The following is a 72,089-nucleotide window of genomic DNA, read 5'->3' on the forward strand; positions in this document are numbered from 1 at the left end:
TTTTCTCAGGCCTAAAAACCATGCATGTTTCCATCTAATACTCTTTTCAGGGAACTATTTAGACCATACTCAGGTTCTGTGGCTTACTGTTGTTTAGGGAAATAAACTTCTGTAGGTTGATATTGCCTACTCTCTTTAGGTGATCACGTCTTCCATTTACATAAGCTTATAGAAATGTTTCTGAATGACTATATCAGTAAGGCTACTATCACTGAGGGAAAAAGGTACCAACAAAAAAATAAAAAATAAATTTGAACCATAAAGGGTTAAGAAATTTGCCAATGGCACTGTAGTCGAGGGAATCACTTTGAAGAAGAAATCTTGGGGATCTTATTTCATTACTGGCTGAAAGTGGGGCCTAGGACAAGTTGTTTCTTTCCTTTTGGACCTATATCCTGAGAACACAGTGATTTTTGTCACTAGGGAGGCAGCCAGTATCCAATGCTGTTTTTATTTGCGTTTGATTTTTCAAAAGCAGCTTTGAATTCATTGAGAGAGAATTCACATCATACAACTTATCCATTTAAAGTATACAATTCAATGGTTTTTTAGCATATTCACGGGGTTGCGCAACCATCATCATAATCTAGTTTTAGCATGTTTTCAGCCTCCTTCAAGGAAACCCTGAACCCATCAGCAATTGATCCCATTTCTCTCCTGTGTCCTTCCTTAGACCCTAAGCAACCCCTATTCTACTGTGTGTCTCTAAAAATTTGCTTATTCTGAACATGTACCCTAAATAGAATCATACAGTATGTGGCCTTCTGTGACTGAATTCCTTTACTTTGCATAGTATTTTCAAGAGTCAGACACATTGTAGTGAGGGTCAGTACTTCATTCCTTTTTATGGATGATTAATACTTTACTGGATGGATATACCATATTTTTTTTACCCACTTATCAGTTGACCAACATTTGTGTTCTTTCCATTTTTTAGATATTTGTATTGAGATACAAATCCTTTATCACATATATGATTTGCAAATATTTCCTTCTATTCTTTGGGTCATCTTTTAACTTTATTGATGGTCTCATTTGCAACACAAAAGTTTTTACTTTTGATGTAGTTCAATGTCTGGTTTTTTCTTTTGTCACCTATCTTTTGGTGCCAGATCCAGGAAATGACTGTGTGACCCAAGGTTACAAAGACTTATTTTTTGTTTTCTCATGTGAGTTTTATAGTTTTTGCTCTATGATTATTTGTTTGTTTGTCTCTTTTCATTTCAGAGTTGATCCAAACACTGAATACCTTTGAAAAAGTAGTCAAAATGATCCAATATCTATTAGCTCTGAATAATGGAAAAGCTGGCAAGAATTGTGGCATGTGCTGAATATTTCATTTTAGGCAGTTGTATGATGATTCCATGCTCCCATCCATATTTCCTTTGCTATAATAAGTTTTTACTTTTATTTGTTCCGCTCACATTGCTGGGCAATTTAAGAAATAGTTTCCTTAGTAAAGTCTGAAACTGATAGCTATTGTATTTTTCTGTGAAATTTTTTGCACATTATGTGTTGCCTACGCTCCAGTCTATCCTTTAAAATCACTTTTAGTTTTTCCTTTTCACATGATTATAAAATGTGCTTGTTTTAATTTAAATCTCTTTTTAAATTTCTAATTTTTATTATTATGTCCTGGGAGATTTTTAAAAAGCGTTCATTTATTGACAGGGCTTTATTTAAAAAAAGATAATAATGTTTTGCGTAATTATCCTGCAGTATCTACAGGTCTTAATATGTAGTAAGAATTTAATACACATTAAACAGCAAAAGATTTATGCTTAACCTTTTTAGATGGATATCAATTGTATTAGATTTCCTAATTAGACATTGGTCTAACCTCACTGGTGCTTCAAAATTTAGATGGTGGCCCCCTCAACATGCTAAGCTCTAGTGTTAATCTGAATAAGAGAATAAAAAGAAAGTGGACTCATGAAGACTTTTAGTAATGGCCAGGTTTCACAGTATTAGCCATTCACTTGCAGAACCTTGACCTCCATGTTTCTTACTAGATATGGTCACACATGTTATTATTATTATTTTTTTTTGAGACGGAGTTTCGCTCTTGTTGCCCAGGCTGGAGTGCAATGGCGTGATCTTGGCTCACCGCAACCTCCGCCTCCTGGGTTCAGGCAATTCTCCTGCCTCAACCTCCTCAGTAGCTGGGATTACAGGCACGCGCCACCATGCCCAGCTAATGTTTTGTATTTTTAGTAGAGACGGGGTTTCACCATGTTGACCAGGATGGTCTCGATCTCTTGACCTCGTGATCCACCCGCCTCGGCCTCCCAAAGTGCTGGGATTACAGGCTTGAGCCACCACGCCCGACCTGTCACACATGTTATTACGGGAGCCCTTGGCTTGTCGCCTTCACCTCTCGGAAAGCAATTATTTCTATTGTACTTAGAAAAACTGTATCCCATATAGTGGTTTTCCTGCTCCCCAGGAAATAATCTGTTGGAATTCAAAATGCAATTACCACGCTTGACCACTTTCCTATATCCTGGAGCTGACCATTATTAATGGCATCCAATTATTCATAGCAATCAAGCAGCTGACCTTGCTAAACAGATCACAGCAGTGGGTATCTGACAGTTAGTCTGCTGGCTGGGCATAATAGAAGGAGACAATGTCATATCCTGGCCGTCTTTAGCGAAGACAACATGTCACTTGCAGACTTGCTGGAATGCTATAATGACTTGATTGCTAGATTTAGCCTGTCATTATTTTAAAAGCATGTGTTTATATATGCTGGCAGGAGCAGGAAAAAGAGGTTGGTTTAGGTAAGCTTGGTGTCTGGGAACGTCTTTGACTTGCCCTATATCATGGCAAATTAGCTGAGTGATCTTTGGTAAGTCATTTAGGTTTCCAAGCTTCAATTTCATCAATTCTAAAATGAGGGCATTTTGCCTACTTTAAAGGGTGGGCATGAGAGTTAAATGATATAATCGCTATGAAACAATCAGGTAAGCAGCAGTTGCTTCCTCACTGTCAGTTTCCTATCCATTGAGTCAATCTGCGCCTTAGCTCCAGCAGAGATAAAAGGAATAACATGCAGGCTTTTTTATTCCTCCCCAAAGTGCAGGATAGGTTTTGATTCCCACATGAAGGCTGGTTTTTCATTCTGCTTTTTCCATAAGCCCACAAGTCAAAGGTTTTCCTTTACTGTTCTGTGGTATTAAAGTGTGATATTTGTTTGCAGTGATGGAGCCTAAGTGTAAAAACTGACACAAATTTCCAGGTGGTTGGTTTTTGACCCTTCCGTTTCCTTGACTATATTTTCCTTTTGAGTTGGCATGATTTATAAACAGCTCTGCTCCAATTGCAGAAAGGAGCAAATTGTTTACCTTTGAAAGTACGTTAATTCTCTCATGCTACTAGGAAGGGGGTTTTCACAAGGAACTAACTTTATTTGAATTTTAAGCCAAGAAATTTGAAGGGTGATGGAGAAATACACACAGTTAATATTCACTAGAGTGTCACTGACAGGTCTCATTCAAAGGGACCACATAAAAACTCCTTTATTAGTTCTTTCTCCTTGTCACTATGGGAGATGCTTTAGTGTCATTTGCATCCCAAGTTTAAAAATCCATACTTTTATATGTTTGCTAGATTAAATGAAGATGAAATATTCTCTTTAGAATTTCTTTTTTTTCCCCATTAAAAAATGGTATTTGTGTGGACGGAAAAGTAGAGTACACTGTCTGACAGGATTTAGAGTCAAATGGGGCAGTCTGAGTCTCTTCCATTGGCTAGCAGGCACAAGCTCAACCAAGTCACTTCACCTGTCTTTTCTTCAGTTTTCTCATTTGCAAAGTGGAGACTCCAATCTTTCTCACAGGATGTAGTGAGAAAAAATGTTTTAAAATGGGAGAAACTACAAAATATAAGTGGTACACAAAAGTAAAATGGTATTTTTAAGTTAGAATAATTTTTTAAAATGCTTAAAGTTTTTTCTAAAGACTTTCTGCCGTCTGTGACAGGGCAATGGATGCAGCAAACCACTACCATGGCATGTGTATACCTATGTAACAAACCTGCATGATCTGCACATGTACCCTAGAACTTAAAGTATAATAAATAATTTCTAAAAAATAGAATTTCTTATCTACAATGCTTGCCAGTGGTGAATATGCAATGTATTTAACTTGCCATGAACCTTATGAAGCATCAAGCAGAACTTACTCAGAGAAATGGGAACTTAATTTTAAAGCAGGTGGCTGAGAATATCTGATTAACCCTGAGAGCAATTGGGAATTTCCTGCTGACCTGTGAAATAGCCTGTATTTCTGCACTCCTGGTGGGCCATATGGCTATACAAATAGGTGATGGGGGAACAGAGGGACCTTGTGGTGGCTTAGGGCTCTGGAATATTCAGCCTGTAGGTTGGGCAATTTAGAAAGTGGCCCCGTCTGCTTTGTAGGTAATAAAATGCCATAGTGGCTAAGGGAATAAACTTAAATCCTGACAGGCCAAGTTTTAAATGCTAGCTTTTCACTTTTATTATTACGATTTTCTTATTTGAGAAATAGCAGTAACTGTCAAGGCTCTTGAAGGCTTGGATGAGGTCATATATATCCTAGTATTCTCTTGCTACATGTAGTGAATTGAATAGTGCCCCCTAAAAGATATGTCCAGGTACAATTCCCCAGAACCTCTAAACATGATCTTATTTGTAAAAATTGTTTTGACAGGTGTAATGAAGAATCTTGAGATCACCCTGGATGACCAAGGTAGGCAGGCACTAAATCCAGTGGCAAGTGTCCTCATAAGAGGCAGAAGACACAGACACAGAGAAGAGATCATGCGAAAACAAAAGAAGAGGCTGGAGTGATGCAGCCATCAGGTAAGGAAAACCCACAGTATCAGGAGCTGGAAGAGGCAAGAAATGTAATCTTCTAGAGGATCTGGATGAGTGTGGTCCTATGAACACCTTGATTTCAGACTTCTGATCTCCAGTACTGTGGAATAAAATTCTGATGTTTAAAGTCACTTTTTGGCTTGGTAATTTGCTACAGTACCACAGGAGGTAAAGAACTGAGCTCAGTGTCTTTTACATGGCAATGTTCCATAATTTCTAGGTTTATTTTCTAATAGACCTTTTTGGGGGGGTAAGTAATGTGCTTTCAAAAAAAATATTTCTTTAACTTTTTCCTACTTTATAACCTTTGCTTAAACTTCATTAATTCAGTCACTTAGTATTTATTAAGCAACTTCCATGTATCAAGATACTTTGTGCTAAGTGTACTAAATACTTTTAAAAGAGCACTATTTGATATGAAGCAGGATACATATAGACCCCAGTCTTACTAGGTTTAACTCACTGCATATTCACCATGAAAACCAGTGTATATAAGTTATTCTCAAGTGAACATTTCATCTTCACTTCACTCTAGCAAGTTTATAAGAGTATGGCTTTTAAAAATTGGGATTCAAATGACACTCGAACATCTCTCATAGTGACAAGGAAATAGGACTAATAAAGGAGTTTTTATGTGGTCACTTTGAATCAGATATGTCAATGACAGACTAGTAAATATAAACTGTATACATTTCCCCATCCTCCTTCAAATTGCTTGGCTTAAAATTCAGATAAGTTTAGTTTCTTGTGAAACTCTTCCTTCTAGTGGCATGGGAGAATTAAGGTATTTCTGAAAGTAAACAATTTGCTCCTTTCTGCAGACACAGACAAATATAAAACAAATCCTCACTGCAGTATTAAATGCTATGACAAAATCTTGTTGGGTTTGGGACAAAGAACAGAAGGATTACTTAAATGGTAGAATCAGTGTGGTGGACTCTTGGCAAAGATGGAAACAGGGACAGAAGTAGAGACATTGGTTTTAAGCAAATATCTAAGCCTGAAGAACAAAGGGAGAAGTCTTAGGGGAAAAAAAAGTTTTATAGAGGACTTCCGTTATTAAAAAAAAGTGTTGACTTTGAAAATTGATGTTGCCAGCTGGGCATGGTGACTCATGCCTGTAATCGCCGCACTTGGGAGGCCGAGGCGGGTGAATCACTTGAGGTCAGGAATTCGAGACCAGCCTGACCAACATGGTGAAACCCCATCTCCACTAAAATTATAAAAATTAGCTGGGCATGGTGGTGCACACCTGTAGTCCCAGCTACTCGGGAGGCTGAGGCAGGAGAATTGCATGAACCCAGGAGGTGGAGATTGCAGTGAGCTGAGATTGTGCCTCTGCACTCCAGCCTGGGCGACAGAGTGAGACTCCGTCTCAAAAAAATAAAAAAAGCAGAAACAAAAACAAACCATGTAGCCATCAGGAATGAGAAGCAGAACACTTTTGCTGGATGGAGTATTGTTGTTCTGTGTATAGTGCAACAAGGCAACTTCCTGGATGTTCTAGGGCAGGGATGGGCAAACTTTGACCCTAAAGAACCAGGTGGTAAAGAGCTTGTGGGCTATATGGTCTCTTACAACTTTATGCCTTTATATTATAGCATAAAAGCAGTCATAGACAATATGTAAACAAATGAGTCTGACGAGTCTGACAGGGTTCCAAACTTTATTTATTGGACACTGAAATTTGGATTTCATATAGTTTCCACATGTCTTGATACATATATATTTTTTGTTAACCATTTAAAAATGTAATAACCAGGCCGGGCGCGGTGGCTCACGCCTGTAATCCCAGCACTTTGGGAGGCTGAGGCGGGTGGATCATGAGGTCAAGATATCGAGACCATCCTGGTCAACATGGTGAAACCCCGTCTCTACTAAAACTACAAAAAATTAGCTGGGCATGGTGGCGCGTGCCTGTAATCCCAGCTACTCAGGAGGCTGAGGCAGGAGAATTGCCTGAACCTAGGAGGCGGAGGTTGCGGTGAGCCGAGATCGCGCCATTGCACTCCAGCCTGGGTAACAAGAGTGAAACTCTGTCTCAAAAAAAAAAAAAAGTAATAACCATTCTTAGCTTGAAAGCTATACCAGAACAGGCAGTGAGATATATGTGGCTCTTTCACAATTTGCGAAGCCCTATTATAGAGTGCAGCTTCTGTTTCTACAAGGAAAGGAAAAACCCTCTATGCCTAGAAATTCTGATATAAGCAGCAACCAGCAGGAAGAGTGGAGAGCTATATGGGGAAGAGAAGTTTTTTTGGTGAAACGGTATAATATTTGCAGAATTCTCAGCTCCTGCTGGCCCAATAAACATGGGCCTGAGCATGATTAAAAAATATTATTTTTTGCTTTCTGAATCAACATTTAATGATAATGTTTCTACTTGATGTTTCAGCGACAAAAGTGCAAATTATGCATGAAATTGATGTACATTATTCCATAATAAAGTAATCTGATAGAAAAACACATTATATATTCATATTGAAAACAAGTCATTTATATCTATTAGGACATTTTGAAAAGGAGAGTGATGTCCCTGGAAACAAGAATGACTGGAAATTGGAGCCATTTAGTTGTGACATGGAGCATTGTGTTCCAGCACACCCAGTTGCCTTTGTGGTCATAGATTTTTAAAATGATGAAAGACAGTTCTTCATATTTCTTATTCTGTGACATCATTTTCTGAGTGATAATAAATAGTACATTCCTTTATAATACTGCATTTACAACCTTCACCACACTTTGGGGCTCTGGAAATGTGCTGATAAACAAATGGTTATGAATTTGAATGTGAATTTGTCAAATACTCTGTGGATTCAAGTGTCTTATTATTCAGACCGTGCGGGGACTCCACAAATTATTGAGCTTAAGTTATGGCTTCTCAATTCTGAAGTAACTGCCTTCCACCTTCTTTTAAAACGTTGTGTTTTAGACGCACCTATCCCATATCAGTTTCCACAAGGTACATTCTCTTGTCAATAAACTTTTGTAGGTTTAACATTAAATGTCAGTATAAGTGGAGCTACTCTGCACAGATCATAGATTTTTAGAGTTTACGGTGGCCTCAGAGATGACCTAGCCCAACTTCCTCATTTTGCACCTGAAGGAAATGACAGTGAAGTGACTTTGTAATTCATTAGTTTTACCATTGGCTATAGGTGATTTCTATTTCATTCTATACTGAAACCTTGGCTTTCCAGTATACAGTCTGAAATGCTTGGTCAGTGGTTTGTAGGAGAGACAAATTATTCCCAGCATCTCTTCTATAGCCTCCATTTTTCTAAAAAATATATCTGAGAGATCAGGAAATCACAAGTGGATTGGATTAGGAACTTTCTTTTCATATAGCCCATGGCTTTGGACCTTGATACTAGGAAGTATTCCATTAGTATTGTTACTTAAAAAAATTAAACTCAATTTTAGATTTGGAAGTACATGTATGTGCTTATTCCATGGGTATATTGCATACTGGTGGGGATTGGGATGTTACCTTTATTAAGAGAGTAAATTAAGGGTATGCCCAGTTACCTTGGAGAGAATGAAAAAAAAAATTGTTCTAGAGAGACCAGCCCTATCAAAGAGGCTGGGTGAGTACTCTCTGTATATTGAAGTAGACTGGGGAGTAGTTGATCTGGTGGTTAAGACTAGTGCTGGGCAGAGATCAGTGGGTACAGGAAGCAGCAGTTAATATAAAGGCATCTAGGTGGGACAACTGTGTCACACAGAGAATGATCAATATTTGTCTTTGGGCGGGCAGTAAATGGAGATCTGTATGAAACTGCAGAACTGATCCCTGGATTTGGGGCAGGATCCAACTTTTGGGAAGAACTCTAGCAAGACATATCCACATCCTCAGTGGGGGCTTAGAGGGCTAGGATAAGAATTTTCTAGAACTCATTGTAGGGAAGAGAAACCTAGAGAGAGCTCAGAAACCTTGGAATGGAAAAAAGGCAATGAGAAAGGAGAGGAAAGCAGTTGAGTAATTAAACATTTAAGCTCATATTTCCTCTGTTTGGCCTTAGGGAGTGACTTCTTAATGAAGTTACTCATACAGATATGCAGAGGTGGCAAACGCAGGGTTGAGGGCAGTGGCTTGGTCTGCCCCTGTCACTACAATGTAGATTATCCTCAACCATTATACATGAGCTCTGTCTGTTTTTCCCATGGTCTGCTGAGCCTAGCAATGTTTACTTTCTCTCCAGAGATTTTCAATTTGGACAGTTTTGTGATTCTGTGAAAACCAATTCTTCATCAAATCTGGAGAAAACATTTTTTTAAAACTGCTTTTATTGCAGAGGAAAAAATAGACAATAGGATTCCATATCATAAATACTTATTACTACTATGGTAGAGTTATGGAAAGTGAAATGACCTTTTATGTATTTAAGTTTGCACTCAGGGATATCAGAGTATCAGCCAAGGGATTTTGCTTTAGCAGTTCTCATGTTAGCATCTATTATTAGCACTACTGCTATGTATAAATACCTGAATCATAAAAAGGTATTTAAAAAGTATATTGTTTCCTTAGAACTCATTGAAAATCCCAGTCTTGGAGGTGAAAATGATCTGGTCCTTTCTTGACTCACCTGTGTTACTAGCACTCTGCCCACCTGAGTGCTTTCTTTTGCTTGGTCTCAGTTCTGCTTTTGGGCAATTCCACAAGATCATGAGTAGGATCTTGGGTCAGCTTCATGCCCATCTTGCTGCTCTTTTCCCTGTTAACCAGCATGCGCATATGTTGATCTGAGTGAAGCTTCACATGCCTAACAATGGCATATTCTTATCACCACAATGACTGTATTTACATCCCCAAGGTGGGAGATCAGTAATTCTGTTCTATAGGATCTCAGCTAATTTAATTTTTGGGAGTGCTGCTTGCTGAGATGTAGTTACTGTGGGTAGGTTTTTGAATCCTGACTCATATATAACTCTGGGTCTTTCTGACCTGTCATCTGAGGTTCCTTCCTGGAATCTACATTCTATTTTATGATCTCTAGTTCTATGCAAATTATGGGTATGAAGCTTGATCCGTGCAACTTATTTTCTTCACTGATTTTCTACTTTTGCATTCTGTCGTGATTGTCAAACCTCTCTAACTTGTTCTATGAGGACTTTTAGGCTCTGATTCAGCCTTCGTGTACTCACTACTTCCAAATCATTTCCTAGCCTCTATATTGATGCCAGTGTCTTGATTCTTTCACCCCCCCTGCCTTTCCGCTGGCTCTCCAGGCTCCTTAGCAACTTCATTTCAATATCTTGATAACCAATGCCTTTTCAATACCTCTTGAACATCAAAGACTATCCTCATTCTTTCCTATCTCAGTCCAAGACTAAATGTCAATGCCAGAAGCTTCCACATTAAAATAAAAACAAGAACCAAACCAAAAAGAACCATACATAAGAAAAATTTAGTAGCACTATACTATCATTGGATTAGTGAAAAAATAGGGTTGTATACCTAGATAGCCTTATATGCATTTATGTCACAGTCTGACCAGGTTTATTTTCATAGATTGCTATCTACCTTAAACGGAATATTTTCTGCAGAGTTCTATGCACAACAATGAAAAACTACCTTAAGTTGTATTCATAAATAACGTTTGAAGTAGAAAAGAATTTGCTTTACCAGAACCCTTCTTTACTTTGAAATGACTGATAAAATTTTCTTAAAATACTTTAATGATATGAAAAATATGCCAGAACATTTTATTATTTATTGCATTTGATATAACATGAGCACAATACCTATAACTGGTTTTCAGAGGATTTGAGTTTTGATCATTTATCTTTTGATTTATTGGTTGGAAGCATTTTCCCCACTGAGAGGCTTCTTTCATAAATTGTGGGATATCACACAGTTTGTAAAATAACTTGGAAAAAGAAAAGAGAATAATAATTAAAAAATTCATTTGATAACATAGTATTATCTGGATTTTGTCTTCTGATGTAGGCTGTCTTAAGCATATTGAGAGAGGCTTCTTTCAAATATATTTTTAATAAGAAGGAAAATCAACATAAACTTTATTTCTTAAATTGTTTTAAATTATTGAAACATAATTTAAGGCTCAGCATATGGTCTGTCTTGGTTAATATACCATCTATCTGTATTTTAAAAGAATGGCATTCTACTGTTGGAGTATTCTTTGAATGTTAAATTTAGTTATTTTTCTATATGATCACTAATTATTATGTCCTTGTTCTATCAATTACTGAGAGATAGGTTTTGAAATCTTCAATTATAATTATAAATTTATTTGTACTCCATAAAATCTTTCAGTTTTTGATTTATTTTTAAGCTCTGTTTTTAGGTGCATTCACATTTAGGGTTTTTATGGCTTCTTGATGAATTCTTTTATCATTATGTTTCTTTATCCTTGATAATATATTTTGGTTTAAAGTCTACTTTAGCTTGTATTAATATAACCACATCAGCTTTATGATTAACATTTGCCCGGCACATATTTTTCCATGAACTTACTTTTAACATGTCTATGTATATATATATATATTTTTTTTTTAGACGGAGGCTCACATTGTCACCAGGGATGTAGTGCAGTGGCCCAATCTCAGCTCACTGCAATCTCTACCTCCTGGGTTCAAGCAATTCTCCTGCTTCAGCCTCCTGAGTAGCTGGGACCACAGGCATACACCACCACGCCCAGCTAATTTTTTTGTATTTTTAGTAGAGATGGGGTTTCACCATGTTGGCCAGGATGTCTCCATCTCCGGACCTGGTGATCCGCCCACCTGGGCCTCCCAAAGTGCTGGAATTACAGGCGTGAGCCACTGCACCTGGCCTATGTTTTTAATATGTCTTTATATTTGAAGCCACCTGCCTGCCTGCTTGCTTTCCTCCCTCCTTCCCTCCCTCCCTCTTTCCTTTCCTCCTTCCCTCCTTCCTTCTGACAGCATATAGTTGGGTCTTATATTTTATACAGTCTGACATGTCTGCCTTTTAATTGGGATATTTGGACTAATTTATATTTAAGGAAAACATTTATTTAAGATTGGAGGATTGTAGTTACTTCTTCCTCAAATGTTTGATATATTTACCAGTGATTTTCAGTTTCATTGATTTTTCTCCAGTTTGTCCACTTTATATTTCATTGATTCCCACATTTAGTTTTTTATTTTCTCCTTTCTACTTACTTTGGGTTTATTTTGCTCTTATTTTACTAGCTTCTTAAAATGAACCTTAGATTATTAATTTTAACTCTGCTTTTTCTCTAAGCATCTCAAGATATATTTTTTCCTTTAAGGATTGCTTTAGTTGTAACAAAGTTTATTTTAAAAATTGATTTATATTTTATGATGATTTTCTTTATTTTAAAATCAACATATAGCTGTACATATTTATAGGATACATAGTGGTGTTTATATATGTATATATATAATGTATAGTGATCCGATCAGTGTAATTAACATATTCATTATCTCAGTCATTTATCATTTCTTCATGTTGGGAACATGCAATACTTCCTTATTGCTATTTGAATTTATGTATTATTAATTTTGGTCACTCCACAGTGCTATCGAACACTAAAAGTTATTCCTTCTATCTAGCTGTAATTTTGTATCCTCTAACAAATCTCTCCCTATAACCCACTATCCCTACCCTTCCCAGCCTCTGGTATCCTCTATTCTACTTTTTACTTCTATGAGATTAACAGTTTTTAGCTTTCACATATAAGTCAGAATATGCGGTGTTTAACTTTCTGTTCCTGGGTCATTTCACTTAACATAATGTCCTCCAGTTTCAACCGTGTTGCCATGAATGATCGAATTTAAATTTTTTAATGTCTGAATGGTATTCCATTGTGTGTATATACCACATTTTAACAACTCATCTGTTGTTAGACACCTAGGTTGATTCCAAATATTGGCTATTGTGAACAGTGCTGCAACAAACATGGGGATGCAGGTGTTTCATCGAGATACTAATTTTCTATTCCTTAGATAAATGCCCAGCAGTGGTACTGCTGGATCTTATGGAAGTTCTATTGGAAGTTTTTTGAAGAACCTCTGTACTGTTCTCTGTTGTAACTGTACTACTTTACATTCCTACCGAGAATGTATAAGAGTTCCCTTTTCAGCATTTGTTATTTTTTGTCTTTTTGATAATAGCCATCCTAACTGGGGTGAGATGATATTTCATTGTGGTTTTGTTTTGCATTTCCCTGGCGATTAATGATATTGAGCATTTAAAATATATATTTGTTGGCTATTTGTACATCTTTTTTTGTAGAAATGTCTGTTCATATTATTTACCTGTTTAAAAATCAGATTTTGTTTTTGCTGTTGAAATGTTTGAATTTCTTGTATATTCTAAACATTAATTACCTATTTGATGGATAGTTTGCAAATATTTTCTCCCATTCTATAGTTTGCTTTTTCGCTCTGATTGTTTCCTTTACTGTGTAAAAGCTTTTTAGTTTGATATAATCTCATTTTTTTGTTGTTGCTTTTCTTGCCTGTGACTTTGTGGTCTTATTTATAAAATTTTTTCTCAGACCAATGTCCTGAAGCATTTCTCCTATGTTTTATTCTGGTAGTTTATAGTATGGGGTCTTAAGTTCAGGTCTTTGATCCATTTTGAGTTGATTTTTCTTTTCTTTTTTTTTTTTTTTGAGACGGAGTCTTACTGTGTCACCCTGGCTGGAGTGCAGTGGTGTGATCTCGTCTCACTGCAACCTCCGCCTCCTGGATTCATGCAATTGTCTTGTCTCAGCTTCCTGAGTAGCTGGGATTACAGGTGTATGCCACCACATTTGGCTAATTTTTTGTACTTTTAGTAGAGACGGGGTTTCACCGTGTTAGCTAGGATAGTCTTGATCTCCTGACTTCGTGATCTGCCAGCCTTCGTGATCTGCCTACCTTGGCCTCACAAAGTGCTGAGATTACAGGCGTGAGCCACCGTGCCCGGCCAAGTTTATTTTTCTATAGGGACAGAGGTAGGGGATCTAGTTTCATTCTTTTGCATGCTCATATTTAGTTTTTTCAGAACCATTTATTGGAGAGACTATGATTTCCCCATTTTGTATTCTTGGTTACTTTGGCAAAAATCAGTTGGCTGTAAATATAGGGACTAATTTCTGGCTATCCACAAAGTTTAATATGTTGTATTTCCATTATCATTCAGGTACAAATATTTCTATTTTCTTTTGTAATGTTTTCCTTTTACTCATCTTTTACTTAGAATTATATTGTTTACTTTTCAAATATTTGGGTATATTCCAGATATAATTTTGTTATTGATTTATAATTCTGTTTTAGTTAGAAAATGTGTTCTCTATGGTTTCAATCGTTTGAAATTTAAGTATGCTTTCTGACCCAACATCTGGTCTACCTTTTGCACGTCAGAATAAGGCAATTGCTTTGAGTAGTGGTCTATAAAATTTCAATTAATTTCATTTAGTATTTTAAAATTGCTTAATAGTGTATTTGAAATCAAGATCCTTTGATTTTTTAAAACATTTTGATATGCCCCTCTTTTTTTTTTTTTTTTTACTGTTATTCCTTTTCTTGAAGCCCCTTTTGTCTAATTTTTAAATATAATCAGTTTATAAAAAGATGTCCATCTGCAAGTTAGAAGGAAAGCCTTCTCCAGAGTCTGAGCTTGTCAGCACCGTTTCCTTGGAATTTCCAGCCTTCAGAATTGTGAGAAATAAATGCCTGTTATCTTAGCTACCAAGTGGATGGTATCTGTAATAGCAGCCTTAAGTGAGTAAGACATACCTCTTATATATGATATAATACTCTTTGATATGGTTTGCCTGTGTTGCAACCCAAATCTCCTCTTGAACCGTAGTTCAAATCATCCCCTTGTGTTGTGAGAGGGACCCAGTGGGAGGTAATTGAATCATGGGTGGTTACCTCCATGCTGTTCTTGTGATAGTGAGTTCCCATGAGATCTGATAGTTTTATAAGGGGCATCCCTTCACCCCCACCCCTGCCTTTGCTCTGCACTTCTCCTTGCTGCCACCATGGGATGAAGGACATGCTTGCTTCCCCTTCTGCCACGATTGTGAGTTTCCTGAAGCCTCACCAACCATGCTGAACCATGAGTCAATTAAATTTCTTTCCTTTATAAATTACCCAGTCTTAGGTATATCTTTAGCAGCATGAGAACAGACTAATGCAGTGAATTGGTACCACAGAGAATGGGTAGCTGCTGCAAAGATACCTGAAAATGTGGAAGCAACTTTGGAACTGGGTAACAGGCAGAGGTTGGAACAGTTTGTGGGCTCAGAAGAAGACAGGAAGGTGTGGGAAAGTTTGTAAATTCCTAGATACTTGTTGAATGGCTTTGACCAAAATGCTGATAATGATACTGACAATGAAGTTCAGGCTGAGATGGTCTCAGATGGAGATGAGAAACTTCTTCGGAACTGGAGTAAAGGTCACTCTTGCTATGCAAAGAGACTGGTGGCATTTTGCCCCTGCCTTAGAAATCTGTGGAATTTTGAACTTGAGAGAGATTATTTAGGGTATATGGTGGAAGAAATTTCTAAGTGGCAAAGCATACAAAAGGAAGCAGAGCATAAAAGTTTGAAAATCTGCAGTGTGATGATACAGTAGAAGAGGAAAACCGTTTTCTGGGGAGAAATTCAAGCTTGCAGCAGAAATTTTCATAAGTAAAAGGAGCTGAATACTAATCATTAAGACAATGGGGAAAATGTCTGCAGGGTATGTCAGAGACTTTTGCAGTAGACCCTCCCATCACAGGTCTGGAAGCTTAGAAGGGAAAAATGGTTTCCTGGGCTGGGTCCAGGCCCCCCCTGCTTGGTGCCCTGCATCCCAGAAGTTCCAGCTGTGGCTAAAGGGCCAAGGTACAGCTTGGTCCATGGCTTCAGAGGGTACGAGCCCCAAGTCTTGGCAGCTTACACATGATGTTGAGCCTCCGGATGCACAGAAATCAAGAATTGAGGTTTGGGAACCTTTGCCTAGATTTCAGAGAATGTATGGAAACACCTGGATGTCCAGGGAGGCATTTGCTTCAGGGGTGGAGCTCTCATGGAGAACCTCTGCTCGGGCAGAGCAGAAGGAAAATGTGGGCCAGACTTGGACTTTTGAGTTAATGCTGGAATGAGTTAAGACTTTGGGGGACTTTGGGGAAGGCATCATTGTGTTTTGGAATGTGAGGACATGAGATTTCGGAGGGGCCAAGGGTGTAATGATATGGTTTGGCTATGCCCCTACCTAAGTCTCGTCTTCAACTGTAGTTCCCATAATCCCTTCATGTTGTGGGAGGGACCTAGTGGGATGGTTATCTCCATGCTGTTCTTGTGATAATGAGTGAATTCTCATGAGATTTGATGGTTTTGTAAGGAGTTTCCCCTCCCCTTTGCGCTGCACTTCTCCTCGTTACCACCATATGAAGAAGGACATGTTTGCTTCCCCTTCTGCCATGATTTTAAGTTTCCTTAGGCCTCACCAGCCCTGTAGAATTGTGAGTCAATTAAATCTCTTTCCTTTATGAATTTCCTTTATGAATTTCCTTTATTAGCAGTATGAGAATGGACTAATATATTCTTATACCATAGTGATTCCATTTACTTCTTTCCTGTACTTTCTCCTATAGTTGTCACATATTTACTTCTACATATGTTTAAAATCCACAATTCACTGCCATTATTTTTGCTTTAAACAGTCTTTCAAACAAATTTAAAAAATGAGAAAAGATTTAAAAAATGTTTTCTCACATATTTGCCATTTTCAGTCCTTTTTTCTGCACACTATATTGTTTTGTTTTTGTAAAATACCAGTTAGTATTTTTGGGTTTGTGGTCAATAAAGTCTATGTCATAATCACTCATCTACACTCATGTAGAGTAAAATAAGCCATAGACAATTTATTGACTATTGAGCATGGCTAAGTTCCAATAAAACTTTATTTGTAAATACTAAACTTTAAATTTTATATATTTTCACTAAACTTTGAAATTTACATAATTTTCAAAATATTATTATTTTGATTTTTCTAATTATTTCAGTATGTCAAACCCATCTTACCTTATGGACCACATGAAAACAACAGGTAGATGGCTGGATTTGGCTTATAGTTTATAATTTGCTGACCTCTGCTATAGATCCATGTTTACTTCTGGTATTTTTAAGCCTCAACTTAAAGCCTATCCTGAATATTTCTTGTAGTGCTGATCTACTAATGACAATTTTTTTTTGTTATTATTTGTCTGAAAACTGACTTATTTATCCCTCAATTTTGAACAATATTTTCATGGGCTATAGGATTATAGGTTTACAGGTTTTGTTTTTCAGCACTTTAAAGAAGTTGTTCTGTTGTTTTCTGGTTAGTCATATCTCTATGCTCTGTTTCCTCTGCCACAAAGTGAAGTTTTTGGTTTCCACAGTTGCATCTTGGAAAGGTAGAATACTTTTTGCAAATGCAAAAATCACCTCATATGTTTCTCTTCTCTCATGAGCAGCCTACATTGCCTATTGTCTAGTATCTAAAAAGTTACTTTACATAGTTTGTTATCTGTTTTTACCATAAGAATATATCCTGTGTCTGTGATTTTTGTCATGGATAGATCCAGAAATCTTTTATATGTGTTTAATATATAAGTGGTGATTAGCTTATGTTGTATTTATAAAAAGTCATATTTGAATCCTGAGAAATGTTTAATATTTAAATTTCACTTTGTCTTTTCAAAACCTTTAATAATATGAGTCCTAGACCATTGGATTATGAGGCTATAGCAAAGGGTTACCTTAGGCCATGAAACTTGAGTGTTATAACATCAACCAATCAACATTTATTGAGCTTCATCTATGTACGAGATGCTGGTAGATCTCAGAATTGTTGCTCTTGCAAGCTCGGTATTATATAAATTTTGATATCATATTATTACTTTTCGAAGATAAGTTGAATAATGTCACAAAAACAAGATTTTATAATTCTAAAGCATTGGGAGCTGAGCTCTCTGCAGAAAAAGAATTTTCCCTAAAATAATTACTGAGAACTGAATTTTAGTCCTACCTCTTTTGGACATTGCACAGTTCACATAATCCTTCTAAGCCTTACTTTCCTTTTCTATAGAATGAAGCTGTTATGCTCAAAGATCTTTAAAGTTCCCTTTCTTATCCAAAATTTGTGATTTTCTGTATGTCCTTGTGCATCTTGTGTACATTCTCCTGCCTTATTCAATTAGGACATAAATAGAAAAGCATAACGTTTTTGAGATTCTGCATTCTGAAGGCTGTCTTGATTATTTAAAATATGAAATGTTAGAGTGCACTTAAGTTGCAAAAAAAAAGATTTTCTAAACATAATAGCTAGTTACCTTACATGTATGCTTTTATGTGTCTTCTGAGTCATATCCACTCTCAGTAGCTGCTGACAAAACAAGATTTTACTGCTGAAAGAGCAGCAGATCTAATATTGCTGCAAAAGAGCAGCTGAATTTTATTTTGCCTTGGGTCATCAATAAAATTCTAGTCATGCTCTGATCCTACACTCTTTATTGTTTCCCATGACAGATCATAGGTAAAAGAAAGCTTTGCTTTTGCAGGAATTGCAAAACTTTAAATGAAGAACTGGAAAACACCTAATAGGCCATACATAAATCTTAGAGAGATTGGAAAACATTCTCCCGGACTTAGCGACACATGCCAATGGGTATCTTTTTTGGGTAATGCTGACAGCTGTAATGTATAGACCTACATATAAAATGGCTTGCAGTAATAGGAATTTGTTTCTTTTGCATTTAGCCATCTCTGGCAGGTGAGCATGTCAGCAGTGAGGTTTCCTTCTTGCGGTCATTTAGAAATGCATGTTGATGGACGCTCTGCCGTTATTCAGGGCCTTCGGCAGATCAGGACTGTGCCAGTATAACACCTCATTTCCATAGCTGCTGCAGTCATCTCCATCCCACTGAATTAGAAGGAGAAAAGAGTGTGGAGAGATTTTTGAGATATTTTTAGGGGCTAGTCTTCAATCCTATTGACTTCATCTATCTGATGGGGAAATGGAGAAATCTTAGAATCAGGAAAGGAAGCCAAGTCTGTATAATCCAGAACTCACATTATTAACTACTTTCTTACATTTTTGTGTGTGTGTGTGATCTTGAAGTATTTGTCCAGCTTTGGAACTCTACAGAATAATCTCTTATTATAACTCAATCTTGAAATGAACTTATACTGATGGAGAGCAATAAAGTTTTGTTTGTATGTTCCCTATCATTTTCCTGATTTTTCCACAGAGCCCCCTTTCTCTCTTTCTACTCACCTCTAGAAACTGGATGTGAGAGAACAGAGTTCCTCATTTTGCTGACTTGGAGATCTGTACTTGCCCTGGGAAATGAAAAGAACACACAGCTGGGCACACAATCCAAAATCAGCAGCTGTTTCTGTCTTGGGGCTTCAAGGTTCATATATGTCAAGGAAGATGGCTTTTAAAACTCTCTAAGTTAATCCATAGCTGTTTTATATGGGTCTTTCACCTTGTTTTCTTGTGGATCAAAGAAGCTGAAAATATTTCTTTATTTACAATAGTATTTACTAGCTAGTAACCTTAAGTTTTATATAAAAATTCACTTTGCACAGGTATCTGCTTTGAGGTAAAAAAAAAATCTCAATAATTGTTAGTGTTCAATTCTTAAGTCCCCAGACGTATTTCTGTAGTTTTCAATGCATGCAACTCAATTTCCAGATGTGCTCCTTGAGGCTCTTCTGCTTTTCATTTATTTTGCTGGGCAGCCATCTCATAATCTTAATCAACAGGACACAATTTCAGTTGTTGAGAGACTATACTATGTTTATATGGTATTGCTAAGATGAAAGACACTTTCTGTCTGCCATAAAATTGAGGCAGACTTGCCAAGTGTCTTTCTTCTTTTAAAAACATATTCATCTGATATTGTTTGGATATTTGTCTCCTCAAAATATATGTTGAAATTTGATCCCCAATGTTGGAGATTGGGGGTCTAATGGAAGGTGTTTGGGTCATGGGGATTGGATTCCTCATCAATGTCTTGGTGCCATCCTCGTGGTAACGAGTAAGTTCTTGCTATATTAGTTCCCTAGAAAAATGTTTATTAAAAAGAGTCTAGACCTACCACCCCTGCCCAACGTCTGCTCTCTCATTGTGTGACCTCTGAACATGTGAGCTCCTCTTTGCCTTCTACCAGGAATGGAAGCAGTCTGCAATCCTTCCCAGAAGCAGTTGCTGGTACTATGCTCCTTTCCCAGCCTGCAGAACTGTGAGCCAAATAAACCCCTTTTCTTTATAAATTACCGAGCCTCAGATATTTGTTTATAGCAACATAAATAGACTAAGACAGAAAACTGTTACTGAAGAGTAGAGTGTGGATATAATCCCAGCAGTTTGGGAGGCCAAGGAAAAACTGAATTGCTTGAGCCCAGGAGTTCAAGATCAGCCTGGACAAAGAAGTGAAACCCTATCCCACTAAAAATACAAAAATTAGCTGGGCATGGTGGTGCGTGTATGTGTAGTCCTATCTGCTGAGAAGGCTGAGGTGAGAGGATTGCAGCACTGCACTCCAGCCTCGGCAACAGAGCAAGACTCTGCCTCAAAACAAACAAACAAAACAACAACAACAACAACACAAACCTTGTTCTGTTTGTGATGAATCATATTTATTCATTTGTATATGTTGAACCAACCTTGCATCCCAGGGATAAGCCTACTTGATTGTGATGGATAAGCTTTTTAATGTGCTGCTAGATTTTGTTTGTAAGGCACAAATACCATTCAATGCAGCAATCCCATTATTGGGTATATACTCAAAGGAACATAAATTGTTCCATTATAGAGACATGCACATATATCTTCATTGCAGCACTGTAAACAATAGCAAAGACATGGAATCAACCTAAGTGCCTATTAATGATAGACTGGATAAAGAAAATGTGGTACATATACCCCATGGAATACTATGCACCCATAAAAAAGAACTAGATCATGTTTTCTGTAGGGACATGGATGGAGCTGGAAGCAAACTATTACAGGAACAGAAAACCAAATACTGCATGTTCTCACTTAGAAGTGAGAGCTAAATAGAGGGGAACAATAGACACTGGAGCCTGTTGGAGAATGGAGGGTGGGAGAATGGAGAGGATCAGGAAAAATAACTAGTGGGTACTAGGCTTAATACCTGGGTGATGAAATAATCTGTACAAAAAATCCCCAGGACACAAGTTTACCTATGTAACAAATTTGCACATATACCGCTGAACTTAAAAGTTAAAAAACTGCATCCTTTATCCTGATTCTGCACATATATGTACACAAGCATACATGTGTATACACCCTATGCACACATACTTTGTAATTGAGCAAATAAATACTTCTCTATAGGGCTTATCATTTGTGATATACACAGAGTTTCAGTAAAAGTTAATGCCTATGATAATAATCTCATGGAGATGAGCTCTATTTTATATCATTAACATAGGAATATCAACAGAAAAATCCCGCCTTTGTACAGGTGTACTTGTTAGCCAGCAATGTGCTGTGCCACAATTTATTCCTTCTGAGGGACAATATTTAAGGCCCAGGGAGTTGTATACAGCCACTAAATTTTACTTAGGTGAATCCAAGGGGCCTTGCTATTTAACATCTTTGTAAACCAGTATAAGTTCCTAATGACTCTGAGCTTTCATTGCTACTTTACAAAATTGGGAGAATATGATTAAATAATATTTAGGTGCTTTTGCAGACTCTGAAATCTCTGATTTTAGGATCTGTAAAATCAGATCATATTAGACCAACCATAGAGTTGGTCTGATTGTAAACTCATGTCAATGCTCTAGAACTTACATAACAGATTAGGTCCAAAAACAACCCACTGCAAAAATGAATTAATAGAAGTAGAAATAATTGCTATCAATGTGAGTGAATTTTTAAAATCTGCAATAAGAAGATGACTGTGATTGTATGAGATCTGAAAAAGTGTATAGTCTTTGAAGGAAAATATATAAAAAGTGAAAGGTCATGCTTAATAGTGTATGATTAATACAAATAATGTAGTTCTTAGAGCACCTCTGTCCAATAGAATATCTGTGGCGGAAATAAGGAAATGTCCTATAGCTGCACCATCCAGTATGGCAGCCAGTGGCCATTCTATGGCCATTAAGAACTTGAAATGCGACTAGTGAGACTAAAGAACTGAGAATTTTTAATGTCATTTGTTTACTTAAATAGCTACATGTGGGTGGTGGCTACCTTTCTGGAGAGCACAGTTGTGGAGAATGTGATATGTTCATTGAATTATAAGCTTCTTTAGGGCAGGAAATCTGTCTTATTTGTCCTGCTATGCACTTAGGAAAATCAACAGAGGACATATAGTAGTAGCTCAGCAAGTAATTATTGTGACAATAAAGAACATTTCTTGAAAAAAATGATCCATGCTCAAGTATATTTGGAAAACACTACCTCCTGTATCACTTTTTTGGAGATTCATAATGCATATTAACATATATGCTTTGAGATATCATCTAATTAATAGCTCTATTTTGTTTTAAGTCTACATCTTTCAAACTTATTTCACTGCAAACACCTGCTCTGTGTGTGTGTGTGTGTGTGTGTGTGTGTGTGTGTGTGTGTGTGTGTAAAAAAGAGGAAGGGAGAAAAGAAGGAAGGGGGGAGACAGGGAGACAGAAGAAGAAAAAGCATCACATAGAATATAAGCCTGTAGAACACAATACGGAAAACAGCTTATTTATTGAGAGACCTGGTTTGGCTGGTAGAGGACACGACCACCTATCAGATGTCTGAGCTCATCCTTGTCAGTTGCCTGAATTCTGCTCTCAAATTTAATGCTGATGAAAAATATTGATAGAATGAAGGGCTTTGGAGCAGAAACCAGAGGGTAAGCATCCAGATAACTTGGATGTATGTTATTTAAAGACTAAAACCCTCTGTGGAATTGAGAAAGGAGGCTTGTAATCTGGTACTCCACGTGAGGGCTCTTCATGAGGTGAGTGATTCTTCCTTGAGAAATACTTACTGTTCCTGGATATTGAATGCAATGTTTGTTCATGTTTTTAAAAGTCTTTTAGGGATTATTTATTTAAAAGTCTTCTCTATTTCTTTTTGGAAGGACATCAACTTTGAATCTGAATTTGCTATTTAAGGTACTAGGACTTCCCCTGTAAAAGCTTTTGAAATTTATATTAAAACAAAATTTAAAAACCCTAAGCCCTTACCCCAGGGTTATCCATGATTGAAATTTTGGCTGGAGTTGAATAACATTTAACAAAAAATTAGAAATGGTAAACGTCTAATTCAAGGAGCAAGAAGAAAAAGATCAGTGGTTCTCGTTTATCTAGCTTTATATCTTCTTGCAAGTCAATGCATGAAAGTGTAAGAAGTGGAGCTGGTGGGAACTACCTGGTATAACACATTTTTTTCCAAAGAGTAAAAATACTCAGTTACTTCTTGGTTTATGAGGCAATGAAGTATTCCAGCACATAAATATTGACGCTGAGACCCATGGGATATAGGAGTGCTGAGCACATTTGCAAGACATAAAGACCGAAGGTAAAAGAAATTACGTCTCTTCTTATAAAATGCAATCTGTCCCTCAATGGATTTTACCATCCTGTTGTTTTTATTTCCTCCATCTTTATAATTGGAGACATCCTGCCAGCCTGTTGAAAACACCACTGGTATTTCTTTCCGAAAGTTAGCCAACCTGCTAATTATCCTTAAAATTCTGATTAGGTGTTTGCAGCTAAAATTAACACATCAGAGAAATGCCAGAACTTTTGATCAAAAAAATGAGAACAAGAAAATAACTAAAGACATTTAAAAAACAATCTGTAGGAAGAATATTCTGAAATGAAATAGTTTTTTAAATGGAAAATATTGTGTTGCTTTTTACTTGCCTTGGAGCAGGAATAATCATAATTTTGCATATTGAATACAGCTGCTCTAACATTTACTTAGTTTTTATTCAGATGGATGGGGGCAGGAAGAGGAGATATCACATTAAACATTCTGTTATAATATTTTTTAGAAAGTTACATAAAACAAGTCTGGACACAATGCATTGAATTCCAAGGATTCCTGGGGTGAACATGCATTTCCTGATTACACCCTGCTGTTTAACACAAGAATTCCCTGATGAGCTATGAAGCTTTGGAAATCTTATTTTACTTGTGTGTATCTCTAATTCCTCAACCAGATCATAATAGCTTTAAGATAAAAATAAAAATTAATGTATTCAATTAAGAAACTTTTTGTCCTGATCCATCCCAGATATTGTTCTAGGCATTGAATCCAGCAATGAACATTACAGTTGTAGTCTTTGCTTTCAGAGCTTACATTCTAGTATGAGCCCAAAGATATTCTAGTATTAGGAAAGGGACAGATAATGAGCAAAAGAAGGGCTGAGTATATTTTAGATACTCATGAGTGCTAAAAATAAATTAAGAAGGTGATGTGATAAAAATGAAGGTAGTCTGGGAAAAGAACTTTAGACCTGAGACCTAGGATTAGGAAAGAGTGTGTCAGAAGAAGACAGATTGAAGTAAAAGAAATGATAAGTATGAAGGCCTTAGAGTGGGAGAGTGGGAGCTTTTGAGAACAGAAAGATGACCAGTTCAATGTGGCTGGAATAGAGAATCCACTGGGAGAGTTGATCCAGATAACTTAGGACCTCACAGACCATGTAAACACTGCCATGCCTTCAACTACATTGTTCTATTTGGCAAAATCACAACTCTTAAATTCCAACTCTGTTTACCCAACCATACCAGCTGACCTCATATCAAATTCATGAAATGGATCATAACTTGGCCTTTAATGCTGCCTGGCAGTCATGGCAGTCATGCTACGTTTCTTTAGTCCAATTACTCTCTCATCCCTTTAGATGATGTTTCTTTTTTGTTGTTTTTGTTTGTTTGTTTTGTTTTGTTTTGAGAGAGGGCTTCACTTCTGTCTCCCAGGCTGGAGTGCAGTGGCATGATCTCAGCTCACTGCCACCTCTGCCTCCTGGGCTCAAGCGATTCTCATACTTCAGACTCCCTAATAGCTGGAATTACAGGCATGTGCCACCATGCCTGGCTAATTTTTGTATTTTTATTAGAGACAATATTTCGCCATGTTGGCTGGGCTGGTCTCGAACTCCTGGCCTCAAGTGATGCACCGCCTTGGGCTCCCAAAGTGCTGGGATTACAGGCATGAGCCGCCATGCCTGGCACCTTTAGTTAATATTTCATACCTTTCCCTCTCTTCTCAAAACTTGTACGTTTTCACTCTAAGCTTAAGACCTTGCTTCTTACTTTACTAGAAAAATTGAATTGAAGCAATCAGAAGAGAACACTTCATACTGCATGACTACATCTACTCATCTACCAGTATCTACATGGAGATGTAATAATTTCTGCATTGTTAATGTGAATGTAGTGTCCACACTCTTATATGAAACCACTCTTTCTATATGTACACGAGATGTCAGCTTCTCTTACCTTATCAAGCACTCTCCTAGAATTTTTCTTCTCTTTCTTAAGTTATAATTATTTCCTCTTTACCAGATAATTTCCAATAGTATATAAAAGTACAGATATTTATCTCACTTAAAAAAAGCAACAATACTTTCTTCATCCTATTTTTTGACTTGGCTGTTCAACAAAATTCCTCGAGTCATCTGCCTTTGTTGACTCAATTCCTTTATTTGTGATCTAAGAACTGATACCAATCAAGCTTTTGTGCTTACCACTGTACCGAATGTAGCAACTTTCACTCTTAGGAAAGTTGCTAATGACCTACACTGCCAAATCCAATGGCCATTTCTCAGTCTTCATGTTAATCCACAACATCTGTCAGTAGATGACTCCCTTATCTTTGTTTCACTTTGTTTTCTTGGCTTATAGTACACAAGAATCTTGTCTTTTTCCCCCACCTTATTGATCACTCTGTTTAATTTCGTTTGCTGAGTCATCCTTTTCTGATTTTTGTTTGTTTGCTTTCTTGAGGGATTACTTACATACAGCAGAGTGTATGTATCTTAAGTATCAAGATGCTACTTACCATCTATATGAATGGTGCAGTGCTCAATGGGGGCAGGGTGTGGAGGTTGGGGTTGGATTATTTTATTAAGAAATCTTCCCTCCCTTCAGAAGTCCTCTTTTTCTTTTCTTTTCTTTCTTTGAGATGGAGTTCGCTCCTGTTGCCCATGCTGGAGTGCAATGGTGCAGTCTTGGATTACCGCAACTTGTGCCTCTTGGGTTCAAGTGATTCTCCTACCTCAGCCTCCCGAGTAGCTGGGATTACAGGAATGCGCCACCACACCCAGCTAATTTTGTATTTTTAGTAGAGACGGGGTTTCTCCATGTTGGTTAGGCTCGTCTTGAACTCCTGACTTCAGGTGATCCGCCTCCCAAAGTACTGGGATTACAGGCGTGAGCCACAGTGCCCGGCCAAGAAGCCCTCTTTTTCTTGAGATTATTTGTGGTAACATGTATGTGACATAAAGTTTAGTATTTTAAACATTTTCTCATCTACACTTTGGTGGTATTAAGTGCATTCACACTGTTGTGCAACCATTACCACTATCCATCTTGAGAACTATTTCATTATCCCAAACTAAAATTGTATATTGATGAAAACACTAGCTTCGCATGCCCTTTCCCCCAGTCCCTGATAACCACTATTCTACTTTCTGTTTCTATGAATTTGACTATTCCAAGTACCTTATACAAGTGGAATCATTACGATATTTGTGCTTCTGTCTCTGGCTTAATAGTGGCATATTTTCAAAATAGCCCAAAGATATTCATCAACAGATGAATGGAGAAACAAAAATGTGGAATACACATACAATGAAATATTATTCAAAGGGAATGAATTCTGATACATGCTGCACACAAATGAAACTAGAACACAAAGCCTCTATTTTCAAGACCATTGTCTCACCAAAGAGGTCAAGAAAACCAACTTTGAGACTCAAAGTAGATTAGTGGCCTCATTGTTTATTCTTTCTTTTACCAGGACAAATAAAACTTAATGACTTAAATGCAGAGGGTGAAGAAAATCAATATGGTACATTTTAATATTTACAAAATATTATTTTTTTTATTGTCTCAACTTAGTTCATTAAATAAGCAGAGTTTTAAAATGGATGTTAAAGAACCCTCTTACAGAGGGCATTAAAAATTGTGCATCTTGGCCAGGCATGGTGCTTATGCCTGTAATACCAGCACTTTCAGAGGCTGAGGCAGGAGGATTACTCAAGTTCAGGAGTTTAAGACCAGCCTGGGCAACAAAGTGAGACCCCCATATCTACTTTTAAAAATAAAATGTGTATGCCAAGAAAAATACTTTCCTGACACAACCTTGTTTAAGCATCTGACCACTATCTGACTATTTTTGCATCTGGCTTATTAGATCCATTTGGTCCTATGATCATTTCACCATTTAGTTCTATAGTCAAACCCTAGACCTGGTCATTACTAGTGATGCCACCACCAGGCTCCAAGTGTATGTCATATTTCTGCCACTTACTCTTTCTGATCCCCTGCTCCCTCACTCCATAATTCTTTCATCCTGTCTATTTTTTTAAATCACATATCCACTACCTGGTCCTATTTATATCCCCACCCCAGGTTAAGGTCCATGACTTGCCATTATAGTTATGCCTGTTATACATCTTTAACTCCTTGGCTCGTCTCTATTCTACTCTCCTGTAAGATTCCAGATTCTATGAAAACCAACTCTGTATTGACTCTAGGCCCAAAGTGGAGCAGCTGGACCTGGCTAGAGAAAAATATACAATGGCTTGGACTGCTCTTACTTTAAATTCACATTTGTACATCTTAAGAGATTGGAAGCAACCTAACTGCCTATCAACAGATATCCACTGATAAAGAAAATGTGGTACTTACTTATATGATGAAGTACTACTCAGCCATGAAGAAGAATAAGATTCAGTCATTTGCAACAACATGGATGGAAATGGAGGTCATTACATTAAGTGAAGTAAGCCAGGCACAGAGAGACAAACATTACATGTTCTCACTAATTTGTGGGATCCAAAAATCAAAACACTTGAACTGATGGACATAGAGAGTAGAAGGATGGTTATCAGAGAGATGGGAAAGGTAGTGGAGGGGAGCTTAGGATGGTTAATGGTTATAAAAAGTGGTTTGCATGAATGAATAACATATAGTATTTGATAGCACAATAGTGACTGCAGTCAACAATTTAATTGTACATTTAAAAATAACTAAAAGATTATAATTGGATAGTTTGTAACACAAAGGATACATGCTTGAGGGGATGGATACCCACTTTTCCATGATGTAATTATTGTGCATTGCATGCCTGTATGAAAACATCTCATGTATTCTATAAATATATATACTCACTATGTAGTCACAAAAATAAAAAAAAAAATTAATAAAAAAGAGAGTCCTCAGCAGTGCCTGGTACCCTTCCTCATGAAAGTTCATCTACTCTCCTGCTTTTCAAGTTATTATTTTCGTACCTTTTCACTCCTCAAATTCTAATCCTTGTGCTGCTTACTGTCAGCTGATGCTATTTAGTGTTTCCTCTGATAATACAATCAGAGGTAACAGAAAAGGACCTCCTCATGCTCTCATATTCTTCCCTTTGTCCCCTCCTGTCACCTTAAGACTTCCCTGTACCATGCTCCCTTGAATTTCTTTTGATTCCTATGTTGAATCCCACATTTTGGGATTTCATGACTTTTCCTTATTTCTGTTCACTATTTTTGCTAAAGCAATTCTTTAGTCACTAGCTGAGAAAAGAGCATGGGAGAGAAATCATTTGAGACCTTGCGTGTCTGATTATTTCTATATTCTACCTTCTCATATAATTGATATTTGGTTACATGTAAATTCTAGATTTCTCCCCTAATGTGGAAGGCATTCCCCTATTGTCTTATAGCTTCTATTTTTTCTTGATAATGTTGATCATACTAACCCCAGATCCTTTGAATATATCTAGCTTTCTTCTCTTTCAAAACCTTTAGGATCTTTTCATAATTGATTGTACTTCAAATTTCAACTATCATGTGCCTTATATGACTTTCTTACATTCACAGTGTAGGGCACTCAGTTGAGTCTTTCAATTGGGAAAATTGCATCTTTATTATCTAGAAGATTTACTTGAATGTTTCCTTCCTTAATAATACATTTCTCCCATTTCTTTGTCCTTTTTTACTTGAAAAGTCTTCTTAATGTGATATTCGACTTTCTGGATTGAATTCCTAGATTCTGTATTCTTTCTCACCTTTCTCTTTCTCTTTATATTTTTTGTAATATTTCCTCTATGTTATCTTTCTATACTTCTATTGATATTTTTGTTATCTTAACTTTTAATATCCAAGGGCTCTTTCTCCAATTGTTTTTTTCTTAGGATAGCAATTATCCTTGTCCTATTTCATGAATACAATAACTTTTCTTCTCATTTCGAGAATATGAATGTTAATATTCTTTACATCCTTTGCATTCTTTTATGTTTTCTTGCCAGAGCAGGCCTTCTCATATTTGAGACTAATATACTAATGAAGCTTATTGGGAGCTCTGTGTTCATGGTTGAAGTTTATAGTTAATGGATTTAACAGGTGGAAATTGAGTTTAATTCATCTCATTTTCTCTGTTTTAGTGTACTGCTTTTCAGTTGAGAATTCTGTCTTCTACAGCTCAATTCATTTACTCATATAGGACTCATATGAAAAGGCTGGGAGTTGCAGTCTCTGTTGAGACCTTGTCTCCTACCATGTGGACATTATTTTCCTATATGCTAATGGGAGACACACACAGACATACTCGCTCTCTCTTCTCCCCCACCCCTTCTCTCTAGAGAACCCTGTACTGTGACTAATATAAAATCTGATGAATAGAATGGGCAGAATTCAGATTAGTATTTGTTTGACTCCAAAGCCTCTCCTGTGTCCTTAGTCCTCTTACTGTATGTAGTGAGTCTTTATCAACAGTATCCCAAAGAAGTTTACATTTTCCAATAAGGATGTGTTACTGAGTACCCTAAAACTGGTCAGTTATGTAGTTCTACATTGAATGTCTCTATGCTTTAATTAGTTTAAATAATTAATTTTCTTTGTGTTTTTCTACATTCATTGTTGAGAGAGAGAGAGAGAAAGAAAGAAAGGGAAGATTCAAACTCAGTAAATTGCATCTTGGAGCCAGTTCACTAGAAGCAAACCTTGAGAGGATTCATGTGCAGGCAATTTTATTAAGGAAGTGTTCCCAAGAGTAACCAGTAAGGGAATGAGGAAAGTAGCACAAAGGAGAAGAAGCCATACAAATGTGTGATTTCAGGTGAAGTCCTAGCCTGCTGGAGCAGGAAGCTCTGGGGTGTAAATTATACTTTACAGTCTGTTCCAACTGGAGGCAAAGGAGCTAGGCTTTAATCAGTCATTGGCTAAGGGCCACTCCAGGGGGATGTAAATTTCCAGGCACAGTTCTCTGTGAGCTGTCAAAACGGCTCTTGTAACCAAAGAGCAATTCTTCGAGAATCTGTGATACAAACCATTAGAAGAAAAAGTCCACACGCCTGGGAGAGGGCAGTAGAAGGATTTGAGATGATTTGGGCAGAGCACAAGTAAATGATGAAAGGATCATGGGAATTATGGCTATCAAGTTAAAAAGCCCAAAGAATAGAGCAGTGAAATTCTTACTATAGGAATAAGAAAACATTTATTACCATTGCAGATGTCTTGTTTATTAAGCATGTGTTAGTTTACAAATGCTGTTTATCTGTCTGAAAAGAACTTGAGAATGCTACTATAAAAGACATATAAAATATGTATATTAAAATAGAAATAAAAAAATTCAAACCATATAGCTATCGGGAAACACAAATTTAACAAAAGTCTGGGCTTCTGTAGTTATTGTTTTTGTTGTTGTTTGTTTGAGTCAGAGTCTTACTCCTCCCAAAGTGCTAGGATTACAGATGTGAGCAACTGCACCTGGTCATTTTTGCATTTTAAAAAAATAAATTAATACTTGTGTTTTCTGATAGTCATTGCAAAAAAGGTGGGAGAAGAAGTAGAGGAGGAAGAAAAAAGAACAGGAAGAAGCCACAGCTATGTTTTCAGGGGAGATACATTTTTATGAATCACAATTTACTAATCCTAGTTTTCCCTTGGAGATTTATACTAGGAAAAGTGAACAATCAAATAGACAGTATTATTTAATACTCATGTTCATTACATGACCAGTCTTCATTTTGATCCTCCAGTCATTAAAAGATGAACATGAACACATCTTTCTTTGGAGGGGGTTAAAGTAATGCAGCAGAGAATTACAGCTTTCTGCTTTCAGCATTAATGAGGGCAAGGGTGCTAAGTCTCATCCCTTCTTTCTGAGATGGTTTAATTCAGTCACAAAGAACATACTGAAAATGGCACCAAGGTCACTGATAGGCCCAGACTGCTTGAGTATTCCTTGCACTATCTGTTTTGTGTTACTGAACATAAGCACATTCTTCCCAGTCCTTTTCAAACTAATTATCTGAAACAAACACTTTAAAGAGTGTAATTTGTGAGTACAAAAAATTATCAGGCAGCCTGGTTATGACTGGTTGACAAATAAATATAGGCCAATAAATGTATAGGCAAGCCTGCCCGCTGCTACCTGTTTTGTTAGGAGCCTATGTTATCTTTTAAGTAGTGAGGGAAAATACAGCTCTCCTTAAGACATTGTTTTCATGTGGCATTTACAACTGCATTATTACATCTCATTTCAGTGATATAGCCAAATGGTAATACCCTGCAATTGGCAGGAGCGATGAGAAAAGGAAAAAACAAGAGTGATTAAGGATTTTCTTCCTTCAGGATCCCTTTTCAAAATCCATCCCTATGTTTTTGCCTCCTTATCAAATTAGGAAATCCAAGTAGATATCTCATTTAGCACAAACTTAGATCATCTTGTTCTGAAGCTCACTCATCAGTGGCTGTCTCTGTATTATACACAGTGTATGATATATATATATGGGTGTGTGTGACTATATATATATATATGGCCTACCCTACAGACTTTGAACTTGAACTTGCCATGTATGGGAAAACCCGGAGAAGAGTTGCTGTTTGAGCCCACAGGCAATCTGCTGGCAGAATTGCTTAGTTATAAATATATAACCTACCCCGCAGATTTTAATCATGCTTACGTTAGCTTCACAGCAAATTTTACAAAGCTCTTATTCCAGATATTCAGTCATTTCTAAACAACAACAACAAAACTTTTAGCTCTTTTATAATGTATTAAACTTATGAAGTCTTAAAAATGTCAGTTTGATTAGCTATGTGGGATGTGTGAGATCCTTCGCAGATCACAGAAGTCAATATCCTGTAGTCTGAAATAGGTACATCAGGTAACCAGCAACTTATAAGAACATGGTCTCAGCCAGGCCAACTTATGTCTGGACATGCCACTAGTTATAAAATAACTTAAAAATGAGTGTGTAGTTCGATTTATCTGTTTCAGACAATAGAACATTTACTGCTTCAAATCAGGTTGAAGAAAGGGTACTAAATTTTTAAAAAATGTTACCAAGGAAATCTGAAATATCCACGTTTGCTCATTTATAAGTGGAGTGATTGTTGAAAAGGAGAATGGGAATTAGTTATGAAACTAAGAAGTGCAATGAGTGAAGCTGTGAAATTATCACTATGGGGGAAAAAAGCTTTGTTAGAAACACTTCTGAGGACAGTTTAGTTATGGAGGTGGAGTAAAATAATGGTGAATCAGGCTCTGGATATAGTTAATAGGAAAGATATTGATACCCTACCCCCATCCTAAGGGAAACAGATGGTTCTACAGGGAAGTTGTAGTTTTAGAAAAAATAATGGGACACCATCATTTACGACAGACTGGAGAAAGAGACCATGATCAAATTTCTGTCCCATCATTTCATTTAATTCATAGGTACATAGCAACATCCTTTCACTGCATGGTTGCTGTGAAATTTTAGAAAAGGTTTATGGTAATGTGTTCAGTCCAAAAGAATGGTTATTCAGTTCTTCTTATACATTAAAAAAAATTAACAGATCAAATTATGTTTATGTGATTCAATTTTTATAGTTAAAGGAGAATAGCAAAGAGACAGCCTCTGCACATTTATGTAGATTAAGCACCAAAGCTGTGGTAAATAGTTGTAGCATGACTAAGCCAGCCAAGAATTGCACTCCAGGATGATGCGATCATTCTGTTGGGAGACGTTTTCTTGAATCTTTGCTAATTGCACTAAAAATTAAGAGGCTTTGTTTCCTTTGGAACACATTTGTCCAAAGTTTTCTTTAAGGAGAAGGAAGAGAAATATCATACCAAGAGACGAAAAGAATAAAAATAATAATGAGTGATGGTTCCGTACAAATCATTTTTTAACTAATTAAGACATCAAAGTATGTTTTGGAAATCATGCATTAGAATAGTAGACAGTTAGGGGTAAATAGTTTAAAGTTTTCCTAGTTAAGAACAGATTCAGTTAAAGAAAGGGAAAGGTCTCTGGATCTCGATGATTTGGTGAGAAGGAAGGGCATTTACTTCTTTTTTTTTTTTTTTTTTGAGATGGAGTTTTGTTCTTGTCACCCAGGCTGGAGTGCAATGGCATGATCTTGGCTCACTGCAACCTCGGCTTCCCAAGTTAAGTGATACTCCTGTCTCAGTCTCCCTAGTAGCTGGGATTACAGGTGCCCACCACCATGCCCGGCTAATTTTTTGTGTATTTTTGGTAGAGACGGAGTTTCTTCATGTTGGCTAGGCTGGTCTTGAATTCCTGACCTCAGGTGATCTGACCACCTTGGCCTCCCAAAGTGCTGGGATTACAGGCGTGAGCCACCACACTCAGCTAAGCATTTACTTCTAATATGCAATATGCAATTAGCCATCATGCATATAATTGTGGGTATCATATGAAATTAACTTTATGTGTATATCCATTCTCTTTAAGAATAAGAATTCTATGCTTCTCCATGCAAATGTATTTATAATTTCAAATCAGTTAATGTAAAAAATGATCCTCTAGTTGGATTTCAGAATATTGACAAATATTACTAGAAAACTTGACATGAGTTTGAATGAATCCCAAGAAAACTGCGTTTAAATTAAACATGTGAAAACTTTTAGTTTTTTGCTTTCCTTTTGGAAATGCTTATACTGTGGAATGAAAACATTCACCTAGTGAGACAGAAAGTATCCCTAATCCACACAAATTCTGTTTTGAAGAACATCAGCTTATATTGTATATCCTTTCCAGAGTAAAATTATTAATATTGTACCACCATAAATTCATGTGTGTGCTGAAATGGAGTTTCTGTAAGAGCTAGTAGTTTTGTAGTTGTACTGTAAAAAAAATTGATTATGCATTACAAAGAATCAGCAATAAAACAAATGGATAAACATTTTGATTAGATAAAAAGAGATTGAAATCCTAATTTGACACTAGATTTGTGAGCACAAAGTAAATGGAAGTTGGGCCATATTTGGCATTTCTAAATAAATAATGACCAATGTTTAATAACCTTTTGATGAAACTAATTAATCTTCTGGTTATTGACCTGCTCAGATTTTCTGTTGATATAGTATCTTCTAGGGTAACACACTTCTTCACTTTAAACTGGTGCTTAAAAAAATATCAGGCGAAGGTTTCTCTGTAGACAGAGGCCGATCAGTGATTAAATTTTCTTAAGTCAGTAGAGAAATTACAAAAAATAAAGTCAGTGTTGTGTTTCACAAAGGTGAACTCATTCCACTAAAACTGTCTTTATGTTTGCCTTCTTTTACTTACATGGTTTTAAATTTGTTTCTTATGAAATGATGATGACAATAGGCATTTCTTACATTTTTGCCTTTCTAAATATCCTCACTTGACAAAAGAAAAGTTGATATCATATATTGGTTCCCAATTTAAAGAAAGATCACTAATTGGTATATTCTAGCACTTGAAAATGCTAAGCATCTACAGCTTTACTGGCTGTGAAACTACTGAAATAAAGTTATAATTATTATTAAATAGCTATTATTAAATAACTATGCCTTAATTGCCTGCCTTCACACCCACTTTGGCCACCCAATCTCCTTTCTTGGGACCCTACACCTCCTCAAAATTAAATATCTACAAGGTGAATACCTGTCATAGCTGGGGTCACTGAGATACTTTCTGACTGCTCATGCTTTACCAGCTGTTAAATATTTTAATTAGAATCCATGCTAAATTCCAAATGCTTGGGAACAACTGGTGTCATATGAGTGTGTTATGTGTTTCTTCCTTCCTTTTTTTTTTTTTTTTTTTTTGATGGAGTTTCGCTCTTGTTGCCCAGGCTGGAGTGCAATGATGTGATCTCGCGAGCTCACTGCAAGCTTTGCCTCCTGGGTTCAAGTGATTCTCCTGCCTCAGCCTCCTGAGTAGGTGGCATGCGTCACCACACCTGGCTAATTTCATGTTTTTAGTAGAGACTGAGTTTTCTTGATCAGCCTGGTCTCGAACTCCCGACCTCAGGTGATCCACCTGCCTTGGCCTCCCAAAGTTCTGGGGTTACAGGCGTGAGCCACCGTGCCCAGCCTGTTTCTTTAAGAAAGTCAAAAACACTATAGGCTGTCAGGCCAGGTAATTATTAAGTTACTGTTGACTATAGTCACCCTGTTGTGCTATCAAATAGTAGGTCTTGTTCATTCTGTCTATTTTTTTGTACCGATTAACCATCCTCACCTCCCCTCCAGGCCCCCACTACCCTTCTCAGCCTCTAGTAACCATCTTCTACTTTCTATGTCCATAGGCCATGTGATCTTTTAAAAACCAAATTCAAGATAATTTGGCAACTTCTTGTTTGGTAAATGTAAGGATAGGGTTGTTTTTGTCCCTTCCTAGAGAACTGATACAGTTACGCTTTGTATCTCATCTCGAGTTGTGTTCCCATAATCCCCATGTAGCAATGGAGACTAGGTGGAGGTAATTTGGCCTAAAAGCAGCCACCAATTAAGAAAGCACTTAAGTTCTCTAATTGAATCATGGGGGTGGTTCCCCCAATGCTATTATCGTGATAGTGAGTTTGTTCTTCCGTTCTCACAGGATCTGATGGCTTATAAAGAGCTAGTCCCCCTTTGCTCAGCACTTTTTCCTGTTGCCTTGTGAAGGAGGAGCTTTGCTTCCTGTTCACCTTCCACCATGATTGTAAGTTTCCTGAGGGCTCCCCAGCCATGCTGAACTGTGAGTCAATTAAATCTCTTTCTTTTATAAATTACCCAGTCTCAGGAAATTCTTTATAGTAGTATGAAAATGGACTAATACAGTAAATTGATTCTACAGAGAGTGGTGTTTTGCTACAAAGATACCTGAAAATGTGGAAGCAACTTTGGAACTTGGTAACAGGCAGAGGATGGAAAAAGAATACAGTGTAAAAAATCTTCATAAATGAAAACACACGGCTTTATGCTTCCTAGAAATAATAGTTTTATGATGAGAAAGAGTAACAGGAGAGAGATGGTCATCCTGTATCTTTTCTGTCTCTTCCCAGAATTCTTCCTTCAGTAAGAGAAATATAATCTGTACAACTAGGAAGAAAAAAATATATTGCTAAAAAACCCTTGCAGCTTTGACAAAGAGCACATTTTAGACCCCCGTAAATTAGGAAAAATACCTAAAAAGACTTTAAATACATTAAAGAAAGCAAGAGAAGTTTAGAATCTTGTCTCAAATTTGTTAAAGCACATTAAAAAAATTATTGGCGTATACTTGTCTTTAAAGCAAAAGATAGGAGGAGCAGAATGTGTGGTCAACTTGGCTTGACCTTTGAGCAGCTGCTGTATTAAACTTCAGAGAGAGCACGACCCCATTGCTGCAATCAAGTGACTACAGCTGGTACCACCCCTGAACATTTAAGGTGCAGAAATGCTTTAAAGGTGGCTGACACCCTTTAGCATCTGAATTACCAAAATGTATGATGCTATCACATGACTAACATTGCCATTTAAAATATAAAATTTATTTCTGTGCTCTTTGAAAACAAAGGTAATTTTGATTTTGCTTTAATTTCTTGAAGGTCTGCTGATATTTCTGCAAAAGAGTTATATTGAAAGTTATCTATTGTAAGATACATAAACAAAACATTTTCCTGCCACATAGAGGTTTGAAAGTATTGAAAATATTATTTGGTTATGATTTAAGCCTTCACATTACTTGTACTTAGAAGGAGTTTGGGATAGAAAGAGTTAATTGGTACATTTAAAAATGAGCAGAGGAAATGTCATCGCAGGTGTTTGCTTTAATGGGTCCTTGATGGAAAGACAGGGGCCCATAAATGGGGAAATATGTGAAAGAAAGTATTGAAATAGCTATTATAAAACAGGAGTCTGTGACAATGTAAAACTTTAATTCCTAGAATTGTTTGGCTTTTCTTGAGAATGCTTTTTTTTTTTTTTTTTGCTAACCTCTTAATAATCCCAATCAGCTTTTCATTATCTAGAGAGAACAGGACAATTAGAGTAAAAATTTCAGAAAAAGAATTATTTAATCATACATAAGAAGCTACAGATTCCTCACATTCATTTCACAAACTTAGGTAAAATGAGTTACTTCTCTAGGTTTTCTTTATCTATTTTTAAAGACTTTATATATTAGGAAATTTACAACATATACATTAGTAGAAAGAACAGTATAACGAACTATTTATCCAGCCTCAAAAATTATTAACTTCCCCAGCAACTGCCTGGCTTCTAGCCCCCAGATGATTTTGTACCATGTCCTAGAGATTCTATCAATATATATTGAATATTACTAATATTTCAAAATAATCCAAATAAATATTCATTACAAATATACCTTCAACATTATCACAGCAAATATACCCCACATTATATTTATTGTGCCATAAATAATATCTTAACAAAATTTCCAGTGTTCAAATTGTCTGTTTATTTTTGGTTGATGTGGCAGAGGACATACGTAACACCCATACGTGTGCTCACAACACTTACATTAGCTGACAGACAAAATCAACTAATACAGAGCTTATTTTGTAATAAAGTGCTGAACATCTCATGTAACATATTAAATACCATACAGGCATACCTCAGAAATATTGTGGATTCAGTTCTGGACCATTGCAATAAAGTGAGTATCACTATGAAATGAGACTCACACAATTTTTGATTTCCCAGCACATATAAAAATTATGTTTACAGGGTACTGTAGTATATTAAGTGTGCAACAGCATGATGTCTAAAAAAAGTACATACCTTAATTCAAAAAAAAGCATGAAGTGAGCACCTGCTATTGGGGAAATGGCACTGATAGATTTGCTTGACTCAGGTTACCACAAACCTTTGATATGTGGAAACTTACAATATCTGGAAGCACAATACAGTGAAGCACAATAAACCAAGGTATGCCTATACTGTAGTCTATACTGGAAACGAGAAACAGAATGGATGTATGGGTACTCAAAATACAGTTTCTATGGAGTGCATATCACTTTTGCGTCATCAAAAAGTTGAAAAATCATAAGGGCAACCATCACAAGTTAGGGATTGTCTACAATGGGCTTTCTTGTTTTGGGTTGTATTTTGAAAATCTCTAGTGCTTTTCTATGAAGAAAAATTGCTGGCTTTGGGCTAGGAATTAGATGTCCTATTTTATTGAGCATTTTTTTTTAACATGGGTAAATGTTAAATTTTGTTAAGTATCTAATTTTTGATATATATAGAGATTTAATATGATTTTTCTCATTAGCTCTATTAATGGTATGAATCAGCAACATTTTCCTAATATAAACTTCCTTGCACTCTGGGACTAAGTTATATTTCATGATGTATTAATTTTTAATATGCTCTTGGATTCTGCTGACCAATTTAAGATTTTTTTGCATTGATATTCATAAGTGAAATTCTTCTGCAGTTGTGTTTTAGGATGCATTTTTTCAGATTTGTGTATTGATGTTATACTTACTCTACAAAGCCAATATTTTAAATGTTTTTTGAGTCCTGCTTTCATTTGCTTTACTTTGCTGGGTTTTCTTTCACTAGCTTTCTGAAATGATTATTCAATACTTTTTTTTTCAATTTGTATTTTTAGTGAAATAAACATTTAATGCCGGAACGTTTCTTTCATTGCCTATTTCAGTTGTCTTCTTAATTTCTCACATGTATTGTTTTTATTATTTTCAAGAAATTCTGCAATTTTGTTTTTTATTTCTACTGTCATCCAAGAGTTACGGTGTTTTTTTTTTTTTTTAAATACCAGTTGGAAGTCCCTTTAAAAGTTATTGTTATCTGCCTACAGTTCCACTGCATTATGGACAGAGAATTTTATTTATATTATTTTTATTCTTTGTGACTGATTCTCTTGAGGCTTTCTTTGTAGCCTGTGTATAATAATAAACTCTCTTAAATATTTCATGTGCACTTGAAAACATCTTAGCTCTACACAGACACTGTATTCAGGTGCTTTATTCAGGTATGACCTAGATTACGTCCCAGAAGCTGAGGGAAAAGACAGACTTCTTGTTGGACAAAGCAAAATTATTTACTACACACTCTTACTTAGTATCTAAAGGTAATCAGTGAGTTTCTTCTATTTTTCATGTGTTTTTTCCTAATTTCTCGTAGTATATAACATCCACCCTTGTGACAGTTTTGTTTTCCAGAAATAGATGATGTAGTATATATACAATTTTAGTTGCTTTCGTTTACTTGCTATATCATCTGTGTATCTATCTCTGTCTATATCCACACCTGTTTACTATATGTTTTAATTGGGCTTTATAATTTTCTTAATACTTTTTTCACTCTCTCAGGAGGAGATAGGTTATGGACTGAATATTTATGTGCCACATACCCCCCACCAAAATTCATGTTGAAATCCTAACTCCCAATGTGATGATATTAGAAAGTGAGACCTTTTGGTGATGATTAGGTTATGAGGGTAGAGTCCTTATGAATAAAATGAGTGCCCATTTAAAAGGGACTCCAGAGAGCTCACTCACCTCCTCCATCATGTGAGGACATAGTGAGAAGTTAGCTGTCTATGGACCAGAAAGGAGGCTCTTGCCAGACACTATTCTGCTAGTGCTGTGATCTTGGAATTCTCAGTATCCAGAACTGTTAGAAATAAATGTTTGCTGTTTAATACATGCAGTCCCTGGTGTTTTTTATTACAGCATCCTGAACTGATTAAGACAAATCCTATGGTCTTTTGGTTATATACTATAAAAAATATAGAAATTAGCTTATCAGCTTGTTGTCCCATCATTCCTTGCATCCAACATTTCATATGCAGTATTTTCTTTTTTACTCCCTACCTAGAATTGACCAAACTGCAAAAGATGAGGGCATATAGTCTTCTAGAGTGTCAAGTCTGCCAAAACTTCTCACGCCAACTATAAGGAGTTAGGGTTCCTACTACAAATTTAGAGGAAAGAGTCCACACAACACAACTGTCACTTCTGATACCAAATGCAAGCTTGCAGTGCTCTCCAAACCATGCCCAGCTTTGATAATTCACTAGAAAAATTCACAGAACTCACTGAAAGCTGTTATATTCACAGTTACAGTTTATTACAGGGAAAGGATAAAAATAAGCCAAAGAAGGGGCATATAAAGAAAGGTTTGCAAGGATTCCAGACACAAAACTTTTATTGGCTTCAGGTTATGTTACTCTTTTGACATTGATGTGTGACGATGTGCATGGATCATTGCTAACCAGTGATACCCACCCAAGCCTTGGTATTCGAGACTTTTATTGGAGCTTTATTGTGCAGACATGATTAATTGACTGATTGCCCACCTGATCAATTTCAAACATCAGGATACTGTGTGACCTCAAACCTCCACCCTAAATCCCATAATTGATTTTCCTGCCATAGCCAGTCTATACCCTAAGATTATCAGGTATAACCAACTCCATCCCCCACCCCCAACTCAAATAACAATGTTCCTATCAAGTATGAAATAGATTGGCTTCCAGAGGCTGAGAGCAAAGCTAGACTTCTTGTTGGGCAAGGTCAAATTTTTTTACTGCATACTGTCATTTATAAATGCAATCAGTGAGCTTCTGTTTTGTGTGTGTTTTTTCTCATTCATTCCTCATTTTGATAGTAGTTCTAAGTCTATATGTAGTCATTATATACAACTGTCACTATATATAGCCATTATATACAATGCTATCTGCCTTATAGTTTTGTTTTTGTTTTTGTTTTTTTTGAGACAGAGTCTTGCTCTGTCGCCAGGCTGGAGTGCAGCAGTGCAATCTTGGCTCACTGCAACCTCCGACCCCCTGGTTCAGACAGTTCTCCTGCCTCAGCCTCTCGAGTAGCTGGGATTACAGACATGTGCCACCACACCCAGCTAATTTTTACATTTTTTAGTTGAGACGGGGTTTCACCATGTTGGCCAGGATGGTCTTGGATTCCTGACCTGGTGATCCACCTGCCTTGGCCTCCCAAAGTCCTGGGATTATAGGCCTGAGTCACCTTGCCCAACCTATAGTTATTATCTTTTTAGGTGTATAGGTAAATATATTTTTTATGCACACTACAAGTTTTTATAGTAATTGAAGAAGTAAGGAAGAGATCACATCTTCATCCAGTGGAGAGGAGGCTATAGTGGCATGAATGGATTCACCCTATCAACTGTTAGGGAAAATCACTATGGATGTCAGCTACAGTGGGAAGACCAAAGGTCTGACAGCAGCAGAACGGGTTCCCCAGGTATAAGGCATAGGAAGACTGAATACATGGGAAGAAATACTTATCACATATTAGCTTTTCTTGTTTTTTAACATAGTTTAAAACTATAAATATCTTTTAAATACCATTTTAGCTAAAACTTTTAGGTTTCATTATATAGCATATTCATTAGTGATCAGTCTTACATGTTTTATAAATTGTACTATGATTTATTCTTGGACATATGACTTATTTAGCAGTGTTTTAGATTTCACAGTAAGAGCTTTCAAAATTGCTTTCTGGTTACTGTTTGCTAACTTAAGTGCATTGTGGATAAGAAGTCTGTATCATACTGATTTTTGGTATTTGCCATAATTTATGGCATTCTGCAGTCCTAAAAATAAATCAGATCTAGCTATGATCTAGGTGATCATCTCCTATGAGCCTAGCAGATTAGCATTCGATTTAAGCTAAGGAGTCCTGACCTGAGGTTTCTGTGTTCTACTGTGATCTTCACTTACGTCAGTGTACAAAATGTACACTGTGCAGTAATGAGCTACCTCAGAAGCTGTGTCACGATGTCTGAGACCTCGTCATGTTGCTGACGTGCTACTCATTCGTTTCCTGTTCTGCATCCTTTCTCTGTGCTAATTAAACGTGGTGAAGATCTTGCAGTTATGACTGATATTTGGCTTGTTGTTTTAAAATTTCTCCTATATATTATGGAGAGATCTATGTTAAAATTTCCCTCTTGAATTTGGGTTTGTCAATACCTTCTTGCAAACTTATCAATTTTTATCGTATGTATTAAGCCATAGGTGAGAATTTCTATAACTTCCATCAGAATTTTTCTCTATAAAATTGATTAGCAGTATTAATTCATTACACAAATATTTATTGATGATTTAGTATGTACAAGGTTTTGTTTTTGGTGCTTGGGTTATATCACCTAACAAAGTCTCTGCTGTTATGTTTGCATTTTATTGGTGGAAAAAGATGAATGAATGCTTATATGCATCGGGTAATAACAGCAATGAAGAAAATGCACAAAGGAGATTAAGAGGGATAGCGAGGTCATAAGTAAAGAGGGAACATTTGATCAGAGACCTAAGTGAAGTGTGTGAGGGAGACTGTAGCTGAGAAAGGGCTTCCAGAGAAAGGAAATGACGAGTGATAGGATGAGGGAGTGAAAACATTCTTGGCATAGTTGAGGAAAAGTAAGGAGACCTGCAAGAATGGAGAGAGAACGGAATGACAAAACTGAGTAAGAGAGCAAAAATAAACAAGAGTGAGGGACCAAACTTGACATCCTTGATTTACTAGAAATCTGAGATCCATGAATCAGACCCGAGCTTACCAGAAAGAGGAGCAGATGTTAATAGGATGGAATTAAAATTTTAAATTTTGTTGGATTGCATTTTTAACATGTTTATATTAAATATTGAGTATATAGATGTGTGTATACATATATATATATATATATTTTTTTTTTTGAGATGGAGTTTTGCTCTTATTGCCCAGACTGGAGTGCAATGGGGCGATCTCAGCTCACTGCAACCTCTCCTCCTCGGTTCAAGCGATTCTCCAGGCTCAGTCTTCCAAGTATCTGAGATTACAGGCATGCACCACCACACCCAACTAATTTTGTATTTTTAGTTGAGATGGGGTTTCTCCTTGTTGGGCAGGCTGGTCTTGAACTCCCAACCTCAGGCGATTCCACCAACCTCAGCCTCCCAAGTGCTGGGATTACAGGTGTGAACCCCTGCATCCCGCCCAAATACTGAATATATTTAAAATATTCCTCTATATATTAAATTACCAACAACCCCCCACTAATATAATTACACTTGTGTACTTAAGCTGCCACTTAAGAATGTCAGAATTTTAGAAGAGTGTCAGAATTTTAGAAGCCTCTTAAGTGCTTTCCCTGATCTTTCTCCCATTAGCCCCCAAACTAGAGGTGGAATTTTTTTTTTTATTCTTTGACTTTTCTTTAAAGTTTTACCACATTTTATTGCATTGTTGTGTGGGTTAATCAGACATTATCTGGATGTGTCTGTGAGAAAGATTAGATTAATATTTAAATGGACAGACTTTGAATAAAGCAAATTGTTTTCCAAAATATGGTGAGCCTTATTTAATAAGTTGAAAGCTTTAATGGAACAAAGACTGACCTCCTTCTAGCAAGAAGAAATTCTGCTAAAAGCCTTCAGATTTGAACTGTAGCATTGGCATTCCCTGGGCGTTTAGCCTACTGGCCTATGCTGTACATTTTATACTTGTCAGCTTTCTTAATTGCATGAACCAATTCCTTAAAAAAAACTCTCTCTTTCTCTAAATCTGTCTCTCTATGGATAGATACCTATATATACACACACACTTGATATATATGATATATATGTGTCAAAACGTGTAATATATGTATACACACATCTTTTTGATTCTGTTTCTCTAGAGAACCCAGACTTACACAATTGCTAAATAAATTTATATTCAACATATTTTTTCTGAGTGCATATCAGTGAGTATTTACATTCTATACCAGAAACCACTGCATTAGAGAATGCACAGTCAGCAACAAATTTTAAGTAAGGAAATGCCTTGATTCTACTGTATTAATAAATTTTATAAATTACAAACTTACACAATGATCAAATTAAAGTAGCATTAAATAAAACATACAAATAAACATTTTAATTCTTTAGTGTATCACCCTTGCAGACTCATTCAAATATACATACCTTACTTTAGACAATGGAAGTTCAAAAACAATTTTTAGCAGAGGAATCTCATGATAAAATCGGTGCTCAGTGAGATCATTCTGGGTGTGGCAAGGAAGAGGTTGGATTAGAGCAGCATTTCTCACACTTAACTGCCCTTTAGGATTAGGATTGCATTGAAAGCTTTAATGAAATGTCTATCCTGGAAAGATTTAAGTAATTAAAAAAAACAAAACAAAAAAAACCCAACTATGGCAGGAGATCCTGTTGTCAAGTGTTCAGAACCACTGAGTCAAGGCAATTTAAGTGGAGGGAAATGTTTACATTTAAGAGGTAATTGCAAAATAGAATTGCATGACCTGATGGCCAGCTGGACATGGAATAGTGAAAAATAAAAGACAACTCTGAGAATTCTAACTTAGATGACTAAACAAATGCATGATAAGCCAACAGTTGTGTCACTATGTATTAGGCTAAGTGGCAGATATCTGGCAAATATCTGTTAATTAATTTAATCTTACCTTTTCACGAAACTCACTTTCCTTTCCTCCTGAGCACAGAGATAGGCAGTATTTTCCAGTCTGTTTTGCAGTTTGACCATGTGACCAATTTTTTTCCCCCTGAAGAAATGTTGGCTGAAGTAATATAAACTATTGTGAGGTTTGGCCCATAAAAACAAGAACTTTTAGGAAATCATCTTGTTTAAAAAATTTTTTGTCTGCAATTTGAGACTGATGCCTAGGATGTGTTATAGACAGCATATTTTTCTTCTTTCCTGTGTCCCTGAATGAATAAAGAATGGCAGAGCATTACAACTTTTTTCCCTCCTGCCATTGAAATTCAAAGAAGTGAGAGATAAATTCTTGTTTTGTGAAGTCATTGAGATTTCTGGGTTTATCTGTTATAGCAGCTTGTGTTGTCTTAATAATTCTACATAATAAGTACAGTCATTAGCCTTATTTTGAAGATTAATATGGCAGGAGAATAGTTTTTTTGTGGAAAGATATTAAGCTGCCTGTGTTACTTTTAGGTAGAGGGACTTATAAATATAGGGCTGAAGCTCGGGATGAGGTCAGTGTGATAAATACCTTGTGAGTCATCAGTGTACAGTTGATAGTTGAAGTCATGGAAGTGAAAGTGATCCCTTGAGGAGACAAAGGAGAAAATAAAGGAAGTGGACTCATTATAGAATTTTAGTACTGGCAATATTTCAAAAGAGGATACCATGTTGGAGACCAAGAAAAAAATTCATAGAGGTTAAAAAAAAAAAGACAACAACAAACCCTAGGATGGAAGGTTGTCAAGAAAAGCAAGAGAAGAGTTACTTTTAAAATGGAAGGCCCATCAGTAGTGCCAAAAGCGACAGAGTTATGTGAACTAAAGACCAAAGAAAAGGCCACTTATCCAATTAGGTGGTGAATGCTGACCTTTAAGAAAGCCCTCGCAGAAAGTTGGTAAGATTGCAAGCCAGACTGAAGTGGTCTGACATGTGACTGAGAAGTGAAATACGTGGGCCGTGCATGCAGAACACCTTTTCAAGATAATTGGCAGCCAAAAAAAAAAAAATTTGCTCTATAGAATAAATATTGTGATCCCTCTATCAGCTGAACATGAGAATAAGTGAGATTTGGGAGAGGAGGGAATGTGTCAGAGCATTTCCTATGCCTTGAAACATGTCTATGTTTATGGGAAAATATATGAATTGTAATTATAATTTACTTGATGATATTTGCAAGTTAATAGTTGATGTAAATGGGACTGCATTTGAAAAAGTTAGCAGGATGGTGATTTAAAAGTTATTTTGTAAAGTTGGAGAGTTAGGCTGAAACAAAGTGACATTGTAAGCATCAAGTTTAGAAATTAAATGAATAAGGACCATACTGTGTGATCAGAAAATGGAGAATAATTATGTTCCAGAAAAACAGGGAAGGAATGATCTTGGAGATGGACCAGGCATGATGATGAGTTGCTAATGTAGAACTAATATTATACAAATGTTATTAATAGTTAACAAAAAGGGAGAGAAATCCATGTTCCTTTTTGTATTTAACTCTTAGGCAGGAACACTGTATTCGTATTGAAGTGTCATAAATTCAGGATATTGCAGAGACACTGAAGAGGCTCCTGAGGAATAATATACTTAGAAAATTGTTCACATATGGTTTGAAAAGGAAATGGAGATTTTTTTTTTTGCTCTTGTTGCCCAGGTTGGAGTACAGTGGCGCCATTTCCGCTCACTGCAACCTCCGCCTCCCAGGTTCAAGCGAGTCTGCTGCCTCGGCCTCCTGAGTAGCTGGGATTAGAAGCATGTGCCAACACGCCTGGCTAATTTTGTATTTTTAGTAGAGACAGGGTTTCAGAATGGAGATGTTTAACATAAGATCAAATTATGATGAGTGACATCAACTCTTCAGTAAAGTTTTGCAATTAGATGTGGTTAAAAAAGAAAACACAAGAGCACAATATTGGGAGTGGAATAGGATATAGGAGGGTATTAGAGGGCCCAGTGTGATAACATGTAGTCTGTATGCCAGATGGGACCAACATGGTATCCACTCACAGGAAAGCCATCTTGAGACTGGGAGAGAGAAGAACAAATGTCAAGAGGCACATGCAGCATACTGAGTTATCACAAGGGTAACTTGGGGGAGAATAAAGCACAGGCAAATGTTAGGCAATTATTCTTGTTCTAGAAGGATGGACTATTGAGAGATTAAGTAGACTAGGCTCCCTTGTATAGGAGGAGGTGGGTTAGTAACAAATGAAACAGCAAAGGTGAAAAGGCTTAGTTAGGATCCTGCATACCAAAGTTGAGAATATCTGAGCCAGAGGAGAATTTGCCTTCAGCTGAAGGAAGCTGAACCTTCAGAGCATCTTCCCAAGCTCTGGGGTGGGGTGGCAGGTGGGGTCCAAGCAATGTGTTCCTGTAACTGCATATTTCTGTAAAGTTTACAGAAGTCAGATTGTTCTGAATTCTTTTGGCAAACCCGTTTCTTCCAAAATTATATGTGTTGAGCCTCACTAAATCTGTCTCCATCTTGGCTTTAGGTCTGGGGCATAAATATCAAGAAAAAGAATTGTCCCTTTGCTTCAGACTTGGGGCTTCCATGTTTTCTTCACTGTCTAAATAACTGGAGATCAAACTTAGCCAGATAATAATTGAAAGCAGCTTGGTGGAGCAGCTCAGCAGGTCAGTTTCTAGGAGCCGGCCTGGAATTATGTGGTTAAGGAGAGATCAGGACACAGCCATCTTTAAGCAGATGTGTCTGTTGGGTCTATATCATCTGGTCTTTTAGATTTCGTTTTCTTGAAATTATATATTGTTATCCTCTACTTTTTTTAATGAGTTATTTCTCTTTTTCTTTTAAAATATGTACATTTTCTCAACATGCTATTTGGTCCTAAGGATATGTACTTGGTTTTGTACCTCCCCTCCTAGATTAGGAGCTCCTTCAGGGAAGGATTATTTCTTATTAAAATTTGGCTACCTTACTGAAGCTTAGTTGTTGTACAATGCCTGAAATTCTTGGGCTTTCTATTTCCATTCCCAATTGTTTTTCACTGAATTGGGAATGGCATAATAAAAGTTTTCCTGGAAAACTGAGGCACACGCATACAAAAGTGTAAAATTTGAAATGATCTGAGCAAATGTTATACAACCCCTCTATGTCCTCATCCCACATTACTTATACAGCTAGTGCTCGACTTACGACCATGATTGGGACTGGCAGACCAGTTGTAACACAATTTGGTCGTAAGTTCAGTAGGCTATATGTACAGTTGAAATGGTACACGCGGAGATGGTAGTGCTGCTGGAAGCTGGTCCGCACTGTCATACGCCCAGCTGGGCAACGTTTGTGCTGCCAGATGCGGAGCAGTCGTGGCTAGTGATTGTGGTCGTAAAGTCGAATGGTCTAAGTTGCATAGGTCGTAAGTCTATCAATACCTGTATTTTAAACTCAGCTCTAAGCTTATTGAAATACTTTTTCACAAATATTGATAATTGATCACAAATAAAAAGAGGCATTACCTAAATCAATCTTCTTAAATTCCCATGATATGGGAAAAAATGTTTGAAAATGAATATTTGATTTTAATATGTCGTTTTGTAGGTCTCAATTATTCATTTATTCATTCATCCAACAAATATTTTTAAGTATCAAATACATACCCAGTTATGTAATAAGGTCAAGGACTATACTGGTAAGCAAGGACATGATCTCTGCTCTTTTTGACTTATAGTTCAAGTGTGGATTAATCAAATGCACATGCCCTTTGAAATGATATATAATAAGATGGAAATAAATGTATCTAGAAGCCGTATGACAATAGCTGATCAAGACCTATGGTTGCATGTATTTGGGTAGGGGGATATTCAAAAAAGGCCTCCTAGAGGATATCATAACTAGAATTGAGGTCTGAGGGATGGCTAGGAGATCCTGGAGGAAAGGGAGTATGGAAGGTGATGAAGGGGCTGGTGACAATGTTCCATATAGAGGAAACACAATGGCCAAAGAGTCTGTTGCCGGAAGGTACAAAAACTGGTAGAAAACTGTGCTTAAAGTTAGAAGAAGGATAAGATTGATACAAAGTGAAGATGGAGATGGAAGCAGAGGTCAGACCATGTAGGACATTCCAAACCAGGATAAGGATTTGGCTTTTTTTTTTTTTTTAAATAAGAACAGGGAAAAGCCATTAGATAATTCAATGTAGGTCATGATGTGATTTTTGCAAAGATCACTCTGGCTCCATTGTATGGAAAATATCAGGGACGCCTCAGGTGTATGCAGGGAGTATAGTTAGGAAACTATTGCAGTGGTTCAGGTAGAGATGGCAGCTTGAATTATTGTGATGGAGACATAAAGAAGTGGAAACTTTTGTAAGATATTTAGAGGTAAAATGGACAATATTTTGTAATGGGTTACATCTAGGTAGGGTGAGGGAGAAAGTGGTGTCAAGATGACTTCTATATTCCAGCTTGTGCAACTGGCTGGATGATAAAGTATTCACAGAAGCTGCAACTACTGGAAGAAGATGAAGTTTGGTGTGAGATATCACACCAAACTTCATCTTCTTGGTTTGATCATGGATATGTGAAATATGTGGTGCCTGTAACGTAACCAAGTGTTATATTAAGTAGGTGGTTGGACATGTGAGCCTGGAACTCAAAGAACAGGTTGATCCTACAGATGTCAATTTGTTTGCCTCAGAATGTTTTGTTGTTTGTGATATTTCTTACAAGAATATGTGAAGGGAGCTACACCTAGGAGTGAAATTTAAGAATACCAATCCTTAATGGTGGTTAAAAAAGGATGACTCTGCAGAGGAAACCTAAGATGTAGAGAGAAAACACTAGGTGAGTGTTTCCAATTGATTTTAGGTTTTAACAATATGGAGGTCATTGGTGATTCAAGAGAAAGCTATTTTAGGGAGATAGCTATTTAGAGAGACCTAAGCTAGGAAGTTCTTGGGAAAAAGAAGAAGTCAAGTCAGTTGTTTGAAGGTAGTTGGCTGCAGAGGGAAGGAGACAACTAAGATGGTAGATGGTAAACACAATAGAATATAATGCTGGGAAGCCTTTTGTATGACTGTCCATTGAAATCTCTTGTGTAATCAGTGGTTCAGAAATTTATGCTCTTTAGGTAGGACTTGAAGAATAATTTTGGTACTTAATAATAGAAATGTACAGTCATGGCTTGTATGATATATTGCCGGTAATAGCCATTATTTGTTTATGGGAATGTCTTTTCATTAGAATATTTCTTTACCATGAAAATGTATGATCTACTTAACAATAAGGCCATTGACTTTATGAGACCATTTCAAGTAAACAGAGGGTGGTGAAAACCAGGGGCTGCCTATTCTTTCCTGTTTTCTTGCACTGCAGTAAGAAAAATTTGTGTACTGGAACTGGCTGGTCCATGGAAATGGACAGTGCTGGAGCACGCACATATATAAGAGAAATAAATATAAAATACCATAAAATGCAGGGGGATGTCTGGTGAAGAATGCTCTATTATAGTTTTATGCTTCGAAATGGTAGCTAAGATGTGGTTGTAGAAGGAGGAATCTTCTATTTGAGAACTGTTTTATTGGAAGTGCCTGTTGCAGAAACTCACCTTTTCTACTAGTTGCAAGATCCTAGGAAAATTGGTCAATCACTTTTGGTTTGCTTTGTTATTTGCAAAATTGGGTTACTAATCCCTTTTATCCCACTTTTTCTGAGATCTCTTGTGCATTTCAGCAATGAAATACCATATATATTTTATTTATCATGATGGCCAATGAGTACTATACAGTGGGGGTATAAAACTCATGGCAGATATTTATTCACATCAATATTATGTACATATTGCTGGCTAAAATATAGCCTCAAAAATTAAAATTTACGCTTTAAACTGAAACTGTAAGCCATACCCATGAGAAAGACAGAGAGATATTAAAAGCTGGTGAAGACCATAGACGGTGGAATAAGACTTGGTGACTTGACTACTAATGCTTACTTTGGGCAAGTTATTTTACATTTTCAGCCTCAGTTTCTTTATTATAGGAGAGTATTAAAAATACTAAATAATAGTAGCTTCTTCAAAGGGTAATTGTGAGAATTAAGAGGTGATGGTTTTAATGTAAAAAGCACTGTTCGATAGTAATTATTATGAGGGCTTGTAAATCAATTTATAAGCTAAAGCACTGCTTATCACATGAGTACAACTGGGATTAGGTGGAGGTAGTCATAGAAGTTACCGAAAATCACAAGAGAAATGTAGGGTATCTCCCAGAAGTGTTCATTTTATTGATATTTGCTACATTTTTATAGTTTCACATGAAATATATATATATTTTTTGAGATGGAGTCTTGCACTGTCACTCAGGCTGGAGTGCAGTGGCACGATTTCAGCTCACTGCAACCTCTGCCTCCTGGATTCAAGTGATTCTCCTGCTTCAGCCTCCTGAGTAGCTGGGACTACAGGCATGTGCCACCACACCCAGCTAATTTTTGTATTTTTAGTAGAGTCAGCGTTTTACCATGTTGGTCAGGATGGTCTTGATCGCTAGATCTCCTGATCCGCCCACCTCAGCTTCCCAAAGTGCTGGGATTACAGTGAGCCCGCTGCACCCAGCCATGGAATATTTTTTAAATGCTTTTAATTTTTTAGAGAAAGAGAAGGCTTCAGAGTAATATGCTCCCCTTGGAAGATTGGGGTTCAGACTACAGTTCTGGAGCCTGGGGATGTGTGTCCATTCATTCCTCAGTGGCAATGGCTAAGATTTACTGGTCAGAGATATTGTTTGAAGATAATAGAAGTAAAGAAACTTCCCCTTCTACCACTGATTCGGGCAGATTAAATGTCAAGAGGATTATATGGATTTACTTGTGCAAATCCTAGAGTGATTTTCTGGATTTGGGAAAAATTTTGACATGTTTTAACTTAGCACTTTAACTGAGAAATGTTCCCAGCATCTTGCTGTTTTAAGTAATTGAAAACACTGCCAGCTCAGATTGCTTCCGAAAAAGGCAAACTAAGATGTTTTCAGAGACACTGCATAATATGCCTTGCATTTATTTTGGTAAATATCTCGATTTCCTTATTTACTGTGTCTAAAAGAATTTGGCAAATTATCAATTCTGGAATACATAATTCTTGGAGAACACACTCTATTTTTTTTCCAATTTGATAGATTTGCTAAATATATACTTCCTTGTTAACATTTGGGTGTTATTATTTTTAAACCTAGACTTAATTAAAACATAGGCACAAGGACAGAATAGATACATACAAAGAACAGAGATTTTTTTTTTTTTTTTTTTTGGAGACGGAGTTTCACTCATGTTACCCAGGCTGGAGTGCAATGGCGCGATCTCGGCTCACCACAACCTCCGCCTCCCAGGTTCAGGCAATTCTCCTGCCTCAGCCTCCTGAGTCGCTGGGATTACAGGCACGCACCACCATGCCCAGCTAATTTTTTGTATTTTTAGTAGAGACGGGGTTTCACCATGTTGACCAGGATGGTCTCGATCTCTTGACCTCGTGATCCACCCGCCTCGGCCTCCCAAAGTGCTGGGATTACAGGCTTGAGCCACCGCGCCCGGCCCAAAGAACAGATTTTATGTCCCTTTTTTCACCTGTGTAGCTTTTGTATTTGGAGTTTTGAGTTTAACTTTTTAATTCTTTTGAGAGGAAATTTGGGGCCATAATTTAAGAGGCTGCAAGAGGAGTTTGATTCTTGTCTTCTTAGGGAAAACGTTCCTTTCTCTTATTTGGGAGGATCTCTTCCTTTATCTTCTAGGCTAATACAAAGCCCACTGTGGATATTTTTCTCCTGTGAAGTCTATCAGATTGTCTTACCCATGAGAATTGATTATGTTTTCATCTGTGTAACATTCTGTACTCACTAAAATACAGAGCAATTATTTTCTTGCATGTCTGTATTTCCCATAATTTGAGCATCGTTGCTTATATCCCAGGGACAGGTATGTAGTAAGTGCTTAATACTTGTCAAATAGTTGGAGTTGTGTCTAGTGGCAGGTGGAATTAAAAGTCTAGAGGAGGTTCACAGAGATCTTAAGGAGGTATCAAAAGAGCCACTCATTAATAGACTATCTCACAGAAGTACTCCTGAAGCAAAAATAGGCCCTCAAATGGTAGAAGAGTTCAGAGTTATACAAGAATATATTGGGTCTTTCTCAACAACTTTGTAAAGAAAGGATTGGCATCTGGGAGTATAGGCAGGGCACCTTGAGAATGAATTCAGTCAACTTTTATTAACTTTCGAGTTATGAATCTATAATATGACAAGTAATCACTTATTTATTACTAAAGAAATTTGTTAATCAGGTAATTTATAAAGTAATCTATAAGCCCTACAACGTGTTAATATAATATGACAAGTAATTACATATTCATTAATTAAGTAATTTGCACCCAGCATTGTGGTAGTTGCTCAGAGTGGATTGGGGTCACAGAAGAGTTAGAAATCCTGTTCTCTGTCATGAAACAGCTTACATTCAGTGGGGAACAATCAAAGCTAAAGTTCATGGAATAAGGAGACAATGGAAACTAGTATAACAGAATGCAAAAGGGGAGGTATCCTGTTGGTAGGAATTGATCAGTACTCAAAGCTGAGGATATCAGGTGATAAATGGGATAGGACATCAGGCGATAAATTTGTTTAGCTGTTCTAAATGAGAACCGCTAAACACATTTCCATAGATTGAAAAAGATGCAGCCAAAGTGGCTAACACCTTTCTACTCCTGTCTCTCACTTGGGTCCACAATAGCAAGCTGACAGGAGATTTTTTTGCAGAAATACCACAGTATTGGGGAGCTTTTTGACCCTTCAGCAGATGTATAGAATCAATTTGGGGGAGGGAATTACTAAAAAATGTCAGTGAGATGTAAGAGAACACTCAGAAAGATTAAGGGGTATTTTCTAGAAGTAGAATGTGGCATACAAGCATTCTCACATGTTTGCTGACTTGCTAAAATGCAATAAGAATATTTTCTGCAATAAAACTGCTGGGTTTATATCCCACTAAAGTGGATAGTCTGGGCAAGGGACACATGGGAGAGAAATGACAAATGGAAAAGGCCATGAAATGCAGGGGAATGTCTGAAGAAGGGAAAGTGATACATTTCTTGGGAGAACTGGAGATTGATCTCTTTAGTTTGCAGGGAGATAAACTGGTGCTGGACTCTGGCCTGAGGACATCTGAAGTCAGGAGCTGGCTGGAGCTTCCACTTTCTATAGGAAAGAAGGAAGGGATGATCCTGAGCCCACAAACTATACTCAGAAAATCTCCTGGACAAGAGTGGGTGAGTTTCCATGGGAGGAGTAGATGCTAGGGATAGTAGCTTTGTTAGGTCCTGCCCAAAGGGGTATCTGAAAAAAGGAGACCCAAGCAGAAAGAGGGTGTGTAGGGAATACTACTGAAGGCTGCAGCTGAATGACTGCCAAGAAGGCAGAGAATACATATCAAGGTTCCTAGCAGAATTAGCTTCACAGAAGGCACAAAACTGTGCCCCTGAAGAAAGAATGAGCATTGCACACCTGTACCACTGTGTTAGACCATTCTTGTATTACTATAAATAAATAAATAAATACTTGAGGCTTGGTAATTTATAAAGAAGAGATTTAATTGGCTCATGGTCCTGTAGGCTTTACAGGAAGTGTGGTGTCAGCATCTGCTTCTGATGAAGCCTCAGGAAGCTTATAATTGTGGTGGAAGGTGCTGGGGAGCCAGCAGGTCAAATGATGACAGTGGGAGAAAAAGAGAGAGTGGGAGGTGTCACAACTTTTTAAACAACCAGATCTCAGGGGGGCTTAATTATCATGAAGGCAGCATCAAGACATTCATGAGGAATCCACTCCCATGACCCAAACATCTCCCATCAGGTCCTACCTCCAACATTGGGGTACATTTCAATATGAGATTTTGAGGGGACAATCAAACTATATCATTCTGTCCCTGGCCCCTCAGATCAAATGGCCTCACATTGCAAAATATAATTATCTTCTACCAATAGTCCCCAAAAGTCTTAACTCATTTTAGTCTCAAGTCCAAAGTCCTAAGTCTCCTCTGAGACTCGTTTCCTTCCACCTATGAGCCTGTAAAATCAGAACAAGTTATTTACTGCCATGATAAAATGGTAGTACAGGCATAGGGTAAACATTACTATTCTGAAAGGGAGAAATTGGCCAAAAGAAAGGGTCAATAGGCCCCACACAAATCTGAAACTCAGCATGACAGTCATTAAATATTAAGGCTCTGAAAGAATCTCCTTCAGCTCCATGTCCCACATCTAGGGGACACTGGTGCAAAGTGTGGGCTCCCAAGGCCTCAGGCAGCTCTGCCTCTGTGGCTTTGCTTGGTATTCTGAGGGTCTGGAGTTAAGTGCCTGTGTTTTCCAGGTACAGGGTGCAAGTTGCTAATTAATCTACCATTCTGGGGTCTGGAGGGTAGTAGTCACCTTCTTCAGCTCCATTAGGTAGTTCCTCAGTAGTGACTGGCAACCCCAATACCACACTTCCCCTTGTCATTGCCCTAGTAGAGATTATCTGTGAGGGCTGTCTTTGCAGCAGGCTTCTACTGGGCAAACAGGCTTTCTCATACAGTCTCTGAAATATAGGTGGAAGCCACCAATCTTCCTTCACCCTTGCATTCTGTGTGATTACACCATGTGGAAGCCACCAAAGCTTATGGCTTGTGCCCTCCAGAGAGCTAACCTGAGTTGTAGCTGGAGCAGCCAGGATGTGGGGAGCAATGTCCCAAGGCTGAGCAAGACAGGGATTTCCTAGGCCTGGCCCCCCAAACCATTCATTCCTTCTAGGCCTCTGTGCCTGTGATGGGAGGGGCTGTCTCTAAGATCTCTGAAAGGCTTTTGGGGGCTTTTTTCCATTGTTTTGGATATTAGCACTTGGCTCCCTTTTAGTAATGCTAATCTCTCTAGCAAGTGGTTGTTGTGCAGCCTGCTTGGATTCTGTCTTTGTCACATGGCCAGGCTGCAAATTTTCTATACTTTTATGCTCTGCTTTCCTTTTAATTATAAGCAAATTGAAAACCTTCTGGTTTCAAGTTTTACATTTCAGTCATTTCTTTGCTTCTCTATCTTTTATAGACTGTTAGAAGTAGCCAAGCCGCATCTTGAATGTGCTGCTGCTTAGGAATTTCTTCCCCCAGATACCTTAAGTCATTACCTTTAAGTTCAAACTTCTTTGAACTGTAGGGCATGAATACAATACAGCCAACTTCTTTGCTAGGGCATAACATGGGTGACCCTTATTCCAGTTCTCAATAGCTTCCTCATTTTGATCTAAGACCTGGTCAGTTAGGCCTTTACTATCTATATTTCTATCAGTATTTTGGTCACAATTATTCAACCAGTCTCTAAGACATTCCAAACTCTCCCTTATCTCCTTGTCTTCTTCTGAGCGTTCCAAAGTCTTCCAATCTTTTGCTCTTACCCAGTTCCAAGGTCACTTCTACATTTTCAGGTATCTTTGTAGGAACACCCCACTCCTCAATACCAGTTTTCTGTATGAGACCATTCTTGTATTGCTATGAAGAAGTACCTGAGGCTGAATAATGTATAAAAGATGTTTAATTGGCTCATGGCTTTTCAGGCTGTACAGGAAGTATGGTGTTGGCATCTGCTTCTAGTGAGGCCTCAGGAAGTTTACAATCATGGCAGAAGGTGATAGAGAGCCAGCATGTTACGTGAGATGAGGACCAAGAGTGAGAGGGAGGAGGTGTTATATCTTTTTAAAAACCACATTTCATGAGAACTCACTATCTTGAGGACAGCACCAAGACATTCATGAGGGATCCACCCCAATACCCAATCACCTCCCATGAGACTCCACCTTCAACATTGACAATTACATTTCAACATGCAATTTGGAGCTGACAAATACACCCTAACTATAACAATCACAGAGGACTCTAACAACAGTATTCATCAAAGAAGTGGTTGACTGACTCATCATCTTCTTGCCTCTGCCTCTCAATGGGTAAGCAGCAGCAGGATAACTGAGGATGATGTGGGGCAAGGTGGGGAAAAGGAAGAAACCCAGTGTTTGAAAGTGACCTGGGGAGCTGTAGGATTTCCCAAGGTGCTGTATAAGAGATAGAAGGGACAGCCAGAAAAGAGTGTTAGAAATCAGTAGTAGGAGAATAAAGAACTGTCTCAATTTTATCCTGTTGAATTGAGCCCACTCAAAGAAGTGTTCTGTACCTTTAATTAAACTCTAAGTAGTTTTGGAATGACTTAAGTATCATAGATGAAATTCATCACAGATGAGTGGCAGGGAAAACCTCTGGGAGGGGCTGCATCTTTACCCCACTCCTGAAGTGATGACTGAGAGGAGCGAGAACATTTTATTTACACTTTTTCCATATAAATATTCTTTTTCCCGTTTTTACACAAATAAAAGCACACTGGATACACTGTTCTAGGTATACTTTTTTTGCACTTAATGTACGTCAAAGTTTATTTCATATCAGTATTTTAAAAAACTTTACCATTTTTTTTTTGTGTGTGTGTGTAACAGGGTCCCACTCTGTCACAGCCTATAGTTCAGTGACATGATCATGGCTCAACGCAGCCTTGACCTCCCAGATTCAAGCAATCCTCCTGCCTCAGCCTCCTGAGTGGCTGGGACTATGGGGGTGTGCTACTATGTAATTTAAAAAAATAGTTTTTGTAGGGACGGGGTCTTGCTATATTGTCAAGGCTTGTCTTGAACTCCTGGGCTAAAGAGATCTTCCTTTCTTGGCCTCCTAAAGTGCTGGAGTTACAGGCATGAGCTGCAACACCTGGCTATTATTCTTTGTTATGCCTACATCTTATTCCATAGTAGGACTGTATTAAAATTTATTTAACCAATAAACTTTGATGAGTGTTTAGATTGTTTCCAGTTTGTTTTGCTATCGCTAACAGTGCTGCAAAGTATATCAGTGGAAGTGGAAGTGTATCAGTATAGAATAAACTATTTGACATAGAATTGCTGTATTTTAAAAATAGATATTGCCAGATTACCCCATATGAAGAATGCGTTAGATTCATACTTGTATCAGCAATGTGTGAGAGTGACTGTTCCCTGTTCCCTTAAAAGCATAGAGCGTTATCAAACATTTTAATCATTATCAACCTGATAGTTGCAAAATAGTATACCACTACAGTTATCTTTAATTATAACTAAGAGATATGGGTATTTCCTTTGCTGAGTATTGTATATTCATATTCTTTTTTTTTTTTTTTTTTTGAGATAGAGTCTTACTCCATCACCCAGGCTACAATGTAGTGGCATGATCTTGGCTCACTGCAGTCCCTGCCTCCCGGATTCAAGTGATTCTTGTGTCTCAGCCTCCTTAACAGCTGAAATTACAGGCTTGCATCACCACACCCAGCTAATATTTGTATTTTTAATAGAGATGGGGTTTTGCCATATTGGCCAGGCTGGTCTCGAAGCTGACCTCAAGTGATCCACGTGCCTCAGCCTCCTGAAGTCCTGGGATTACAGGCATGAGCCACCATGCCTGCCCTGTCTGTTCATATTCTTGGCACATGTTTCTATTGGCCTTTTTTTTCTGATTGGTTTTTAGAAACTCTGTATACTAAGGAATTTAGCTACTTTTTCTGTGACATATGTTACAATTTCCCTCAAATGTTTTGTTGCCTTTTAGACTTTACTAATGGTATTTTTGGCATGCTGAAATTTTTATGTGTTCAGATTTATTAATCTTCTATTTTAAAATACATGTGTTTTGTAAAAAGGACAGGCTCTTTAATAAAGATCAATTGAAAATAGATTAAACACTTGAATGTAAGACCCTGAACTGTGAAACTACCAGAAGAACACTTAAGGAAAAAGCCTCATGACATTGGCTTGGACACTTAATTTTTTGGATATGGTCCTAAAAGCACAGACAACCAAAGAAAAAGTAGACAAACAGAATTATATCAAATAAAATGCTTCTGCACAGCAAAGGAAGCAATCAACAGAATGAAGAGACAGTCTACAGAATGAGAGAAAATGTTTACAAACTTTATATCTAATAAGGGATTAATACTCAAATATAAGAAACTCAAACAACTGCATAGCAAGAAAACAACCAGATTTTAAAATGAGCAAAGAGCCTGAGTAGACATTTCTCAAAAGAAGACATACACATGGCCAATCAGTATATCAAAAAATGTTCAATATCGGCTGGGCGCGGTGGTTCACACCTGTAATCCCAGCACTTTAGGAGGCTGAGGCGGACAGACGATGTCAGGAGTTCGAGACCAACCTGGCCAACATAGTGAAATCCCATCTCTACTAAAAATTAGCCAGGTGTGGTGGCGTGCATCTGTAGTCCTAGCTACTCAGGAGGCTGAGGCAGGAGAATAGCCTAAACCTGGGAGGTTGCAGTGAGCTGAGATTGCACCACTGCACTCTAGCCTGGGAAACAGAATGCAATTCTATCTCAAAAAAAAAAAAAAAAAGAAAAATGTTCAACATCACTAATCATCAGGAAAATGCAAATTAAAACCGCAATGAGACATGACGTCATACCTGTTGATTGATAATTATCAAAAAGACAAAGACAAAAATTGTTAGTAAGAATGCAGAGAATAGGGAACCCTTGAACTCTGTTGGTAGCAATATAATTTAGTACAGCCATTATGGAAAATAATATGGAGATTCTTCAAATATTAAGAATAGAATTCCCTACAGCTAACAAGGGAAATGAAATATCTCTACAAGAAGAACTAAAAATCACTACTCAAAGATATCAGAGATGACACAAACAAATGAAAAAATATTTCTTGCTCATGGATGGAAAGAATCAATATTATTAAAATGGCCATACTGCCCAAAGCAATTTATAAATTCAATGCTATTCCCTTAGACTACCACGGACATTCCTCAAAAAACTAGAAAAATCCATTTTAAAATTCCTATGGAACCAAAAGAAAGCCTGAATAACCAAGGCAATACTGAGCAAAAAGAACAGAGATGGAAGTATCACATTACCTGACTTCAAACTATACTGTAAGTCTACAGTAACCAAATCATCATGGCACTGGTACAAGAACAGACACATAGACAATATTATAGAACAAAGAACCCATAAATAATACTACATACCTACGAGCATCTGATCTTTGACAAACCTGACAAAAACAAGCAATGCAGAAAGGATTTCGTATTTAATGTTTCTGGGATAACTGGCTAGCCCTATGCAGAAGATTGAAACTGGACCTCTTATACCATATACAAAAATTAACTCAAGATGGATTAAAGACTTAATTATAAAACCCCGAACTGTAAAAACCCCAGAAGACACCCTAGGCATTACCATTCAGGACATAGGTACAGGCAAATATTTCATGAAGAAAATGCCAAAAGCAGCTGCAACAAAAGCAAAAATTGACAAACATGACCTAAGTAAATGGTAGAGCTTCTGCAAAGCAAAAGAAACTATCAACAGAGTAAGCAGCCTACAGAATGGGAGAAAATTTTTGCAATCTGTCCATCTGACAAAGGTCTAATATCCAGTATCTATAAAGAACTTTACAAGGAAAAAACTCGTTAAAAAGTGTGTAAACGACATGAACAGACCCTCTCCAAAGAAGGCATACATGTGACCAACAATCATATGAAAAAAAGCTCAACATCACTGATCATAGAGAAATGCAAATCAAAACCGCAATGAGATACCATCTCACACCATCCAGAATGGCTATTATTAAAAAGTCAAAAAGTAAAAAATAATAACAGATACTAGTGAGGTTGTAGAGAAAAAGGAATGCTTTTATGCCATTTGTGGGAGTGTAAATTAGTTCGGCCATAGTGGGTTGAACTAATTTCAACAAATGTGGTGATTCCTCAAAAACCTAAGGACAGAACTACCATTCCACTCAACAATCTCATGACTGGGTATATACCTAAAGGAATATAAATCATTCTATTACAAAGACACATGGATGCATATGTTCATTGCAGCACTATTTACAATAGTAAAGACGTCGAAACAACCCAAGTCCCCATCAATGATAGACTGGAGGAAGAAAATATGGTACATATACATATATATTCCCACTTATAAGTGGGAGCTAAATTATAATAAAATATGCACACAGAGGGGAACGACACACACTGGGGCCTGTTGGAGGGTGAAGGTTGGGAGGAGGCAGAGAAGCAGGAAAAATAACTATGGCTACTAGGCTTAATACCTGGGTGATGAAATAATCTGTACAACCAACCCCTGTTTTTACCTATGTAACAGATCTGCACATCTTGCACATATATCCCTGATCTTAAGATAATAATTTAAAAAATTATTACCATGTGATCTAGCAGTTTGTTGAAAAGCCTTTTTTTCCCCATTTTGTGTTTTTGGTAACTTTGCTTAAAATCAATTTACTGTAAATTCATAGATTTATTTCTGAGCTCTCTCTTCTGTTTCATCAGTCTGTGTGTCCTATTTTTATGCCAGTACCATGCTGCTTTGATTACTATACCTTTGTAGCCTATTTTGAAGTCAAGTAGTGTAATCTCCGGCTGTGTTCTTTTTATTCAAGATTGTTTTGGCTAATTGGAGTCTTTTGTGGTTTCGTACAGATTTTAAGACGATTATTTCTATTTCTGTGAAAAATACTGATATTTTGATAGGCATTATATTGAATCTTTAGACTATTTTGGGTAGTATGAAGTTTAATGATATTCTAATTCATGAGCACAGAATGTCTTTGTGTTTATTTGTGTCTTGTTCAATTTTGTAATCAATGTTTTAAAGTTTTCAGTGTAGAGATCTACTTTTTTGGCTAAATTTATTTCTAAGTAATTTTTTTAGCCATCGTAAATAGGAGCGCTTTATTGATTTCTTTTCACATAGTACATTATTATATAGAAACATACTTTGTTATGTATGTTGATTTTGTATCCAGCAACTTTACTGAATTGATTTACTAGTTTTAACAGATTTCTTATAGCGTCTGTGGGGTTTTCTATATAATATGTCATTTGTAAACAAGGATAATCTAACTTCTTTCTTTCCAATTTGTGTGTATTTTCTTTCTTTTATCTGACTACTCTGGCTTGGACTTTCAGTACTGTGTTGAATAAACATGGCAAGAATGGAATTTCTTGTCTTAATCTTAGATGAAAGCTTTTAACTTTTCTCCATTGAGTATGATATTAACTGTGGGTTTCTCATGCATGAACTTTTTGTGTTGAGGTACATTCCTATACCTAATTTGTTGAGAGTTTTTATCATGAAACAATGTTGAATTTTGTCAAAAGCTTTTTTTGCTTCTATTGAAATGATTGCATGACTTTTATACTTCATTCTGTTAATATGGTATATCATATTGATTTGAGTATGCTGAATCATGCATGGATCCTTGGAATGAATCCAACACGGATGATGGTAAACAATCTTTATAATATGTGGCAAACTTTAATTTGCTACTACTTTGAGAATTTTTGTGTCTGTGCTTATCAGGAATACTGGCCTGTATTTTTCCTTTCTCTTTTTTGGTAATATTCTTATCTGGTTTTGGTATCAGGTTATTGCTAGCCTCATAAAGTGAGTTTGGAAATAGTTCCTTTTCAATTTTGTGGAAGAGTTATAGAAATACTGAATTAGTTCTTTAAATGTTTGGTAGAATTTAGTAGTGAAGCCATCAGGATCTTCAGTTTTCTTTGATAGACTTTTTATTACTAATTAAATCTTATTTGTTATTGTTACATTCAGATTTTTTTCCTCATAATTCAGTCTTCGTAGGTTGTATGTGTATAGGAATTTATCAGTTTTTTTCTAGGTTATAAATTCTTTTGGCTGGGTGCAGTGGCTCATGTCTGTAATCCTAGCACTTTGGGAGGCTGAAGCAGGTGGATCATCTGAGGTCATGAGTTTGAAATCAGGTTCGCCATCATGGTGAAACCCCATTTCTACTAAATATATAAAAATTAGCTGGGTATTGTGTGGCAAGTACCTATAATCTCAGTGACTCAGGAGGCTGAGGCAGGAGAATTGCTTGAACCCGGTGGGGGGCAGAGGTTGCAGTGAGCTGGATCATTCTTCTGCACTCCAGCCTGGGTGAAAGAGTGAAACTCTGTCTCAAAAAAAAAAAAAAAAAGCATGTAATTGCTCATAATGGTCTCTGATGATCGTTTGTATTTTTCTTGTATCAGTTGTAATGCCTCTTTTTTATTTCTGATTTTATCTTCTCTCCTTGCTTCTTAATTAGTCTAGCTAAAGGTTTGTTGATTTTATCTTTCAAAAAATTCTTCATTTTGTTGTTTTCTCTTATTTTTCTATTGCATTAATTTTTATCTAATCTTATTTCTTCTTCTAACATTGGATTTTGTTCTTCTTTTTCTAATCCCTTAAAATGCAATTTTTTTTTTTTTTTTTTTGAGACGGAGTTTCGCTCTTGTTACCCAGGCTGGAGGGCAATGGCGTGATCTCGGCTCACCGCAACCTCCGCCTCCTGGGTTCAGGCAATTCTCCTGCCCCAGCCTCCTGAGTCGCTGGGATTACAGGCATGCGCCACCATGCCCAGCTAATTTTTTGTATTTTTAGTAGAGACGGGATTTCACCATGTTGACCAGGATGGTCTTGATCTCTTGACCTCGTGATCCACCCACCTTGGCCTCCCACAGTGCTGGGATTACAGGCTTGAGCCACCGCGCCTGGCCTTAAAATGCAATTTTAGGTTGCTTAAGGTTTTTGTTTTGTCTTGAAGTAGTCTTGTTTAGATTGAATCTTACTGAATTCCCTTGCCGTTTCTCTACCTGGATATTTATAATTCTTCTGGTTTATAAAGATTTCTGTCATTTTTTCTATAAATACATTTTCTACTCCTTTATCTTTCTTTCCCCTTCTTATAGTCATGTGACTCAAAAATTTGCTTTTTCTGATGCTTTCCCATAAATCCTGTAAGCTTTCTTCATTTTTATTCTTTTTTCCTTATTTGTATATTTTCAAATGATCTTTCTTCAAGTTCACGGATTCCTTCTTCTGCTTGATGATTTCTGCTGTTAATACTCTCTATTACTTTTTTCAGTTTATTTACTGTATTTTTCAACTCCAGAATTTCCATATATGTATGTATGTATGTATTTTTAATTATTATTATTTTCAGACAGATTGTTGCTCTGTTGCCAGGCTGGAGTGCAGTGGTGCAATCTTGGCTTACTGCAACCTCTGCCTCTGGGTTCAAGTGATTCCCCTGCCTCAGCCTCCTGAGTACCTGGGGCTATAGGCGCATGCAACCACGGCTGGCTAATTTTTTGTATTTTAGTAGAGACAGGGTTTCACCATGTTGGCCAGGATGGTCTTGAGCTCCTGACTTTGTGGTCTGCCCGCCTTGGCCTCCCAAAGTGCTATGATTACAGGTGTGAGCCACTGTGCCTGGCCCATTTATGTTTTTAATAATACTTTCAATTATTAAAATTAATTTCTATTGAATTTTATTTTGGTCATTTATTGTTCTCATTTTATTGAATTGTTTCTCTATTTTCTCAAAGTTTGCTGAGCTTCCTTAAAACAGGTATTTTGAATTCTTTTTTGGGCTGTTCAGACATCTCCATATTTTTAGGGTTATTCACTGGCACTTTGTTTTTTCCCATTGTTCAGGTCTTGTTTCTCTCATTGTTCTTGATCCTTGTAGCTGTGGATTAGTAATTGTACATTTGAAGGCACAGGTACCTATTTCAGTTTTCACAGACTGGCTTAGTCTGGGAAAGCCCTTCAACAGTCAGCATGTCCAGAGATTCTGAAAAGATCACTGGTGTGGTCCACAGATGGACTTGCTTCTGGAGTCCTTGGCCTGGCTGCTCTGGTGCCTGGGTCAGCAGGAGGGTGAGCCTGGAGCCAGGATACACTTGGGTGGACATGTTGATTGCATCTGCTGAGGTGGGCCTAGAGCCTGTATGCATGGGTATTTCCCTAAAACCTGTGTTCCCATGGGCTGGCCTGGTGTTACAGTGGGCCTAATCCCCAGTGCTGCTGGGGCTGGCCTAGCATTGGGAAAGTCCTAAAGCTTAGTGTCATTGGGCCAACCTGCTTCTGAGGGATGTTTGTAGCCTGGGAACAGTGAAATTGATCTGGTGGCAGTGTGAACTGGAAATCAAGTCTGCCATGTAAGTCTGAAACCTGAGGCTATGGAGTCCAACTTACTGCCATGTTAGGCTTGCAGGCTCAGTGTGAGGATATTGGCCAGGCGTCTGTTGCTGTGGGGGTCTATACAGTGCTGGGTTTTACCGTGCCTGGTTTGTTGTTGGGATCCAAGACAAAGTCTTGTGCTCACTTCTCTTTTTCCAAGTGGAGGATATCTCTCTCTATGATGTGCTGCTTAGGTTTGGGGGAGGGGTGATGCAAGTAATGTAAAGCTGTTCTTCCTACCTTCTGCAGTGCATGATTTCTGTGTTACACTCAGGTACTGTTACCTGGCTTACTTATCTCTTATGAAAGTATTTTTATGCATGGATAGTTGATGTCTTCATGGTTTCTCATCTTGTCCATTGTCACTTATGAATTGAGGAATGTCTTGAGGTAAACAGATAGTATAGAAATTTAGATTTGCTGAAATGGTTTTTCCTTCTATCACAAATCTTGTTACCTCTTCAATGGCTTAGAACAGATTTTAATTAAAAATATTTTATCTATATGTTCCGGTTTTTCTCATTGAGAAGTAGAATTCTCCCAATCTTTATTTCTTGTTTTGTTGTGCTCTCTTTCTTTTTGTCAATGAATTATTTTTGTTCTTAATTTTACTGTTTTTCTCTGAAAAACTAGCTCTGTAATATTTAATTGATACTTATTTTTCTAATTAATCAAATACAGTGTTTTTAATCTTTTTTTTTTTGTTCTACTTAGATTTATTTTATTGTTCAGCTTGTTTTGTTTCTTGAGTTAGAGGACTATATATGCATGTATACATATATATTGTATTTGTAGTAAGATGATTTATATATCATATATAGCAAATTGATATATGTTTAGGACTATAAATATTTCTCTAAGAATGGATTTAGATATAGTCTACAAATTTTGATATGCATTTTTATTATATATAAAGATATTCTGCAATTTCTATTTTGACTTTTGACAAAATTGAATTAAAAGCATATTTTTTCATTTTCAGATTTGATGTACTTTTTGATTTTGGCTTTGTTTATAACATTACTACATTATGATCAGATAATTTGTCTGGGCCATTTCTTTTTTATGAATTTACTGACTTTTTGTGGCCTAATAATTTTAATTTTTTATGGACTCTTGAAAGAAAGCAGAGTCTGTATTTCCATGGTAGATTTAAAAATATATGTCCTTTAGATGCACTTAACTGTGTTGCATAGATTGCTTCTAATATGCTTCTATTTTTTCTTTGAATATTCTCAGGTTTTATGAATATTGATACCATTTTTAATAATATATAGGTATTTCTACTATTACTGTTTCACTGATATTGTACCCATTATTATTATTGTTTTACAGAGATAAATTTTGCTCTGTCATCCAGGCTAGAGTACAGGGTCCAGTCGTAGCTCACTGTAACCTCTAACTCTTGGGCTCAAGAGTTCGTCTCATCTCAGCTTCCTAAATAGCTAGAGCTACAGGCTTATGCCACCATGCCTAGCTAATTTTTTAAACTTCTTTTTTGCAGAGATGGTGGTCCTTCTGTGTTGCCCAGGTTGGTCTTGAGTTCCTGGCTTCAAGTGATCTTCCTGCCTCAGCCTCTCAGAGGTATGATATATATGATCAGTATGATAGCTGGAATTATAGGTGTGAGCCATTGTGACTGGCTGGTACTCTTTATTATTTTACAGATTTTTTTCTTTTTTTACTTTATGTGTTTTTTGTTACTCATTCAATTGTATGATAATATGATCATGATTTCTGCCTCTTTGTCTCTTTAATAAGCAAATAATTTAATTTGCGTACAAATTCATTTTCACATTTTCCAAGTTAGTGTTTTAGGTTTTACTTATAGTATTTATTTGGTTTTGCTTTGTAATTGAATGTTGAAGACTTTCATTTAATGGACAAGCTTAATGTTTTACTCTTATTGAAATGGCAAATGTGCTTGGTCTAGTTTTGTCAGATTATTTTATTTCGTGCTTATATTTTTATAACTTTAAAAATATTTAATGGCCTGCTCTGTTTTCTCTGCTTTATGTTTGTGCTTCCTTTGATAATTAGAATGGTTTATACTTTTGTTGTAGTTGTTTCATATAATTTTATATGATAGCCTTAATTCTTTCCTTGGACAATATTTATTAATATTCTACTCTGATTAATGATCAAAATAGTAAACTTGCTTCTTTCTCCTTCCTTGCTTTTCTTCTTGGCCTCTACCTCCTAAGTTTCATTACAGTTTAGTCTTCACTTGGCATTAAAGGTTCTTAGAAACTGTAACTTAGGGTAAAACAATGCCTAACAAAACCAATTTCTTTTGTTTAAATTTTTTTTTTTCTAAGTCGGGTACATGTGCAGGTTTGTTACGTAGGTAAACGTATGTCATGGAGGTTGGTTATATAGATTATTTCCTCACCCAGGTATTAAGCCTAGTACTTGTTAGTTATTTGTCCTGATCCTGTCTCTCTCCTCTCACTCTCCAACCTCTAGTAGGCCCCAGTGTATGTTGTTCCCCTCTGTGTGTCCATGTGTTCTCATCATTTAGCTCTCATTTATAAGTGAGAATATGTGGTATTTGGTTTTCTGTTCCTACAATAGTTTGGTAAGGTTAATGGCATCTAGCTCCATCTGTAGCCCTAAAAACTACATGATCTTATTCTTTTTTATAGCTGCATAATATTTCATGGTGTGTTAAGTACCGTATTTTCTTTATCCAGTCTATCATTGATGGGCATTTGGGTTGATTCTGTGTCTTTGCTATTGTGAATAGTGTTGCAATGAACATATGTGTGCATGTGTCTTTATAATATAACTATTTATGTTCCTTTGGATATATACCCAGTAATTGTCTGTCTTCAGGGCTTTGAAGAATCACCACACTGTCTCCCACTATGGTTGAACTATCATAATCTACACTTCCATCAATAGTGTATAAGCATTTTTTTCCTCCACAACTTCACTATCATCTGTTATTTTTTGATTTTTTTGTAAGAGCCATTCTGCCTGGTGTGAAATGGCATCTCATTGTGGTTTTGGTATGGACAGGCAGCAGGGAAATACTTGGTAGAAGAGGGTGGTTACCCTGCAAAGGCCCCACCCTCAAGCCTGGAAACTGGTGGCCCTATGAGAAGAGGCATTCCTGTTTTCACACCCAAAAGCTGCCTTTTGGCCTGCCATGCCCTCCTATCCTGTACTCACATAAACCCCAAACCCTCAGAGCAACAAGGAGATGCACAAATGGAAGAATGGTGCAGCAGAGGAGAGAAGAGATGGAGCATCTGAATATTGGGAGGAGTTTGGCTGGGGACAGTTGGAGAATTGGCCACTGGATAGCCAAACTCCACAGGAAGATCATCTTCCAACTCTATCCTATGTTTGGCTCCTCATCCGTCCTGCTGAGAGCCACCTCCACCACCCAATAAAATTGGCATTCATCATCCTTCAAGTTCCTGTGTGACCTGATTGTTCCAGGTTGCTGGACAAGAGCTCAGGATACAGAAAACTATCAAACTTGTCCTCTGCCCTTGCAAAAAGGCAGAGGGCCCACTGAGCTGGCTAACACTTAAGCTGTCAGCAGACGGCAAGGCTAAAAGTTGCACTGTAACATATGCCCTCTTAAGCTCCTACATCTGTTAATATGCATGCTTCCCCTTCCATAAGGGATTTGAGCAATGGCAGTGACCAAAGAGATGAGCCACACCCCTGTCACATGTCCTGAGAGTGGGGGCAGGGAACTCTCTTGTTTCAGTTTTGATTTGCATTTCTCTATGATCAGTGACACTGAACTTTTTTTTTAAATTGAGATAGAGTCTTTCTCTGTCGCCAGGCTGGAATGCAGTGGCACCATCTCAGCTCACTGCAACCTCCGCCTCCCAGGTTCAAGCGATTCCCCTGCCTTAGCCTGCTGCGTAGCTGGGACTACAGTCGTGTGCCACCATGCCCAGCTAATTTTTTTTTTTTTTTTGTATTTTAGTAGAGATGGGGTTTCACCATGTTGGCCAGGATGGTCTCTATCTCCCGATCTGGTGATCCGCCCACCTCGGCCTCCCAAAGTGCTGAGATTACAGGTGTGAGCTATTGTGCCTGGACAAACTTTTAAAAATATGATCGTTGGCCCCATGTATGTCTTCTTTTGAGAAGGGTCTGTTCATGTCCTTTGCCCACTTTTTAATGTGGTTGTTTGTTTTTTAATTGTAAATTTGCTTATGCTCCTTATATATGCTGGATATTAGACTTTTGTCAGATGGACAGATTGCAAAAATTTTCTCTCATTCTATAAGTTGTCTACTTCCTCTGCTGATGGTTTCTTTTGCTGTGCAGAAGCTCTATCATTTACTTAGTTTACTTAGATACCATTTATCAATTTTTGCTTTTGTTTCAATTACTTTTGGCCTTTCATCATAAAATCTTTTCCTGTGCCTATATCCTGAATCGTATTGCCTAGGTTGTCTTCCAGAGTTTTTATAGTTTTGAGTTTTACATTGCAGTCTTTAATCCATCTTGAGTTAATTTCTTATATAGTGTGAGGAAGGAGTCCAGTTTCAATGTTTTGCATATGGCTAGCCAATTATCCCAGCACCATTTATTAAATAGGGAATCCTTTCCCCATTGCTTGTTTTTGTGAGGTTTGTTAAAGAGCGGATAGTTGAAGATGTGCAGTCTTGTTTCTGGGTTCTTTATTCTTTTCCATTGGTCTGTGTGTCTGTTCTTGTACCAGTACCATGCTGTTTTGTAAAATAAATTTTATTTTTCTAATCAATATTATAGCAGAACTACTTGAAGGAAACAATGTTATTCAAGGCCTGCCATATGTAATTTCACTTAAAGTCGCAGTTTCCAGGAATCTATTGATGAGGATAAGTGAGGACTTGCTGATAAATAATATTTCTTAGTATTTGCTTTTGTTATATCAAGTAAGTTTTTTTCTCTGGTATTGATTTTTCAGATTTAACTGTTTTGACCCTCAGACTAGTAAAAGCAATGAAAGGGACACACATGACTTGTCATATTTGGTCACCTTCCCTCCTAACGTTTTTTACATTAAGATGTTATTAACATCTCTGTTAATGTTAATTAATACATTAAGATGTTATTAATATCTTCTGCCAACCAAACTTCCCAAAGTTATTTAGTCTTAGTCCTACAATTACAAAGATGCAATGCTCACTGATACTTCTGCCATTTTCTCTTCAGTCATCCTTTGGTGGGTATATAGGAGATTCATACAGAAGGCTTCATGGGAGCATTATTCTTCATGTTTTTGCTGTTCTCCATATATTATCAGATTTAATTTCTATGTTTTTGAATACACACATGTTAAAATATCAGTGAGGATAGATGATTGCTGTGGATAGTGAATACTTTTTCTCGTTCTGTTCTTGCTCCTTCCTGCCTCTTGCCATCTACCTGGTTATAGATGCAGGCATCTCAGCAGCTTTGATTTTACAAGATGACTGTACATCCTTTGGCCACAGTTGATTGGTCCAAGGTAGGCACCAGATCTAAGTTTTGATAACCAGAGTCCCAATCATGGAGATTTGGGGAGAGGAGTGAGAGCAAAGGAAAGAAAGAAGAAAGAGAAATTGAGAGAGGGAGAGACCAGTCATTCTGTGAGTGACTGGACCTGTAAATAAGGCTGTTTATGGCCATGTTTTTAGACAGTAAATAAGAAAAGCAGAGAGAGAAAAATAAATGGGGCAGAGACACAGAGAGATGCAGAACTAAATAAGAAAGAAAATCTTGTACATTCACTCTAGCTTCCAGTTTATTCTGGAGGCCTAGCTGCTTCTCTTGTTTCCATGTGACATTCTTGTAGCTGTATAATAAATTCTCTTATTTTACTTAAATAGGTTTCTGCTATTTGCAACTATTGGAAACCAACTCATATTTCTTCTCAATGAAAAAGAGTGAGAAAAATCAGATTAATCTTTCTTATCCTGCAGGACTTTTTCAACTACAGAGTTACCAAGTGAATTCAAACAGACTCTTTATTAGCTAGCTTAATTAGCAGATTAGATCTGGTTTCGGTATCAGACACACTGGCTGTGTCAATATGATACGATAGTGTAAAATTAAGAGCAACTGAGGGTTTCAGTCATTAGGATTTGCAGTGGCTCATTAGGTCAGCCCATGAGCTGCAGGCAGGTACATTTGGATTGCCACAGCTCGCTAATCTTTGCCTCCAGTTCTGTTGTGGTTGTCTATACTTGCAGTCCAGCCATTGGCTGCTCTTCTTAAAAGCATTCTGATCAAAAAGCACACTTCTCCAAATACTGCTATTTCAAAAGTGCTCACACTCTAAAAACCAAGGCTTACCAGCAGGGTCAAAATGTCTCCAGACAACTAAATATTGTCTTGGTACCTTGAAGAGGAACCTGATCTTCTCAGTTATTTTGTTTCTTTTTAATGTGGGAAGGTATTGGGTGTCTGAGGGAGAAGCTGTAGTCCTAGAAATCAATACCCAATGTCAGGCATCTTGGGAGTTTTTTAGGCCAGCTTAAAATACAGCTCGTATATAAAAAAATGTAAAGCTTAGTTAGTCTTTAGCTTAAAACTTGGCTGAAAACTACATAAAATTTTTATTTTTCATTAAAAACAGCAAATGTTTTTTAGAAAATAAAAGAAAATAGAAGAAAAAAAGTCACTCTCCCGCTAACCAAAGAACCACTGTTAAGTTCTAACATTTTCAGATTTTGTTTTTAACTTGTCATTGTATTTGCTTATTCTTTCATTTATGTGCTGTATGTTGTATATTTACCATTCTACATCTCCTTTGTAGTCCAAGAATTTTCTGTATAATTATAAACTAAATGTTTCCAAAGGATTCATAGGACAGATATCATACAGCTTATTAATCATAATTTGGGGGCATTTGTGTTTCTAAGTTTTTGAGATTTTATTTTTGCAATAAGTATCTTTTGCATAAAACTTCTTCTGTGTGTAGGATTTGTTGTAGGTTAGATCCTCATATGTTTCTGCTCCCATTTTGAATGTTTTCATTCTGACAGTACAAGTTCACCTGCCACTTCTTCCCGGTTTCCCTTTATATTTGCAGGCACTAGTCCCAGGTCTGTGAAGTGAGGAGGCCCAAGATAGGTTTGGGAACACTGAATGTGAACTGCACATTTGAAAGAATCTGAAATCCGGGTTAATCCCTTTGTTTTCATCTCACTGAGCCCCAAAGATGAAAATTGGCTGAGAATGTGCTGGGATTTGGCTTGGCCAGCTGGCGAGGCATCCCGGAATAAT

The sequence above is a fragment of the Sapajus apella genome, unplaced genomic scaffold (genome assembly GCF_009761245.1).
Source record: "Sapajus apella isolate SASKATOON/1434 unplaced genomic scaffold, GSC_monkey_1.0 scaffold44, whole genome shotgun sequence".
Taxonomy (NCBI): Eukaryota; Metazoa; Chordata; class Mammalia; order Primates; family Cebidae; genus Sapajus; species Sapajus apella.